This window comes from Stegodyphus dumicola, chromosome 4 (genome assembly GCF_044657685.1).
Source record: "Stegodyphus dumicola isolate Sdum_Otavi_A_Nest chromosome 4, ASM4465768v1".
Lineage (NCBI taxonomy): Eukaryota > Metazoa > Arthropoda > Arachnida > Araneae > Eresidae > Stegodyphus > Stegodyphus dumicola.
The window spans coordinates 213,014,036-213,086,124 of NC_140771.1; the positions used below are offsets into that span (position 1 = coordinate 213,014,036).

Sequence of the window (72,089 nt, forward strand, 5' to 3'; positions counted from 1 at the left end):
AAAGCATCGATGAGCTATATAATGATACACGGATAATAAATTTAGCATTTCTTGTTGATTTAACAGGCCAGTTAAGTATTTCCAGCAAAGAGTTGCAATTTCAGTAAATTTATTACTGACACGTATGGTTCTATTAAAGCTTCTGTGGTGATGGCGATAAGGAGCGCGCCTTGCGCCCTCCGATAAGTGTGGCAACCCTAGAGGAGAAACTTCTTACGAGTAGCGAGCAGAGCGAAACAGGCAGGCTGTCGGGGAGTATGCGCGATGTTCCTAAATAAAGCTTAATTTTTATTGTGCACTATGTCTTGTTAATATTTATATTAATGCAGTAAGAACATAATCTGTGATATGGAATTTGAGGATTGGTGGTAAAAACATAACAGGAAATCACCATAATGGTAACCTGGACTGTGTTAAATCGTATGAACAGTTCTCAAGCACTTTCGGTTTTGACTACAAGCCATCACTCAAGATCTCCAAACCAGAAGTAATGGATTACATCGGTTTTCATCCTCCGAATCACAGATGAGTAGTAATTATAGATCATTTTATAATTCTGTTTTCTACTTATCATTTAATTTAATTTTCTTTAGTTAAATTTTTGCTTTTATTTTGGCTTAAAAACCTTGCACAATGTCTGATGTTCATGCCGTCCAAATTCCGGTTTATAACCGATCAGACCCATCTTTATGGTTTATTATGTGTGAAAGTACTTTTGCTCTTGCCACCCCCAAACCTATCACAGAATCCATTACTAAATATAATTATGTAGTTTCTCATCTTCCTCCAGATATCGCATCACTAGTACGGGATTTACTTATGAAACCAGACCCTATTGATCCATATGCAAAGCTTAAACCTGAGTTAATAAATCGTTCAGGAGAATCTTCTCAGCAAGAAATTCGCCAATTATTATCTGGAGAAGAATTAGTTTCTCGAAAACCTTCCGATTTGCTTAGAAATATGAAACGTCGAGCAGAATCTTTAAATGTTCCTGATAACTTAATGTTAGAATTATTCCTTCAACGTTTGCCTTCGACTGTTCAGTCTATTTTGGCAGCGGTTTCCAATTTAACTGTAGATAAAGCTGCAGAAATTGCCGACAGAATTTTAGAAGTAAATCCAACCCCAGGGACTTGTGCCGTTTCTCGCACAGTCGATCAGTCTCTTGAGGATAAATTATTTAAACAAATAGAAAAATTAAACAAACGTATTGATCGCATTTCTCTTTCTCGTGGTCGCTCGCCAAATCGCGGAGATCGCAATAAGGAAAGAAGCAATTCCAAAAGGAGAGATTATTCTGTTTGCTGGTATCATAGACGTTTTGGGAAAAAGTGTAGAGATGACAAATGTACAAAACCTTGTTCATGGCAGGGAAACGAAACCAGCAAAGAATAGAGGCGACTTATTCTTTGCCTCAAGTTTCATGTCGCCTGTTCGTTCGTGACCGTAGAACAAACCTTTCATTCTTGGTCGATACCGGCTCTGACGTGTCCTTACTTCCAGCAAATAATTCTCAAAAACGGAATTCGTCCCAACAAACACTTTTCGCTGCTAATTCTTCTACTATTCATGTTTATGGTCAAAAAACACTTTCTTTGGATTTCAAATTAAGACGACAGTTTACATGGACTTTTCTTATAGCAAATGTTAGTACACCCATTCTTGGAGCAGATTTTCTCCATTTCTTTGAATTGGTGCCTGATCTCAGAAACAAATGTCTCAAAGATTTAAAAACGCATTTTAAAACCGTCGGTTGCGTGAAAAATGCAAGCATTTATTCAGTAAAAACTGTATTTAGTGATACACCATATCACAAAATTTTAAAAGAATTTCCTTCAGTTATTAGATTACCAGATCCTAACCAACCTGTTAAACATAACATCGTTCATTATATCATAACTAAAGGTCCACCTGTGGTTGCAAAACCTCGTCGGTTAGCTCCAGATCGCTTAAAAATAGCAAAACAAGAATTTCAAACTATGATGCAATTGGGGCATTTGAGACCTTCGAGCAGCAATTATGCATCCCCACTTCACATGGTTCCAAAAAAGGGAAGTCTGGAATGGAGACCTGTAGGAGATTATCGAGCATTGAACGCTCAAACGATAAAAGACAAATACCCTATTCCATGCTTAGCCGATTTTACTGCTGCATTGCACGGTACTAAAATTTTTAGTCATGTCGACCTGATTAAGGCATACCATCAAATACCAATTAACCCAGCCGACATCCACAAAACCGCCATATGCACACCATTCGGTTTATTCGAAAGTATCCGTATGCAATTCGGCTTATGCAATGCATCTGCGACTTTTCAACGTTTTATAGATGAAGTCACGCGGGATTTAGAAGGCGTTTACGCTTTTGTCGATGACTTGCTCATAGCCTCTAAAGATTCTGAGGAACATTGCAGGCATTTGAAAGCTTTATTTTCCAAACTTCAGGAATATGGACTTTGCATAAATGTTTCAAAATGCACCTTTGGTCAAACATCTATTGATTTCTTAAATTTTCACCTTAGTGAAAACGGAATTGAACCTCTTCCTGACAAAGTCAAATGTATTTTAGATTTTCCTCAACCTACCACTCTCACTCAGCTTCGCCGATTTTTAGGCATGTTTAACTTTTATAGATGTTTCATACCTAAAGCAGCACATATTCTTTCTCCTTTAATAAAATTGTTAGAAGGCTATATTAATAAAAAGAAATCTCGTTCTCGTGTTCAGGATTCATCCCCACAATTAAATTGGAACGAGAATGCTGAACAAGCCTTTATTGCTGCCAAAAATGCCATTGCTCAGGCTACCCTTTTGAGACACCCTATTCCCGGAGCCCAGCTAAGCATCTGGGTAGATGCCTCAGACGTCGCAATCGGCGGCACACTTATGCAGTTGTCTCAACAAACATGGGAACCTATAGCATTTTTCTCTATGAAACTCAGTAAAAGTCAACAGAAATGGTCCGCGTACGATAGGGAATTATTTTCTATTTATTCTGCAATTAAGAAATTCCGACACATGTTAGAGGGCAGAAATTTTATAATTTATACGGATCAAAAACCGTTAATATACGCTTTTAAACAGAACCCTCATAAATGTTCACCTCGACAATTGCGCCATTTAGATTTTATTTCTCAGTACTCTACTGATATTAGGCATGTGCAAGGTTCAAAAAACGTCGTTGCTGACGCTCTTTCAAGAATCGAAATTGATTCCATAACAAAATCTCCATTTTTGGATTTTAAAAAATTTTCGGAAGCTCAACGGCATGATCCGGAGGTACAAGACCTTCTCAAAAACAACACATCATCTTTGAAACTGGAATTTAAACCGTGCCAATATTCTGATGGTAATATTCTTTGTGACATATCAACAGACATTCCTCGTCCATTTGTTCCGAATTCCTTTCGCAGACTCATCTTTAATCATCTGCATAATCTGTCACATCCAGGAATTGCAGCTACTACGAAGCTTATTTGTTCTCGTTATGTATGGCCCGATATGAAACGTCATATCAAAAATTGGGTGAAATCCTGTGAATCTTGCCAAAAATCGAAAATTACTAGGCATACTAAAGCACCACTGGGCACATTCTCTCTTCCTGATGCACGTTTTTCAGAAATCCATATGGATATCGTCGGACCGTTACCTCCATCAGAAGGCAACGTGTACCTTTTGACTCTAATAGATAGATTCTCCAGATGGCCTGAAGCCATTCCCATCCCGGATATGAAAACGGAAACCATTTGCAGAGCCATCTTCAACTGTTGGATATCTCGTTTTGGCTGCCCATCGATCATAACAACAGACCAAGGTTCTCAAATGAGATCCGCACTTTTTGCAGAATTCACGCGCATTTTGGGTTCGAACAGAATCACAACAACAGCCTATCATCCAATGTCAAACGGCATTGTTGAACGATTTCATCGACATTTAAAATCTTCTCTCAAGGCTCACGAGACCAATAACTGGACTGAAACACTACCAGTTGTTATGCTTGGTATTCGGACAGCCGTAAAGGAAGATCTACAGTCATCTTGTGCTGAACTGGTGTACGGCACAACTCTCAAGTTGCCTAGTGATATGATAACGTCATCTAAGATATCTCCGTATGACACACAATTTATCACGAATCTTAGGCATAGAATGCAACAATTGAATCCAATAGCAACATCTGCACATTGCCAAGAAAAATGTTACGTAAGTGCTACCTTAAAGTCGTGTACGCATGTATACTTACGTGTCGATCGAGTAAAGCCACCTCTGTGCCAACCATATACAGGTCCGCATAAAGTCCTTTCTAGAACGGACAAAACTTTCACAATTGATATTAACGGTCTGAAATCTACTGTGTCTATAGACCGTGTGAAACCAGCCTATTTGCTTTCGGACTCTAATTTGCCTGAACTGAAAACAAATAAAGACTTAAAGACAGTTCAGCAGAATAAATCTGCAAACGAACTCTCTAAGACACAAACTGTCACCAGATCGGGAAGACATGTTCACTTCCCTAAGAAACTTGCTTCTTACATAACAATTTAAAACATTTTTTTTTAAATTCATATCTTAACATATTTCTTGTTATTCCATGTTTATTATATGTGTCAATACCTTGTTATATATTGAATTTCATTTTGATCTTTTCTAATTTTATATTCTAATTTTGTAATCATGTAAAAATACCCGACAGTTCGGATACTCTGAGATAATTTCATAACCTATGTCGTTCCTTTGAATAGCCATTAAAGGAACTGGGGGGAAACTCTGTGGTGATGGCGATAAGGAGCGCGCCTTGCGCCCTCCGATAAGTGTGGCAGCCCTAGAGGAGAAACGTCTTACGAGTAGCGAGCAGAGCGAAACAGGCAGGCTGTCGGGGAGTATGCGCGATGTTCCTAAATAAAGCTTAATTTTTATTGTGCACTATGTCTTGTTAATATTTATATTAATGCAGTAAGAACATAATCTGTGATATGGAATTTGAGGATTGGTGGTAAAAACATAACAGGAAATTTCCATACTTCTAAAGTTTGATTCCGCTTTTAAATTATTTTCATATCACTAAAAGCGAACATGAATATCATATCAGATATCTTGTTCAATATAAATCTTGATCAGCGTTTCGGAGACAAGCATTCGTTGCGTGAAAAACATTCACCGGTTTTCTTAAAAAATAATAAAAATAAATATTTAAGTTTGTAGTAATAAATGCTTGTGTGTATTATAAAATAAATATTGCTAGTTACTGCTATTTTTTAACGAAGAATTAATGATAAAATAATTAATAATTTATTATATCGTTAATTATTCGATTATTGATGTAAGAATCTATACTGTTTATTCAACTCTGTTTTTAAAATAGATTGAAAATAGCATGAAGATTTACCTCTCATAAGTTCTCTGTTCCTAGCATTCAACAGAAATTTCCTAGGTGAAAGATAAATCAGATTCGACCAATTTGAAATTTTTTTCTTTCCATCAAGTTTGAATAAATGCAATCGGGTTTTAGATGAAAGTTTTTCATAAACTTGTGCTGCCATCTGTTGAGCTTCATCTGAGCAATTGTTTTTTCACTGTAATTTCAAGAAATGTTTTTTCCTCTCTAAAGGAAAAAACAAACAAAAGTGTTCTTGTGCATATAAATACATCTAGCAAATATCCGTTCATTGGAGAAAACATATGACTTTAGCATAATGTCAGAGGAACTATATTTTACGTGTGTAACACCTTTAATAATAGAATAATATCTCTAATAATAAATAAGTTAAGTTCAAGATATGTGAAGATTATGCTTAACAATCTAACTTCTTTGTGAAACAATAAGTTCTAAAAAAGAAATTAAGAATTGTAAAAATATATAAGTTTTCGTAATCCTGTCAAAAATATAAACATTTCTTCCCAACAGATGCATAGAAAACGAAATTAGTCATTCATTTTCTCTAGCAAAATGATACACAGCTTGGTATGAGAAAGAGAAGGAAAACTGATAAGGTTAACACTACACGGCAAGGCTGATATTAAGTTTGTAGTGTGTACGACGAAACAGTTGAACAACAGATGGAAAATAACCTGCCTCGAGTGTGTGTGTGTGTGATTATGGCAAGGCCTGGAGGGTTATCTGCCTAAAGGGAGGAATGCCTTCGTGAAGGACTTTCTAAGGGGAACTATCTCGTATACACGTTACACATGTGGAAAACCACGAAAACGCCCGTACAGCCAGCCCGTTCGCGGGATTCAAACCTCGGACCGAACTACCAAAAGCTGCCTCGAATTCCACGTGAATGTGCGATGCAGATGACTGCACTAAACACAAGGATTTAATTGCACCTTTTATGTCACACGAAGGGAAGGAATAACTTTTCAGAAGAGTAAAATTCCACCACACCAGCTGCTTATAGTTTAAAACACAAATTGATCTTCCTAAAAAATATTAGAAAGAAAAAAATGAAAGTATTCTTCAAATTTGTTTTGCGTTTGGATATAACAAGGCTGTTTATTACAGATTAAACGTAAAAATACATAGATATTGGTATGTGACACCGAGATGGTGGGCAAATGTAACTGAATTGTCATGGTTTATTTGCTAAGCACTTTGTCCAGTATCTGCAAAAGTTTTTGACATAACCATGCCTAAACGTGTTTCATGTGCTATGTTGCCTGTTCGCATAAATTTGATAACATACGTAGCTTACACATAGGTAAATGCAAATAAGCAGCTGCAGCAAGTTTACCAAATATAGGATCCAGTTCGGCTGAAATGGCTTCGTATAGTAATCATGATAAACGTACTGCAACAATAGTTTTCTTTTCTCATATTACCATTCTACAACCATTTCTTAATACTGGGAAGAAAAGTGAGAAATAATTACTTTCTTCAAACTGAGAAGAAAAGTGGATCGAATATTTTTAAAAAATTAATCTAAAAGCTATTTCTAATAGGATGAAAGGTGTGAAATAAAATAATTATCACTTCTTAAAAATTGCAGTCGCTTTTAAAATCTTTATGTTTGCAATACTCAAAAATTGCATACATAAAGATTATGTCATAATTATTTTATTTCATACTTTTTAGTGCGATTAGAAATAGCTTTTATTAAATTTAGGATTCGAGCCTAGGTCGAACTACTATTGTTACTGTGGTCAGGTGGTGATCATTCAACATAAAAAGAAAGAAGATGATCAATAGTTCCAGTTTACGGAATTGCAGCTAACTCATTACCAATGAATAGCTTTTTTCTTTTTACCAATGGCGGGTATTTGAAAATAGGGTATTTTAATTTTTTTAATAGCTTAAGAGTCTTTCTTGTTAATCTAGTTTAATCATAGAATATAACTGTAGAAAAAAAATGAATTGTCACCAGGGCTCCTACGCCTGGGATGTTCTGTCCACGTCTGAATTTTTAATCATCATCTGGGTTGATGAATTTTTTTCACAGAAATATCTCGCTATCTATTTTTTTGGTTAATTTTTAATTTAAATTTAAACTTATTTCTTATAACTATAATGAATTTAATACACTTAATAACGTTTACAATTTTCTTAAATATTTATTCTAGCAGCACTGATCAGTTCAAGTGCTTGTAAAGGGTGTCCCAAAATTAACGCAAGATTTGAATTCAATATAAAAGAGAATTTTTAGTCTGTAGATAATTATTTTTAAGTGAATCATAAAGTACATAATATAGAGTTATTTATGGAATAACACATCGGCCAAATGGCCTCCACGGTTTTGCTGGCACATACGCACCCTTTCGTCGAAATTTTTCATGACCTTTCTGCATAATTTGTGGCTGAATTTCGTTTGCAGCGTTTAATTTCCTCTTGTAATGCACGTGTGGTTGTGGGATTGTTGACATAGACCTTTGACTTTAAATAACCCCATAAGAAGAAATCTAATGGTGTTAAATCACGTCATCTAGGAACCAATTCTGATCACCGAAACGAGAGATTACACGATCAGGAAATGTCTCATGCAGTAATTGAATTGTTTCATTGGCTGTATGGCATGTGGCACCGTCTCGTTGAAACCACATCAATATCATCCAATTTCGGTAGAAAGAACTGTGTTATCATGTCGCGATATGGAGCACCATTAACAGTTGCTGCGTGAACAGCCTCATTCTCAAAAAAGTATGGTCCGATGATGCCCTGCTGCCCAAAATCCGCACCAAACAGTGGCACGTTGTGGATGCATTTGCTTTTTACTAATCACACGTGGGCTCTCCGAACCCCAAACACGGCAATTTTGACGATTAACAAAGCCATCGAGATGAAAATGTGCTTCATCGCTTAGGATTATTTTGCTCGAAAAACCAGCATCCTATTTTTGATGATAAATAATCCATTCCACGAACTCTCTTCGTTGTTCATGTTCATTAGGCTTCAGTTGTTGTGTTAATTGAATTTTGTAAGCATGAAGACACAGATCTTTTGTGAGTATACGCTGTAGAGAGCTTCTTGAAATTTGCAATTCTTGTCCACGACGTCGAATTGATGTTCCTGGGTTTTCACCAACACTCTCACGCACTGCTTCAACATTGACACTTGAACGGCTTGTTTTTGGACGACCGTTGTGTTTAGCGTCTCCAACTGATGCAGTCTCCACGAATTTTTCAATTAATCTTTTCACATTTGATGAGGTTAAAACTTTATTTTTACCATATTTTGTATAAAATTTTCGAACTGCGGCCGTGGAACTTTCATTATTTTTAAAATATTGTTCAATAATGAAGACACGTTGTTGTAGCGTATAACGCTCCATTTTCACTAACCCTAAACTCTCGGCTTTCAAACTGTTCAAGGTTGCCAACAACTTAATGCAAAAATGGCGCCAAATTCAAATCTTGCGTTAATTTTGGGACACCCTTTACAAAATGCTATTCTTAATAAAAGGATTTTAAAGTATACTCAGGATTCTGCTGTACCAGATTCGTTCGTATTACTAACATGCTATGTGCACAGCAAGAGGAAGGTGGGTTTTACTGCAGAGTCATTCGAGATCGTTTTGGGAAATAATCGTATTATTTGGTGGGATTTTTATATTTATGTATGCCCTACGTACATTGATATAATAATTTGAAGTGGTAGTGACTGCTATGTTTTAGGTTAATGACTTAGTTTTTTATTTCATAAAACAGTTTTAAATAAGATAACTGCTTGCTTACCCATAACACCAGGAACTTGCTCCCCACAGAGAGAGATGAGTAAACGGTAGTATACTGAAAATTCTATACATGAATAGTTAGAAGATCCAAATTAAAAAATTAGTTGAAAGAAAACAGTAATGAGAAAGGTGCCTCCTATTGTTTTTGCTGTAAAATGAAGTCAAAGAATGCCAATAAATCGTTGCTAAAGTACTAAAAAGTTAAACATAAATAAGTTCAAATATTACTAACACAAATTCGAAGTTCGACACGAAAAGTGAACAAACATATGGAGGAAAAACAATAGTAAAAGCAAAGTTAACAATTGCCACACCCATTTCTGAGCATAATATTCTATTTGTGCTACGTAATCATTTTATAGAAGCACATAAAAAGCATTTCATTTCGGCAATACTTTCAAAACAGTTTCAAATGAAGATGACTAAAGTGTCTTGCTTAGCCTATCATGAAAAAATAGTGTTTCGAATTTTTTAATATATGTGAATAATTTAAATAAAATTATATGCGAAATTGTAGTATCTTTTGTATAATGTAACATGAAACGCCTAGAGGGGCGACTCTGCCGGAAAAATAAGATTACAGGGACAAATCTATTTAACATTGAGGTAAATAGCTATCTAGCAAAATTGGTATATCACCAAGCTAGAGATTGTTTTTTCGCCAAATTTGGTCAGAAATCTCCAAAAGTCGTCAAACTTCGCTGCCATTTGGCGTCATTTTGGTCCATTCCCTGCGTAACTATAATTGTTACTGTAAATGAATAATTGTAATTGATTCCTATATGTAACTGTATATGTAACTGTTGCATCCGACGCTTATAAGTAACTTTGACAGCATATGCTTTCCAATGATTTCGAAAAATGGAAGGACCTAGAGATTTCTCGGAGGCCAGACCTCTTTTTCAGTTGAGAGTCGATTTCGGAGTACTGAGGTTATCTCCGTGTGAGCTTCGCTGTTAAAATGCGCTTTGCGTTGTGTTTAACGTTCTTAGTAGTTTGAAATGTAACTACTGATTGTGTTCTGTGATACTGAGAAGAGCTGTATGAGTATTTCTGTGGAAATTTCCAGTACTTTTAAGTGTTTCTTTAGGTGAAATAAATTTTATTGATGGATATATGTATGGATAAATTTTATGCAGGAATATGCTTCCTCGAAGACAGAGCAAAAGCAATAGCAATTATTTGTTTATGTTTATAAATAAGCATACTTGTTGAAATACAAAATCCTTGTTACTTTCTGTGTTTCTTAAATATTTCTGAATTCTACCATGCAGTTCTTATTGACATGATGTCTGACGGCTTTGATACAGACAGCAGCTCTACGGTACCATTTGCACGGACTAATACAAGAATCTAATTGCCTGAGCAAATATTCTTAAATCTTTGTGAAACTTGGCCAGTCTTTATGAACCAGCATCTGTAAAAAACCATTCAATACTAACAAATGGTTTCTAGACTTGGTTGCATCCTGCACGTTTACTATTTTTCAACTTTTCTTAATTTTTAGTCTCTACTCAACATTTTGTGAACTTAAGATTATAAATTCCTAGCAATAAAACATTTGTGAATTTATTTTTCTTGTTGGTCAAACTAAAGCTGTAATCTGGAATGGTTTTGAGACAAAATGGTACAGGTTTCGAGAGCATAAATGTTGCATTAGCATAACTAATCTGAGAATACAAAAAAAAGTGTAGTACTTTTATGGACTTTATCCCCCCCCCTCTTCAGATTCATCTCCCCGAACGCGACGGGGCGCCCCTAAAAGTTATATCGGATAATGGTCCTCAATTTGTAAGTAATGTATTTGAAGACATGTGCCAAAAACTGGGCATACGTCATTTAAAAATGGTCCCGTATCGGCCGCAATCAAATATAGCGGAACGGGTCAATAGAAATATAGTGAAAATTATCCGTAGTTATGTTAAAAATTTTCATAAAAGCTGGGATAACTATGTCAATGAATTTGCTTTCGCCCTTAGGACCGCAAAACATGATACGACGGGCAAAACTCCTGCTGAGTTATTTTTAGGCAGAAAGATTATAGAGCCGTTAGATAAATTATTTTATGTTCAACAAAGAGCCCTAGAATTTAAAAAGGGTGATATAGAAAAATTAATTAAAGAAGCAAAAAAGAACACTGAAGTAGCACAGAGGAAACAGAAGCTCTATTACGATATGAAACGACGGGGAGTAACTTATAAAGTAGGGGATGAAGTGTTAAAAATTAAGCATTCACTTTCTTCAGCACCAGAAGATAAAACTGCCAAATTTTATCCACGATTTGAAGGACCATATGTCATAGAAAAAATAACTCAGGCTGAAGTGGTGTTAAAAGCCAGGAATGGTGAAACCTGCACCGCAAACATTGACCAGATAAAACCATTTTATAATCGTAATAAAATGCCAATATTTCAAGATCTTTTGCAGGATCCGGCACGGGAGGCACAAGCTCCAGAGGTGGAACAACGACAATCACAAGGGCAAGCCATGAGTAGACAGGAGCAATTGAAAAGATAGTTGCCCCGTTGGAAAACTGAAGGTAACAAGAAAAAGAAGCCATTCCACCGACCAGAAAAGAGAGGGCACGACCACGCCCAGAATGAAGAAGGGAGAAGTACAACTAATGCAAAGAGAGCCAGGAGAAATGACAGCAACTATAACCCGGCTCCAAAACGGAAGATCTACCCATTGGATAGGAGTCTACGCAGCAAATGTCGACGAACTGATGAAGGAAGACCAGCTGCAGATGCAAAGAAGCAAGAAAAATTTGAACAGCCAGCAACGAGATCCAGGCAAGAACGAGAGACAGTTGTCCCGGTTCCGCCAAGACCAGCTGCCATCAAACGGCCGAGACCACAGGCAGAGGCTAAAAAGAAGGTCTTCAAGGGTGACCGAACTGGAAGGAAAAGAAAGCTCATGGAGGAAGGAACCGAAGGGCGAACCCGCACAAGACGGAAGATCAACCAGACTGTAGTCTTCGCCACTTTCTAGGACTGGGCAGAAAAAAGGATGTCTGAATATCACAAAGATAAGTAAAACTTTATGTTACTTTGAAACCTTAAGTTAATTTTTCATTCTTTCTGCAAGTGGCAGAATTCAAGAAGTTTTACCTCATGTGAGGCCTACCTTTATCGCCAAAAAGGCGAGAAATGAGTAGTTACCTATTTTGGTATTATGTTTTTTCAATTACTCGCGAGTAAAACTAAAATTAATGTATAATAGTAATGTGTAAATACTTGAATGTTGTAAAAGCATTGATAATCTTTGAGAAAGGTACCTTAAGAAAATTGTAAAAATTATTGTATAAAATTTTATTTAAAAGATTCTGGCAAGAAAGAAGTTTTAGTCTAAAAGACTTTTGAAATGTAGTATTTCAATGTAGAAGAATTGGCACTTGCTTGGAAAAGAATAGAAGTTAACAACGTACTACTAATGTATGTTTTAAAATGCGTAAAATTAACGGAATTTTAACATGTCCTTATATACAATGTGAACCGTTATCTTAAAAGTTAAAAAATACTGTGATATGTTCAAAGTGAAAATATTAGAGTAATGGCAAAAAATTTTTTTAACTTGTGTCTGGTGTGACTGTAAAAAGAGCAAATTAAATATGTGTTAAAGGTTGAATGAATGTAATATATGTGTTAAAGGTTGAATGAATGTAGTTAGGCTCTCTGACGCTACACTTCAGAGTTAGCCACTTTTCAGAATAGTACCTCAGTGTTTAGAGATGAATATAAGGTGTGTTCTGAGGTCTTGTTATGTTGAATTTTAACACGTTAGTGTTTTGATTGTAGGAGGAAGTGTTGAACACTAATACATAAACACATTCGTGTTCGGTGTTTTCTTTTGCAACACATGTCAGAGAGCACGGGGAGAGATAATTAAAATAAAGTCATGAATGAAATAAGAATGTTAGGAGAAATATAAATATTCATGTGACTTGCCATTTAATTGTGTAACATTTCATTAAACTAGTTTTCCTTCCAGATCTCTGGAAGGAACCAGATTTCAACTAAAAGCTCCTGTTTAGATGCATAGATGCAGTACAGATGAAAAGTAATTGTCCATGGAGCTGATAATGTAAAAACATTTTTTTTTCTTCTTCTAGTTTCTAGTGAGAAATGTTTGTAAAAGATTGGCCTCGCGTTAGATTCTAGAGCTAAAAGTTTTCAACAAGGTCGTTTTAGACCGCAGTTTCAAACTAATTAACTCTGGCGGGAAGTATGTAAGGATCCTAAGTTTTACTAACGTTTATTTTATTTTAAATTTTTACTATCACTTCTTATTTTCTACTTCCGGCCAGAATTAAAAGCTTTAACTTATTTATGCAAATTTGTCTTGCTAACGCCAAGTAGTTAAGTTGTGGCTTTTTGCCAAGCAAGAGAGAGGAAGGAGTCATTAGAAGCAGGCCGCTGGCCATAGTAGTTTTACTCGTTTGCTGGTTGCCTTCAAGGCCAGAAGTTTAATCCTCTTGATAATTTTAAACGTATCGTAGTTTTAGCAGCTCTCTGTACTACATACGGCTTTTTGTTAATTAACGGCCAATCTTAAAGTAGGCACTTGTATATTAATCCAAAATTAGTTTAGTTAGAGTTTTAGTTAATATTTTTATATTCTTACGTTCAGACCACAAGTGGTTGATCTCTGTATTCCGAAGTCCGGAAATCTCTGTAAAGATAGAAAAATAAAGGGTTTCGTATACCCTTCCTGTGTGTATTTTCTACTTCACAATTTATTGAACATAGCTTGAGTAAGCTCCCTGTTCCGAGTCAGGACAGTTCATGTTTCCAAAGCAAGTAAAAAGGAATACCAGTCCTGATAATCAAAACATTCTTTAATCAAAAGAATTCTTTTCTGTAATTTCAGAAGTTACGGTTATAATTTTTAATTCATGCGTTCAATATTTTCAGTCGTTTGCTAATGATCGTTTTCAATCGTTTGGTATATTAATAATACATTTGTGAGAGATAATTCGTTGCGTTAAATGCTAACACTACCACACAACACGCAAAAGTAGATTTATAATTAAAAAAATCTCGCGCAGAACATTATAAACCTACCATTTCAACTCAGTTAAAATATAATTTAAGTTTTCTTTAAATACGAAGCTATAGCATACTTGTTTTTAAGAAGAGGCGTAACCAATATTACGTCATAAAAAGGCGTGTCCAAGCATAAGAGAAGTAAACACAGCATCGACTGATGCAGCCTATTCTGCGATTTCGCCTTTAAGCATATTTGTTGTTATAATAATAAATTTTTGTTCATTTTTCATCGGACTTGTGCATTCATTTCGTTACGAACCCGTACGCACGCAAAAATTTTTGGTGTCAGAAGTAGGATTTGAATGCCAATAACAAGAGCGATGGAAGAGCAGTTAAGGCAGTTGATATCAGCGTTTGCCTCGTTTAAAGAAGAAATAAAAGAAGATATGAAAACTAGCGAAGAAAGGATGGAAGGGGCCGTTAATTCCGTTAAGGAAGAAATTAAATTGGGACAGGAAACCGTTAAAAAAAGGTGGATGTTGTTCAGGAATCTTTTAAGGCAGAGATGGAAGCTGTTAAAGAGGAAGTGAATATAGGGCAAGAGGAAATGAAAAAAAGAGATTACTTGCATAATAGAAAACAAATTTTACTGCTGAAACTAAAGTTGGACAAATAGAAGAAAGTTTCTTCGGTAAAGGAACAAGTAGAAGAAAGAATTTCTTCTGTAAAAGAACATATAGAAGAGAGAGTTTCAGCAGTCGAACAACAAATTGATGATAGGGTTTCAGCAGTTGTGACAGAAGATGATACTTTAAAGAAGATCGTAGCAACGGCAGGGAGCAATTCGGATAGTTTTAAATTTTTATCGATGCCTGATCGTCCCTCTCTGAAACTATCTACATATGATGGGAAGACATCCTGGCAAATGTATAGGACACAATTTTCTATCGTTGCGGATGCGAATGGATGGGATTCCCAAACTAAGGCCTGTCATCTCGCCGCTTCTCTGAGAGCAGACGCAGCGGATATCCTGCAGACGCTTCCAGAAAACCAAAGACTTGACTTCGAAGCTCTATCCGGCGCATTGGAGCTGCGCTTTGGCAAGAAATGTTTAAAAGACTACAGCAGGCTTCAATTAAAATCCCGTCAACAGAAGCACACCGAATCACTCCAGGAACTCGCCACGGATGTTGAAAGGCTGTCCCACCTCGCCTTTACGGAGTGCCCGAGAGAAACGAGAGAAATCCTGTCCCTGCAGTACTTTATCGATGGCATTATGGATCCCGAAATACAGAAGGCTCTACGAATGGCGGATGTTAAAGATTTAAGAAGCGCTCTAGTGTACGCCATGAAATTCGAAGCAGCCCAGCAACCAACTCTTAGAGACCGTCACCCAATCAGAGCTGCTCAAGTTCAAGAGCCAAGGGATCAAGTCACTGTTCGTCTAGACGATATAACCAGACAACTGAATGCCTTGAGACGAAATATCAGTGACAAGAAATCGACCTTAAAATGTTACAACTGTGGATCTGATGGACACATACGAAGGAACTGCAGAACGCCCCAGGGCACGGATGTTAAGACCGCTCCTAGCCAGCAGCAGGGAAACTAATTTGTGGCCATCTCGCGGGGCGGAGGTCTCCAGATAATGAAAAGCCCCAGTTTAAAGCGCTTCAGATTTCTGCAGTGAGAGGTGGCAGTAATGGACTTTTTATAATAGGGTCATATCGATGGAGTTCCTTGCAATATGATCATTGACACAGGAGCTAATGTTACCATCATTAGGAAAGATTTAGCTGAACAGTTTAAAGATAAACTTATTTAGACGCCATCCTGTGTTACCCTTCAGACTGCGTCTGGTGACAACATCGAGATAGCTGGGAAGTTAAACCTGAACATCACGTTTGTAAGTGCCGCCTACCATCACACGGCATATGTGGCTGATATTACAGATCCATGCATACTCGGACTGGACTTTTTAAGGAAATACAATTTTTCCTTAGACTTCAAAAAAAATAAACAGCTTTCAGGATCTGAACACATGACTATCCATCCTCAGAAGGGATCCTCACCTGGAAATGCCGACGCTTTGTCCGAAAGAACCAGCTCGAGAAGCTGCCGAAATCATGCTAAGGTCGAAAAGAAACGCAAGACTACCAGCTATTCTCCATCTCAGATTCTCTTCGGTCGAGACCTTCGTCTGCCTTGTGACCGCCTGTTTGGTCACCCTACGGATGCGCCTTCATCGTCTGAGAAACACATCGAAGATGTCCAGACCCGGTTTGAAGTGATGCACCGTTCTGCACGAAAGCGAATCAACTTGGCGAGAAAGTGAAGACGAGATACGACACGAGAGCTACTGGACACAGATTCAACGAAGAAGACAAGGTGTGGTTGTGGAACCTGATTCGACGAAAAGGTGTCAGGCCTAAATTACAGTCATCTTGGGATGGTCACCACACAGTCCTAAACAGGCTGAATGATGTCGTGGTTCAGATCCGTCGGAACTCTAAACCTAAAGTCGTTCATTACGACAGGTTAGCTCATTACTATGACCATAGTACGTAGTGTAAATAATTGTAAATAGTGTAAGACCATGGTCCTTTTTGTTTCCAAATGTGTATTTGATTTGATTTGTTTATAGTTATTACATTTTTTTTTGGTTATTGTAATGCAGTCCTTGGGAAGGGGGCAGTGTCACGGATTTGGTATTTAAATAGCTAATGTTAGTTGAATTGTAAATTAAATGGTTTTATTTCCCGTCAAATGCTGCACGTGACAAATATTAAAAGAAGAAAGCTAAGCCGGAAAAATTGAAAATACTAGAGCGCGTGCATGTAACATTTAATAAATATCTCTTTTTTGATTTCGAGAAAGTACTAGAAAATTCTCGCGCGCGATTTTAGAATCTTATAAAAGGAGGAAAACCTCTCAGTTCGTGGTAGTTACTTAGTTTGTTTTTGTTTAGAAAACTGCTCTTGTTGACTGTAGCGAATTCGCAGATTAGCTTTCTTTAGCTGTTTTGAATTAAGTTCCCTTGAACGTTTGAGTAGTTAAAAGATAACTACTGTGAGATATTGTAATACTGCACGAATATTTTAGGAAATTTAAGCATATTTGTTGTGATAATAATAATTTTTTGTTCATTTTCCATCGGACTTTTGCATTCATTTCGTAACGAACCCGTACGCACGCAACAATATTATCTATGTTGCTACAATTCTGTTTCAATACAAGACCATCATGTCAGTGTAAGATTTCCTATGTGGAAACTTGGTTTCTAATCTTTGTGTGATATAATTCGGAGAAGCTCGTACTGTGAATTTTGATTAGTATAATTTATTCTTCTATTAGATTGGAATGGACTCAGTGTTTTCATATAGGATGTTTCATATTCAAAGGGTTAGTTCAGTGTTTCATATTCAAAGATGTTGAAGTTCATACAATGTAATTAATTAATAGACTTATCGCACAGACCTTTCTAATAGACTTATTCTTGAATTTTTGGCTCAGATATAAAGCTAATAGTTAAAAACAGCATTAGAAAAGAAAAACTGATTAAAAAAAAACTTCAGTTACTTTTAAAATTGATACATTTAAATGCTTTTGTTCATATGAAAACAACAATAAACATATTTCTAAATAATAAGATTATTAAGAATCCTTAAAAAATTTGAAACATTTATAAAGGTTTGCAAGGGCAACGTGATTGATTTTTTTATAAATCATGTGGTTTTGACATGTTTTGAGTATGCTCCTGCCAGATTGGAAAAAGCATGGGGATCCTCTTATAAACAAGTCTTTACAGATAAAGATATAACATGTGAATACAGAATCTAAAGGAAAGGTAAGTTTAGATTAGGGTATTTGAATATGGCCTAGGTTACAGCCTGGGATACACATTGGTTATCAGCCTGAAGGAGAATGCTTTTATGGAAAACTTTATAAGGGAAACTCGTTCGTATTCGCAAAACGCAAGCAAAAAAAAAAAAAAAAAAAGAACTGCACAGCCAGCTTGTTCACCAGGATTTGAGCTGAGATTGAACTACCAGTATTGAAGCGTTTAAACCACTCGTAGGACAAATCTAAAGAAAATGCTCTTAATATCATGTAATGAAAAGTTAACTACATGTTATATGCCAGGATTGCTTTCTCAAGTACTGAGGTAGGTAACTCTTAATCTGTTCTTTTTTTTTTTTTTTTGAAATGTTTGGTCATGATATTATTCATTGTATGTATTTTCTATAATACATGTAGAATACTAATAGTTCTATAACAAGTGTCTTTTTTTCATTTTTAAGTGCTTTGCTTGTTGATATTTTCAAAATTGCATCTGGTAATTAGTGCTATTATGTATATAATAAGTACAATAGATGCATATGATAGATCAATATATTTTTAGTGTATAATGATTCAGTATCATTTTTATGGGAAAGAAAAAAAAGACACTTTTGACTGCACAGATTTTCTGGAAATCCCAAGTTAAACACATATGAAATCATTTGTTTACAATCAGTGAACGTTAAAATCCGCTACCTGTCGCAATACAATAAAACAGCAACACAATTTCCTACAACAGCCAGCAGTTCCTCCTTTACATGAACAAGAATTTTTTTTTTAATTTTTATTTCTCCTTTTTCAACAATGAAATGTCCCTTGATTTCATGCGATCAAGTCGCTATAGAACTTATCCTTAAATAGAAAGCCAAAATTTGTACATTGGATTTCAAGTAAAATTCCGTGCATTACCAAATGATCAGCTTTTTAAAATTCTCTCTGCTTCAGTAATACAGCGAGAATTTACGCCTCCTTGAACAAAATCAAACATTTCGGAAAAGCTAAGCAACTCCATTTTTGAATGTAAGAAGTCAGATCACAAATCAAAATACCGGTTTTTATCCGCCACACTAATGTGTGAAAGTGTCACCTATAGGTGAATTGTCATTCGCACCTAAACTTGATTTTTTCGCATCGGAGCAGAAAGAATTAGCGGGTGCAAAACAAGACATCTGTCTATTTTGTCTGTCTGCAGGGGGGTCCAAGAGCGATGCGCAGTGCAGGGAGAAAGTTATGCCACATACGCATGACGTCATGTTGGTGACAGCGTTAGTTCTTGACGTTTGTTTACTTTCGTTGCATCAACAGTTTGATTTGATTTGTGTTGTTAATTTGCTATTATACCTAAGCGGAAGTGGCAAATTGTGCTATAGCGTTGTGTCAGAATTATACACGTTAATACGTTTTTTGGCGGAAAACACTCTTTACAACCAGATAAAATAACTATTTTTTTAATGAATTTATGTAGTTTTCATACATAACTGTGATGTAATTTTACATTTATTTTTCATTTTACTGCTATTTTACATTTAAATTGAAAAATTTCTCATTTTAAATCATTTTTTATCATAATCTTCATTTTGTGTATGAGACTTACATCGTAGTGAGATATTTAAACTCAGTGTCATGTTTACCAATACTGAGTACCTGAATGATTAGTTAATGAATTCGCGTATCCAACTTCATTCACATGTTTTGGTTACTTTCTTTACATCCCAAACGTAATTCTATGTATTGAAGCAGCGTCTGGGTTAAGCTTTGCGAACTAAGTAAACTGATACATGCCTCACCGTGAGGAAAGAACAATTTCTCGACCACACTATGACGCAAACATCGAATGAGTGAGTGACATATTTCCTTCAGTGTTATTTAACTGATGCATACAGGTATGTGTGATGTAATTTAATTGATATAACTTACACATGCTTGAACCTGAAGGAAAACAAATCTGTGTATAATGCTAGAATACAAATAGCGAAAGAGTAAGTAAGATATTCTGTTCAGTGTTATTTACCTGCTGCATATGTTTTAATTTTGATTCCATATAACTTGGTTTTAATTATAAGAGAAAGAAAAATAATTCAATATTGAACACATATTTCGAGTATAATAAAAGTATTTTAAGAAACAAGCTAATAAAAATACATTAGTGATTAAAAATATTTAATTTGTGTACAGACTGAATTGAAATTAAGATGTGGTGGTGTATTTAATTATGGCAAAGCACACTAGGGCTATCTGCGTAATAGGTGTGATGCGTTCGTGGAGGACTTTCTCAGGGAAACTGGCTCGTATACACGTTACGCATGAGGAAAACCACGAAAACACCCATGCAGCCAGCCCGTTCGCGGGATTCGAACCGAACTACCCAGTGTTCAGCGACTTTACCGCTCGGCAGCTGGTGGGCCGAAACTAAGATGTAAGGCAAGTTTATTATTATTATTATTGTGCGTATATGTGTAAGAAAATGTATTTTAATTGTTCCATTTTTAATGTATGGAAGGAAGAATAGGATGCCAATATCGAAGATTATTTACTATAGCAAATAATCACGTCAGGATAAATGTTATATAGAAATCTTGGGAGTGTAAGGGATTATAAGAGTACTTTTAGATTATACTGAAAATATACGCACTTCTGCTAAAATCTGAAATGAATCAGTATGAAGTGACTTTTCACTTTAAAAAGAATGTGATACGTATACTATTTAAAAGTATAATGACGGATATTAAGAAATTTGTAGAATTTTATGGTATTTAAATATGAATTTGTTAAGTCAAATCTTTTTATATATATTTTTGCTTGAAATATGTAATTTAAACTGAAAATCACGATCATATATTTCTCATGGAATGTCAAAGTTCATTTGTATTAAAAAAAAGTGCATGAGCAATGAAAATAAATAGAATAATACTTTTTGATTATGTTTTTACCATGGTCTTAGCAGTTATGCCATGATGTATTCTGTTCAACAAGATTTATTTAGTGCAAACAATACTACGAAAAAATATTGAAAAATACCTTGTTTTACAATATTTATTTCCGTTAATTAACTTAAATATCGTTTTTCATTTTCTAATGCTTTGCTTTACGAAAAGAATTTAATGTTTACAATTATTTTCAGCATTCGTACGAATTCTGTGCATAAAATAAACATTTTCTTTAACTAAATACTTAATCGGAAAGTATATATCCGGTATTTCCGGTGTATCTACCACATGTAAAATGATCATTTTGCTTTAGGGGCGAATTCAACTGCAACGCTCTGATAAATTGCAAATGTTAGCTCGCAAGAGGCGTTCCTGCTATCGTCTGCTAAAGTCGAATTCAAGTGCAACGCTTTACCGCTCTGGTAACTGATGACGTCAAAATTGCAATGGGGAGCTGGTTTGCTCTCGTGCCAGGAGAGCTTGTCCGATAAACTACATCAATATCCAATGAGACTGCGTGTCGATGTAAACAAAAAACATCAGTTCCCATAATTTCTCTGAGCTTATGGTCAAGTGTTTACTGCGTTGTAGTGTGGTGTAACGAATTGTTCCAGTCCTGAAAACGAAAGAAATATACAGACATGTATATTTCTTTTAATGTGTACAACATGTATTTAATGTGTACAACTTTATCCTATAGAAAATTCCCTCCAAAGTAATCTAGAGCAACAGGTGCGTGTAAAATATATTTTACTTTCAGACAAAAATCCTTGCTTTTTCAAATATAAACCACATTTTTTTCCCATTTTCAAATTACAGCATTTGGTTTTAATTCTTCTAATAGTAAGTTTAATTTAAAATTCAAATTTGTGTTATATTTTTATTGTTTAATACAGATGCATGATTCTTCAGTGACAGTAGGCATGTTTACCATATGAAAATTAACTAGTTCTTGAATTATATAGTAATTAATAAGCCCATCTATCTACAAGCAGATAAGCCTGCTAAACACCGCTATCCCAGTCTCTTTTTAAATCCAGGTGAAAAAGCTGGCTGCATGTGTGTTTTCTTCATTTTTTCAACGTATAACATGAATACTAAGTTTTCCTTAGTCTTCCACGCAGGCATTCCTTCCCTTAGACATTCATTATGTGATGAAACAGTTAAGAGACATTTTTAGATTTATATTGTACATCGTTGGGAAAATATAAAAATGAAATTAAAGGTATTTCAATGTAATACAATAAATAAAAAATTATATGAAACCCTGATAATTCTAATGTGATATTAATGTAATATATACATGCAGAGTAAAGGTTAATTTATAAATTATGCTTTGTGTTCTGCTCATTATATTGTGCATTTACAGTACACTTTCTGCTTCTTAAGTGAAAGTTTGGACCCATTCTCATTTGATATCAGTTATGTTCAGATTTATTTATTTCATAAAATTTCAAAAAAAAATTTTTGGCTATTAAAAGCTACAAGTGCAGAAACAAACGCTTAATTTCTTTACTGTAACAGTGTCATGCTTCTCTGCTGATAAGGAAAGTCGTCTTTTAATAAGATTTCTTTCATTCCATATATTAATTATATCTTTTACCATACTGGTTGCCATCTTTCATTGTGCATTCTTCAATATTTTTTGGTACTTATGTATTAACACAAACACCTGGATCAGTTTGGTAGTCTGTATAAATGAAAAGAGAAAAATACTTATCAGGAGAAGTACGTTGTTTTTGCAGCTTGCTTTTAGCATAACCAAACTATCAATATTTATCTAAATTGGCAAAATGTTATCAACATATCAAAGGAAAAAACATTTAACAAATTTTAAAATACTAATTTGAATTATTAAATAAAAATTATATGATAGTTTAAAAAAAAATACATTTTCCACAAATTTTTTGTCTAATTTTTTAGCACTTGTGCCAAGTGATCTGTTTTCACTTAAAAAAAAAATCAGAGAATTACATAAACTTGATACTGCCTGCCTTGTCTATGTACCAAATTCATCTCATAGTTGTTTCCATTAGAAATTTTTGTACTAAAATGTTCTATTCCTGCAGAACTTTTAACACAGCTTTGTCTTTTGATGGTAAGCTCCACAAGCAGTATTTTAAATCTGAAATTAATCTAAAACAACTATTCGTATCTAAAATCCATTGGAACTTGAAATACAACATAAGAAACACATATGAAAATGGTGACATTGTTTGAATGGAAAATTGTTATGAGCATGTTACATGAAAAATTTTGATACATAATCATTGCCAGAGTTTGGCACATTTTTGAAAATTTGGTAACTTTTATTAAGGTGGTTTCAATAATATGCAAATATCTTTTATTCTTATGATTGCTTCATTGTATACTTTTTTCCTTTCCCTAGAGTGCAACACAATGCCACAAGTTTTCCAGCCAAATGCGGTATGCATTTCAAGTTTCTATACATTTATATAAATTTTAAGAGAGTAAAATATTGACAAAACTGCATTAAGTTTTCAACTCTTGTTTTGTTTTTCATTAAAAATTTGCTACCATTATGTATAATTCATTTTTTTTAACGTAAATGTTTTTAAGTATTTGTAGGATAAAGGCAAATTACACTTATTCATTCTTTCTTTGATATAATACATGTAGCTCTTTACCTGAAATCAATGTTTGTCAAATTATTATGCATAAATTAGAAGTATGCATGTTTCTCTTAGGTCTGTTATGTTTCAGGAACTATCTTCAATGAATTGTATAGAAAATTGTGGACGAGGTGTTTGGTGTACAGGAACATGGTATATTATAAACATGTATAGTATCTCATAGTATATAAACTCATAACTTTGATTATGCAGTATGCTTTGTATATTATTTCTGAAAGCATGTATATTTCAATCAAGATTGTTGAGTAAACTTTTCTTGCTTTATGCTATCTCTGAAAGCATGTATATTTCAGTCAAGATTGTTGAGTAAATTGTGCTTATTTTATGCTTTTTTACATTAGAAAATTCCACACCTTTATCACGAGGAAATCTGCAATGGCATTTAGGAATGACAAGTTTGTATCTATTACATAAAATCTAATGTTTTCTGGATTCTTCTTTTCCTTTTCCTCCCAACAGAAAAACTTTAATGGTATAAATCAGCGGTTTTCAACCTTTTGACTGTAGTGTACCATCTAAGCAAAAACTGAAAAACATTAATACTACCACTAATTTTACAATGATTATTTTTCAATTCCTCAATAGAAATATTAAAAACATATATATATATATATATATATATATTGCCATTTGCACACTCTTTGTATTAAATATGTACACATAAAAAACTATTAGATTAAAAACTGATGATTACTTATCAAAATTAAATTTAATTAAATTAATTATTCACTTGATTATCAAAATTTCAGTTATAATACTTTAATATTTAATGTCTTTATGTCTGCTCTTATTTCATTTAATGGTAAATTAGGATCCACTTTTTATTTTGATGAGTATTTATATTTCAAATTTAACATGGAAAAAATCATTTTTCACACAAACAGGTTGTGCGAAAAGACAATACAAATTTGATAGCTTTATTTGAAATGCCTTTAAATTCTTTTTTTTCGGTTCAGCCAAAAGTTAACAAGTGTGTCATTTTCCAAATCTTCAAGTCAATTTCGATCAAAGGAAATTTCTATTAACTATTCTTTTCTTTATGAGATTTTTGAATTTTGTAGTTAAAAATATTTTGTTTCTTTGCATACCACCGGCTGAGAACCGCTGGTATAAATTAATTATAATAGATGTAAATTAATATTTCTCATACAAAAGAGTTATTTCAATTCTTTATTGCGAACATTATATACAGAGTATGTCTTTTATTAACAACAAAATTTTAAGAATTTAAAATAATAATCATTAAATCCTCTTGATCTATAAACAGTCTTAAAAATTATAAAGGGAAAAAAATTGAAAGTTAAAGAAATCAATATTATGAATTGTTCCTTTTAGAGAAGTTTCATTGTTTAATTAATTATAAAAAGTGTTTTACATTATGAAATATAAAAATTAAGAACATTTGAATTTGAATGAATATTTTAAAATTTTCCTTCAGATAGAAGCTCAACTATTCGAAGCAGGAGACCGAAGAGAAAAAAGGAAGAGAGATGATATTACAGCTGCAGAAAAGGGAATAATTGAAACGCAGAAGAATATATTAATGTACTGTGTGAAATATGTGACTCATATAAGCAATCAGTTGCAAATCAGTCTGCTGTCATAGAAAATCAAAATCTAATTATTAATTTATTAAAAAAATAAATCATGCATTTAAAATATTACCGTGTTTTCATTCTTGTATGTATTTCTGAAGTGTGGGATTCATATTTTAATTGTAAAATTTACTACTTTCTTAATTTTATAAAATTTTGTGATTATAAAAATTATTTAAAAGAAATTCACAGATCCATTATATGACATAAACATTATAATAATTCTAATACCACTATTATAAGTCTCGTGAAAATATTTATGCATTTTACACAGCAATTATCTTTTTCCTGGAGGAAAATGGGAATAAGACCTGTAAGAATCTTTAGTCAATGTATTACAAATTTTAATTTTCAGATATAACACGAAATGAATTAAATTGTTTTTCAATTATGTTAATAAGTTATATGAATGGGATGTGGTATTAAAAATTTCATTTCTTTTTATCATTGAAGAAATAACATTCGATATCCTACAGCTCCATAACAATGGCAGATAAAATTGACATTCTAATTTCGAAGTTCTAAAAATACAGAGATGACAACTGTTAAAGTATGGCTAATGTCTAGTTTACAATAACAATGTTGAGTCGCCTACTAAAAATTAAGTGAATCAAACTGTATTTATTTTCCCCCTTCTCTTTTTTTGGCTGAAAAACAATTTATTATACACTGATGATTTTACTTAAATGTATTTCTTTTAATGGCAAATCCACTGAGGTAAGTATGCAGTAAGTTATTATAGTGAATGCATAATGATGATATAAATCTAAATTCAGTAAATAATCTTTCCCTTACTTTAATGTTTTAAAATCTAGAATTAAAAGAAAAATGTATGTTCTTTAAATAATACAAGAGTATATGGAGGCATAAATCATAGGCTGTTTATTCTTTACATATTATGCTAATCAGGAATTGGAGCAAAACCCTGCTTAATCGAAGAATACGCTCACAGGAATGGTGGAGGAAAATTGAACTGTCCAATATTTGTTTTGCCCACCCCCAAGAAGACATAAACAGTATAGAGTAAACATAATACATAAACAGTATAGAGTGAAATAATTGTTTTTAGGAAATACATTTAAATATCTTTGACAGAATATGTCAGTTTTAATTTATACTATAATAAATAAGCATGAAGTTCTTATGCTATTAAATGTGTATTGTCACATGGAAATTTTCTGTCTTGTCCCACGGAAGGGGACGAAAGGGAAACATTTGACTTTTTGGAAGAAACTGAATTTCGGTGCAGTAAATCTTATTGCTAAGTTTAAGATAAATTAAGTGCAATGCTAATTTATAGTGACTTACTATTGTAAATCATGACTGGCATACCAACACTAAAATATATATATATCGAGCCTATTAAGTTATTTCTGGTAGTCAAGAGTTTTTAAACATAAATGATGGAAACAAGAAATTCAGAGGGAAGAACAATAATGATAAAGGTTGTCAGTATGCATTTGAAACCAGGACTAATAAAATTATTTAGGATTATTATTATCAATTAAAATCATTTAGGGTTGTGCATTTAGTTACAGGTTTAAATATAAACCATGGCTTGTGGGTCCCCAAGAATATATTATGAAAATAATTTTTTTCATAATATATTCTTTATTATCCATGAAGGGGGTTTCACCTTTGCCAGAGGTTCATTGTTGCCCACTTTGGGTTTTTATTATCGAGTTTCAAAATTTAAAGATAATTCATTGTGCAATGCAATTTCAACATGCACTGACTGAAAACTTTCTGAAGGTACCAACTCATCATCTTCAAACACATCAATCTCAGGATTTTCAACACAATACCTTAAGCATATATTATGTAAAATGGCCACCAGATATGACCATTTTACATATTTTGCTTTGTGAATACAATAGTGTTCCACCAGTATCGTGCAGTACCCTAAATCTTGATTTGATCTCTATAGCTGCACGAACTTTTCTGTGCTTCTCATTATAGAGATATTCCTGTGATAAAATGGGAATATAATCCACTATCTCCCAAAGATATGCACGATGCGACAAAATACTATCTAGATTTTGTTTCAGTCCACTCCATATAAATGCATCATGAGTATTGCCTGGCCATTGTCCTATAGCATAGAGAACCCTCAGACCAGCAATCCATACCTAGAAAAACATAAATCCTAAGTCAAAAGAAAGTTTCATCTGAAATTTTAATACACAGATTTTTAACATTAAATATAGTTGATATATTAATAAATCAGTCTTTTTAAGGAGTTTACTTTCCATTTTTAACAAAAATATGTCACTGTTTTTTCATTATTAAAAAATATGCAATAAAACGTTAAAACAAACACACACACAAAAAAAAAAAAAAAATTACAGCTACCCTTTTTTCATTAAATTGTAGTAATTATAGTAAATAGGCGATTCTAAAATTTATTTAATATTTTGTATTATTTAATATCTATACTTCACTATAATTATACATAGCTTTTTGTTATTATTATTCGAATAATAATGAAACATTCTTGCAGTAATTTGAAATGACTATAATATTACACTTATTATCATACGGTCAAAAGTCGTTAATTCGGACACCCGTAATCCAGAATGATCTATAATTCGGACCTCAACGCAAAAAACTTTCTGCGCATGCGCCGCATTGACACGCGTGCACGTAAGGCCTTTTACCACTGTGCATATGCGTGTGCGCACGTGCAGAATATGTTTTTGCGTGCACGTTTTATGTATAACCGAGGGTATAAGCTAAAATTATCTAATTATCTATTTCAGTTAATGTTGATGAATGCGTTGTTCCTTAATCTTCAAATTGGATCCGAATTATTATTTTTTGCAGACTGTAAGAGCAATTTTATAAAAGTAAACTTGAACTTTCGATTATGTCAAATAGAATTTCCGATTCTGGAGCTCCCAAAGGATCATACAAAACGAAAGTGTTTCGATGTCCATCAAACAAAAAGTGAAATTGCTGCAAAAAATGGATAAAGACATGAAGAATGTGACAGAGAGGTTAGTGAAAACGAAAAAATTTCGATTGACAAGTTAGTCGGTATTCTCGACACAACAATTAACGGGACTTGAACAGCGGAACTTTGTAACTGAACAAGAAATTGTGTCTGTTTATAGAATTAAAGAGAAAGTATTATCATATAAAACGAAGCAACTTAAAACAACTTACATTGAAAGAAATGTTTAATAAAGTAAACAAATAAATATTAAGCTTTTTTTTTTTTTTTTTTTGTAAATTTTGATACCCTTTAGATTATAATTGTTCTTTATTTCATAAATTAAGGTTTCATATTTTTAATTTTAGAATTCCTGCATGCCATCTTTTGAGATTTAAACTGATGATCTATAATCCGGAATCGCCGAAGTCCCGACGAGTCCGGATTAACGACTTTTGACTGTATATTTCTTACCTTTTCACCATTAATGGAAAATTTATTTTTTCCGGTTAATGAAGACAAAACAAAAATTAATATCACCACACTCGCAACATCTGCGGTTTCATTTGTATGTAACCCAAAATAATTCTTGGTAAGCTAGGTAGAATCACACTTGTGATTGCACTCCAGTTCTTTTACAGCTGGTCGAAAGAATTAACATCTACTGTATGTGGAAATAGCGAACAAAACAGTAAGAAATTGGAACAATTACCCGTGGACAACTTGTATTCATAGCATTCTAAAATGAGCTTTTGGTAAAATTTGACCGCAAATAAAACAGTAGTAATGAACGAATGTTTTTTCACAAAGTGGGTCCAATACTTTCACAGCAGGGTTATTTCATGTATTCTGCAGAGAGACTGATGTATGGTTTGTTGTAACTGCTGTATACAAATGTCTGGCTCAGAATTCCACAACAGTAATTAGCACAACTTTCATGGTTGATGGTATAATATGGAGGTACCAAAAATTAGTATTATCACAGTAACTGCAAGATGGCTTATATTTCTAAAACTCAGTTAACACATCTCATGCAGAAAGAAAATATTATCCAGTTTCATACTTAAATCAAGGTCACTGAAATGTGGTAAAAGCAATCTGCTTAAGAAAACAGATGCCTCTGTAGAGGACTTTCTATGGAAAACTGGCTTTCATTCCCATTATACATGGGCAAAACCAATGTCATGTAATATAATAATCTATTAGTAGAGTAAATACATTTAATTTCTTTTTATTTATTTATGTCATGCTACTTTTCGTGTAATTTAGTATGATAACCTTATAAGTTTATTTAATTCTGATCATGGTCTACGGAAGTAAGGTAAGTCACCTGTTATCGAGAATATCAAGTTATTAATAGTTATGTGAAAGTCTGCAATAACTTTTCATATCATAAGAGATTTACGAATGTGTATATAACTTACATGTGTAGTTATTATGCAAGATCTATAGAAAGTATCCAAAATTACCATGACATTAATCACACTTTATGAACAGGCAAGACATTATACATTAGGAGAAAATTAACTAATATTTTTGGGGATGAAATACTATTTTATACATGGGAACTGTTTAAACAGCTGAGAAAAATTCATGCTTTTCCCCCCTACAGTTACAGAATATATATATATATTGTTTCATAAGAATAAAAAGTAAAGTTAAATTTAAATAATTCTCATGCGCCATTGCTGCAAAGAATGAAATTTGAATTTAACAAATATTCTCTATTCATATAAAGTTAATTTAAATTATGAAATTTTAATTGCATACATATCAAAGATTAATTATTGCTGCAAACTAATTTACTATATCACTGAAATTCTAGCATATGTAAATTAAATGCACGTATCTAAAACCATGAAAAAATATATAATATTCCAAAAAACTAATCCCAAATATATACATATATATATATATCTCAAAGACAGGTATATGCATAATTTCTGTTAGAAAAACAATTTCTCCGAGATTACGTTTTAGAGTAATTAAAACAATAAATTAATGGTGATATTATTACTGCATTCCAAAATTCGAAGTAATTAACGATTTCGATCATTACTACGAAAAAAAAGGGATGAAAAAGAAAGAATCCTGATACAATAACATTAAAAATTTGTGTGTTTACGTATAAAAATATATAATATTCTCAAATAGGTCATTTAAGCATAGTCTTTGATTCGGAAACATTTCCAGAAGTATTTCAGTTTTCATAATCTGAAGTAAAAACAAACCTGCTTTTGCACAGAATATCCATTGGCAGTTGCCTTCAGAAAAGGTTTCAATTCATTGAAGCAAACCGATTTAATCTGAATCAACTGATGAACTCACGCTCCGACATTTCAAAAGCATTACGACTGTCTCTTAAATGCCAAGGAATTCGATCAGCATTTCTCCGATTTCTTAAACGTCTGAGCAAAATCACTTCAGCCATCTTGTTTACAGTCGCTGTTAAGAGTTTGCGGCAGGTCAGGAGTAGCCGCAAAATTCCTCTATGGTAATGACGTATTTTCAGTAGGCGTGTCCGAAAAGCGTTGCACTTGAATTCGGTTTTGCAATGCAAGTGCGATTACCATGACAAGCGTTGCACTTGAATTCGCCCCTTAGTTTACATTTTTTCCATTACCAAAATCATGTAGCAGACGCGTCGGCCGATGCGTCTTGTCTCCCGGGTGACGTCACTGCCAGCAACCAATGGCACGCTTTTTCCGTTCCTGGCCTAACCTTAGTATATTAAAGAACCTTGGTCTGTCTGTCTGTCAGAAAGTCATAGTAGAGCGCGGAGAATGAAAGAATGGTTATAGTAATAATAGCTTCTTTTAAATTCAAAATTTAATGATAATTTTTTTCTTGTATTTGTTTTTAAAAGAAATGAATTTTGTTTGTTCTAGCATCTATTGACTGATTTGCTAATGTATTTTAAAGTTGTGTGATGAATTTTAATTCAGAGTTGTGTACTTCTTCAGATATGCTTTATGATACTACTCCAAAGCAAGCTGTAAAGCTTCCAGGAATTGATTCTAAAATAACATTTGAAGAAATTTTGGAGAGTATTTCGAAATATGTCTCTCCATCAACTATAAAATGTGTTCTGAAGGATCCATTTACGCGCTTGTTTGTAGTTTTCCTAAGTGACCTTCAGTCGTTTTGTATATTGATTAGCAATAAATTTTATATTGGTGATTCACTTATCAGACCTTTGCCTTTTTACGATTGCTGTATTATTGAAGGTGTTTTTCCACAAATCACAGATGATGAAATTAGAAAAATATTTAAGGTGTTTGGGCATGTTTATTCAATTCTTCAACTTCCTGCACTTCCGAACTCGCCGAAATTTTCTCACGTGCTTAGCGGTAGGAGAGAAATTTCGTTTTTGTTGCCTGCAGAGCAGACAGAAATTGCTATCCCAAGCAGTCTGTATATTCCACCTTATAAATTTAAAATTGTAAAATATTGTTTTGCTTGTTCATCAGAAGGACATTCAGTTATGCATTGCCCAGATATTGATGATGATTACACCGTCGTGAAACCAGATCTAAATATTGAAATCAAATCTGTGAAAAGTATTAAAGATGATGCATCTAGCATAGAGGAAAAGGAAGAACATTTGAATTGCAAGTGATTCTTTATGTAATTACTGTATTTTATAGTCTGCATTTTACATTTGCATGTTGATCAGAAGGACATTCTGTTACGCATTGTCCGGATATTGATGATGATTACACCTTCATGAAGCCAGATCTAAACTCTTGAAATCAAATCTGTGACAAGTATTGAAGATGCATATAGCATTGAGGAAAAGGAAGAACATTTGAATTATAAGTGATTTTTTTATGTGATTACTGTATTTTATAGTTTGCATTTTACATTTGCTTGTTCATCAAAAGGACATTCAGTTACGCATTGTCCAGATATTGATGATGATTACACCATCCTTTTCATGAAAGATTTTATACATATTGTAAAAGAGGTGCTGCTTTTAAATTTTATATTACTTTACATTTTATTACATGTTGTAATTTTTAACATAGAGTGTATCCTCTCTTTTTTTCCTATTTCCTATTTTGCTTGTGAAACTTAACCAGAATAAAATATTTTATCTCAAAGTATGATGAGAGGTTTTTTTTTTTTTTTTTTTTTTTTAACAATGTAATTAATGTACAGGTGTAATAGGTTGCTTTCAAGGAATTTTATCATATTTCTTAAACTTCTGGAGGTTTATTTAAGGTGCATAAAATGAGTATTTAACAAAGTCTGAGTACTTCCATTATCGAGACCGGCTTCAAAAATGTATGTCTGTATATGCACGTAATTACATTATATACATGCACTCATATATAGATACATATATACACTTCTGAATCCAGTCCTGATAGCAGAAAAGTACTAATGGGTTTAATCCTAGTATCCGATGCACAAGGGATTTGGCGACTTTATGATGAGCAGTAAACGGGACATTTTGGTGTTGGCGATAATTTTCCAAATCGCGCCAAGGCCACACCATATACTAGTATTTTACCATACTAACGTTTGTACTGTGTAATTTTTGTCAAAAATACATAAATTTTGTTTTGATTTTAAAATACTAAGTACCAAAATTTGTATTCAAATATTTGTGTTTCACAATATCTAAATAAAAAACATTAATTATATTTTGATTGTATTCAGTGATCAGTTTTCATATTTCTAGGTCACAAATTTAATGTTGCTTTGTTTTAATTTCATGTGTTGTAATAATTATTCAATTGTATTTCTTTTCGCCATGCTCTTTGAAAATTCACTTTCTTTGTTGTATATTAAAAGTTTTATTACTTTTTAATTTTAATCATAGTTTTGTCTGTAATACTTATATTGATATAAAGTATCCAGAGTTGTAGCTAGGGTTTTCAGCGCCCAGGGACAACTGAAGATTTCGTGCCTCCTACTGCTTGCCAAGGATGGAAAACATTTAATTCTAAAGTTTCGTAACATCAGTTTGGCACCCCTTGGATTCTGTGCCCGGGGACAGATGCCCCCTCTTGCCCCCCTCTAGCTACACCCCTGAAAGTATCTCTTTTAGATAAAAAAAAAAAAAAAAAAAAAATCCCTCTATCCTATCAACAAAGCTATCTTAAAAATACTGTAAGAAAGAGGTATCTTCTCAGTTATAATTTTAAAATACCCTTGCCACGTGGACTCTTCAGACATACCATCTTAATTATTTGGAAATATTTTGAGATGCATGTATTTATTATCAGTGACTATTATTAAAAATATGATTATACTGGCTGGAGAGATGATAACAGTTTTCTAATGCCATCATTAAAAAATATTTGAGTAATTTGGTGGAGAAATTGATTTAAAGTTATTTACACTTCTTTATACTTTCTAAGTGAACTTTTAAATATTATTTATGTTGCTGTTTTTTTTTATAAATTTGTTTCACCTTTATAATTTTAAAAACTAGTATTGTATTGGAGTTGTAAAATAATCATTTGTGATCCATGCTATTCAGATAAAGAGATGTGGAATATTGAATAATCCAATTTCTTTTTAAGTAGCAGTACATCCAATTTCTTTTTAACACTACATTCAATTTTCTTTTTAGCACTACATCCAATTTCTTTTTAAGTAGCAGTCTGATAAAATAATTAATTGATTATGAATTTTTAAATTGTGTATTAAAACATAGGGGCTGATCTTTGGAATATGGTAACAGGTAGTTTAGCGACATTTTGGAGGCGATAAAGGTTACTACCTAGGACTTTGGGAATAATGTGAGAAATACTCAGTTCTGATTACGCATTATTTTGTGTGAGGGAAATGAGAGATCATGAGATCTGTCATGTGACATTAATGGACGAATCACTGTTCTTTAATCGGAAAAGTGGGTATATTTGTAAAAATATCTGCTGTACTTTATAGCAGTAGTTTCATTCTATGTTCTGTGAAACAGTGTTGTTTAATATTTGGATCCCATGGCCGTATATAAAGTAAATCCAAAATTTTTATTGCCTTTATGTGTAATTGAAAAGAATTGTTTAATTGCGGATAAGTATGAATGTCCAATATGTGGGAATGAAATGAGATTATGTGAAAGGAAGGATATTACAGATAGTTTGAATGGCGGTGCAAGAAACCTGGTGAAAATGGACATTTTGTGATCCGCTATGCACTCAAGATTCTGTAGAAGATTAGGTAAGTTAGTATTTTTAATTATTTGAGGATATTATTTTTGGTACAACTCTAATATACGCCCTAATTTCACCAAATGTGGCGATATGTGTTCTGCGCTGGTTTTTGGCGCGATTGCGTGTTCTATGGCAACCCTGTTGACGTTGAAAAATCTTTCGCTGGAGCTCGTTGGTTCGCCTCTGTGTCTGAGAAGATGGGAGGGAAAGATAAAATGGTAGTTGTTGAATTGAAGTTCGGCAAAAGGAAATATGATTGTGGCTATCCTGTTGAGGGGTAGTGGGTATTTGGAACTGTGGAAAGAGGGTCTGGGAGATTATTTTTAATGGCAGTGCATGATAGAAGTAGGGATTTGTAATTTTATTTATTTGTGAACCATAGTATAAATTTTCTGGATAGTGTGTCTGGCTGTCATGTAAATACGATAGTGATTATGTGGCGGCATGTTAAAGGCGGTATGAAATTTATATTTCTGCTATTCGAAAACGCATTAATTCATGGTAAGTGCATTTTATTTTATCCTTGTTCTTATTTTGTAGAATGTTATGTTCAGTGGTTCTTTAGTATGAATTTCTGTCGTTATTGTTGTTTTTTTAAATTGTTTGAAATTTATTTTAGTTTATTTTGTTGTTTATTGTCTAGACTGTACAATTCGTAGATGTTTTTTAAAGTTGAAACAGAACGCTGTGTACATGGTATTATTTGAAATTTATTGTTCTTATGTTATTTTATTAAAGCGAGGAGTGCGTAGATCGTAGATTCCTTCCTTGCCTAAATTGTGCTATTCGTAGAATTTTTTTTTAAGTTTAAACAGGATGCTGTGTACATGGTATTCTTTTAAATTTATTGTTGTTATGTTAATTTATTAAAGCGAGGTTTGTAGATTTCGTTCGTTGCCTACATTGTTCAATTCGTAGATTTTTTTTAAGTTAAAACATGTCGCTGTGTACATGGATTCTTGTCAAATATTTTTGGTTAGAAACTTTACGTTTTTGCTATCTAAATTTTTTGTTTTTCTTTCGGATTTTTAGCTAAATTGTGTGTTCAAAATGTAGTTTTTGCATGTGCAAAAACCGCATTTTTGGAGACATTTTAGGCTAAAAGTTCAAAATGTAGACAAAAAATTTAGATAGTAATATGGCAGCATGAAGTTTCTCGCCAAAAATATTTCGTGAGAAATTTGGCGACTTGAGGGCGCATATCAGAGTAGTTCCTTATTTTTATGCATTGTTCTAAATGTAAGGAGTAAATAAATTAATATGATATTATTGGAAAATTGTTATTAGCAATGATTTAGTTTAAAGTAATTAGGATTGTAAGCTAATTTTTATTAATTTAATATATGTGCTTATTTATATTTTAAGTAGTGTTTCTTAATTTAATTATATTTTAATTTAATGATCGTGATTTTGAGAGTTATATATATGTTTGTAGTATTTTGGAATACCTTTGAGTAGAAGTAAATGTGCATGGAAAAAATTTAAGTATTTGACACTAAGTATTTGTAATCATTTTTAATGTTTTGTTATAAATTCGTTGGTGACGTTTATAATAGATAATTTAGAGGTAAAAGTTTTTGGATATTTTATTTATTTTATACGTGCAAATGTCCATCCTTGGAAAGGGTATATACTTTTTCGCAATCAGGTAATTTCATATATGTCCTTTTTACCGAATTTAAAGATTCACAAAATTTTCATGCATTTTTGTGAAATTTTTCTAATTTATGAGAAAAAAGCAGTTTACATGGATATAGTGAAGAGTGTGCGCAATGCCATTTTTGTGCAATTCTGGGATGTTTTTTTAAGTAAAAATAAGTCGACGTGTACATGGTTTAATTATATTTTAATTAAATGATAGTTATTTTGTGAATTATATGTTTGTAGCAATTTGGTATACGTTTCAGAAGAAGTAAACATGCATGGAAATAATTTAAATATTTGACACTAAGTATTTGTAACCATTTTTAATGTTTTGTTATGAATTCGTTGGTGACGTTTATAATAGATAATTTAGAGGTAAAAGTTTTTAAATATTTTATTTATATTATACGTGGAAATGTTCATCCTTGGATAGGGTATATACTTTTTCGTGATCAGGTAATTTCATATATGTGCTTTTTACAGAGTTTAAAGATTCACAAAATTTTCCTGCATTTTCGTGCAAATTTTTATAATTTATGAGAAAATTGCAGTGTAGATGGATAAAGTCAAGAATGTGCGCAATGCCATTTTTGTGCAATTCTGGGATGTTTTTTTAAGTAAAAATAAGTCGACGTGTACATGGTTACTGTGTATGTGCGATTTTGAAAAACGCGGCAAGGAGTTTGCGATTCTGCACTTTTTCCCAATTTTGCAGTTAATATTTGTTATGATTAAGCAGTTTTGTTCCATAAAATTTCTAACATAAGTGTAATTCGGCTAGCAGATTGTTGGGAAAAGTGTTGAGTAAATAAAAAGAAAAGAAACATGTCTTTACTTCGTGAAGACAAAATGGTGGTGAAAAAAATAGGGGGTTGCTGTAGCAGAGTTGGTCGCCAAAAAATCGCCAAGTTACCATAATCCAAAGATCAACCATCTACATAAATGAAAAACTTTATTTATGTGGCTTAAATTTTATATAATATAAAATTGTAAATATATCTATATATATACAGGATAGAGTATATATATGTAGGTACTCTTTTGTTATCGGGACCAGATTCAGACATGTATGTATGTATATATGCATGTGTGTGCTTATGTGTGTACATATATGTATGTATGCATAAATACACATGTATACGTACATGTGTAAATGAACACAAAGATACATTAATGAATTCAGCCCTGTTAATAGAAGTGTACCTATACCTATATATATATATATATAAAATGAATGAGTTTGTACGAGTCATAATTTCTAAAGGTAAAAACAGTATGCATATTTGTACAGACTAGCATAAATGATTCATTCATTTTAAAAAGGCAGTAGTCATGAAAGATGTATGGAAAGAACCACAAATTCACAAAGTTTGTATTGTGTACTCCATGTGGCAGCACGAGTCCATTATCTTTTCGATCAGGTGTAGCAGTATGTGGTTAGTAACTGTGGAAAATGGAGGGCAAGCAAGGAAAAAGTTTGTGTGCTTGAATATGCCAGATGTTCATCTGTTACAGTTGTGCAGCACACTTTCAGAAGAAAGTATGGAAAAGAATTGCGAGGTAAATAAAGCATTTTGAGGTGGTATCGACAGTTCAAGAACACTGGTTGCTTGTGTAAAGAGAAAGTGCCAGAAGAAACAATGGAGAGAGTGATAGATAGTGTCCTGTGTAGTCCAAAAAAATCAGCATCCCGAGGAAGCCGTGAACTTGGAATACCACAAAAAACTATGTGGGAGATTTTGCATTTCAAACTCTATCACGTGCAGCAATTAAAGCCGGAGGATAATGCTCGTTAACTAGATTTTACATTAACATCCAGGAAGTATTGTAGGATGAAGATTTTGGCACCAAGTTTGATATGAAGCAATGTTCCACTCATCTGGGAACGTTATAATGTGCAGTTCTGAGGCACAGAACCAGAAACTCACCAAGTTTGTATTGTGGCAACATGAGTCCATTATCTTTCTGATCAGGTGTAGCAGTACGTGGTTAGTACCTGTCGAAAATGGAAGGCAAGCAAGAAAAATGTTGATATTCAGCAATGAAGCAGCATTCCACTTATCTGGGAATGTGAATTGTCATAATGTGCCAATTGTGGGGCACAGAAAATCCATGTGCAGTTGTGGCTGTTGAAACAGATTCGCCAGAGTTGAATGCTTTATGTGCAGTATCTCAAACAAAGATGTATGTTGCAGCATAGCAAGGAGGGGATATCCATCCCCTGGCACAGTATTCAGGGGCATCAAATTGATGTTAATTTGAAGTTAAAAATGAAATTTTTAGCATTTTCAAATTTTTTTGTAAATTTCAGAATGAAATTTTAATTGATTTAATTCATGAAATCAAATCAAAATTCGAATTTTCATAAAAAATTTCAGAATGAAATTATGAAAATTGAAATGAAATTTTTTCATTCTTAGCACATAGAAAGGGGTGTAAGATCTTCAGTTGTCCCTCGGCGCTAAATACCCTAGCTATGCTTCTGGATGTATGGGCCATTTTTCTTCACTGAGCAAATTGTGACCCAGTACATGTTACCTGGATATGGTGCAGTTGTATTTGTTCCCACAACTCAGTGCTGACTTTAGGTATTATGACTTCCAACAAGACAAGGCACCCTCTTCCTTGGCACATCCCAATTCATGACAACCTAAACAATGAACTTCCGCATCACTGTATTGGGCGTACTGGTGAGAATGACCTAGCTTTGTTCCCCTGGCCTCTTAGATCCTCTGATTTAATGCCCTGCGACTTCTTCCTGTGGAAGCATGTTAAGGACTTTATTTATATACACCCACTACCACAATTCTTAATTTAGATCAAAGAACGCATCAGCAGATATTTGACAGGACTGTTCTACAAAATGTATGGAATGAGCTCAATTATCGTGTGCTGTGTCACCAAAGGGGCACTTATTGAACATTTGTAGAGGATGCATAAACTTGGTTCTGTGTTTCTTTTCATATATTTTTCATGTGTGTATGGTAATACTTTTGAAAATATAGCATTTTAAAAATGAATGAATAATTTATGCTGGCCCTGTATATTGTGACATTAAGATTTTGTTATATCTAAATTTTGCACCTAATTTCTCTGACAGCAAATACAATAACAGAAATTTTATTAATTATTTTAATCAGCCAATTAATGATTCAATGAGCAAAGAACAATTTAACAAAAATTATACTTAGGTGTTGTATGTAGTACCATTATGTTATAAAAAAAAGTTCAATGCTGTTAAAAAAATAGTAAACTTTGGCAATAGCAGCCATCAAGGAATGCATTTCCTTGTTGTTCCCTTTAAAAAATTGTCAACAAACTAATGTTCCTGCAGAAAGTTTATTGCAGTTTCTTCCATTGCTTGTTATATTTTAAAACTAAGTTTAAGACAAAAAATCATGATTTTTTTTTTGTATCAAAATATTATACACAAAAAGAATGCATATGAAAATAGCAGCATGGCTTGGCTGAAAGATCGTTATGAGCATGCATTAATATATAAGTACCAGGTTCTGTTATAAATTGTAAATTCTGGCGACAATATTTCAGAATGAATATCTACTGAATTATCACATTTTTGTATTAACTCAATTTTCTTAGTAGATTATATAATTAGGTTCCAAAAGAACCAATTCCATCTTTCATGCCAATAAATTAATAATTTATTTGTAGTAAAGTGTTTAAAATGTAGTAAAATACATTCACTTAAAAATATTCTACATGGGATTGAAATTTATGGTGCTTTGAAAACTCATCAAAATGACATTTTAATTTCTTTCGTCTCTTGGTTAGAAATTCTGAAATAATATTTCATTATTCAGCCATTCATTTCAATTCTTCTAAAATAAGCTCAGATTCATTGTGTATTTTCTTTATATGTATGCAGGCATTATTTAAACATTCTCTAGCATCATCTAAACTTATATTAGTTTTCTGTAATATTTTGTACATATAATTTATTTCGTTTAATACTTTATGCATACATAACAATAAATTCAAAATTTGCTATTTCCTTTTTTTTTATCTTCAGCACTTCTTTCCATTCCTCTTTTATTTTTTATTAGAGTTCAGTAAAAACTTTTAGAATGTTATTGTAATGTAAATTTATTGTATTTATCGAGGTAATGGTATCTTACTAACGAGTCGAGTTGGCTTGGTTTTTTTAAAGATATTTTTGATTTGGCTATAAAATTTATGATACATTTTGGTTAACAGGATCAGATTCAGAAAGATGTATATGTGTGTATGTGTACATGCACCTAACACATACATGCATACATACATACATTTCCGAATCCAGTCCCCCATTACCAAAGTACCAGATTTATTAACAAATCCCTCTAGTTTATACTTTTTCCATAGAATAAATATGTATCTTGTAACATATAAGAAAAGATGTAATTTCTTTACAACTATTAACAGGATCATTAAGACAAGGTTTTAGTTGTAAGACGAGCAGTGTACTTATTCTACATGTGACTGAAAACATTTTATCTTTTGTTAGAGGCTATTATTATAAGACACTGCTCATAACACAAGCACCATCCTACTCTTGTCGATAGCACTTTTTAATTGAAATTTCTTTTTCATCCTAGAAACTGAGAATGATTTCTTTCAATCCTTTGGAAGAATGATCTTTTACAGCGAAATGTTTCTTTACGTATAAAATTTATGGACTCTAAATTATGATATTTTGCAGTATGTCTTAAAACAACACTCATTTGAACCATCTTCAATATAACTTGAGTACTGTTTAATAATAAAGAATAAAAAGGAGGCATTAACCAGATTCACCAAAATTTGTTGTAAATTATAACCAGCATATGGATTAGTTCACTTTGTAAAGTAAGGCTCAATTATCATGCATATCCTACTGGTATTTCAGAAACTTGTTTCATAATATTCTCATGGCATTATAACTAGTATTTATATCAATACATGATGTTGAAAAGTCTGGATGTAGTGAATTTAGTCAGGAAAAATCTTGAGGTGATTGGGAGAGCTGCACATGACAGGCCATGAGAGAGTCATACTTGAAATTCTGATAGTAGAGAAACAGGGCCATAAGGTGCCGCCATCTGGAAGGAACTAAAAAGAGAAAAAGCAATTTTCAGAAGTCATAATTCAGAGTCTATACTGGAATTACAGTTCCATTTTGATCATTTCTTCCACCATTCCTAACACAAGCAGGACTTTTTCCTGCGGAGATTTCAGCTTTTTGCATTTATCAGCGAATTCAATAAATTTGCCAATTAGTATCTTCATGTTTTCATTAACCTTAAAATCCTTTCCAATTCAGTATTTTGTTTTAGTTTATGAATATCAAACAAACTATTTTTATTCAGTTATTGGTGTTTATCAAATTTTTTTATATTTTTCTGCTGTTTAATTAATAAAACATGTTAAAAAGTAATCTAAATAAATGTATATATATTTTTCAAGCTTTGGAAAGGAGGGGGAAATGAACTTCTTACAGTAGTGAAAGGGGTGCATAGAGCAAAAACGTTTGAGATCCTCTGATTTGTATCTTCACTTTGAAAGAACTTTTCAATGCAACTACTTATCAATTAGCAAACCTTACAGAAACGTCTATAATAAACAGAATTAAAACTTTTCATAAAAAACTAAATATTACTTACTTTAAATCCAAACTACAACAGATTTACTAACCTCTATGCACTTCCCAAATTCCATAAAACACCATTAAAATTCAGATTTATAGCAAATGGAACTAATAATTGCAAGAAAAATGTAGATTATTATTTTTCAATTAAACTTAAAAAAAATCTGTAAATTTATTTTCAACGATTGTAACACTAATCATAACTATTGCTGGATCATCCATAATAATCCTGTCATTAATGCCATTCAAACAATTAACATACAGAACATTAACTGCTATGACTTAACTTCTGTACTTCACTTCCTCTAGAACAAATTTATACTAGTTCACTAGATCTGCCTGAACTCTTCCCTGATATGCTCATGATTATGAATCTTAACAAATGGAAAACCTACCTAAAATGCACACTTTTTCATAACTACATCAAATTTCAAAATCAACTTTTTAAACAAGTCAGAGGTCTTCCAATGGGCTCCCATTCCAGTACCTTGCTCTGTAATATCTTTTTATCAAAGAATTTAACTTCCAAAAAAATCTACAACCACAAGAATTAAATTACTACAAGCACACTTACAGATATATTGATGATTTTATTACAATTAATAATTTTAATGAAATTGAATACTCCAAGATTTATACAAATTGCCTTACACTTAATAAAACTAATAATTCACAAAATAGCATAGACTATCTAGATCTTCAAATCATTAACTACAAAAAAGTTTTACTTTTTGACAAAACAAGAAACTTCAATTTCAATACTAACAAATCAATAAATTGGAATTCCAACATATCCAAAAAAGTAATTAACAATACAATAATAAATAAAATACAACGAATTAAAAATATCTGCACAGATACGATAGATCTACAACGCAAAATTTTGCTCCTTATTAAAATCCTCAAAAATAATCTAATACCTAATCAATTTATTAACCATTGCCTTAAAAGATCAGGCGTTAAATACTCACTCTAAATCATTTAACTGATAGGAATATTATAATTTGTTTCTAAACCTAAGAAGGTGGTATAAGTTGGATGACTATCAGTTGAAGGATTTGTACATAGTGTAATTACAAAGCTGATATAATGTAAAAAGCTAATTGTCTTCAGACTTATGCTGTTACTAAAAAAATGGGCCTATTTCATAATCTGTAGCCTGTCAAATAGCTCTTTGACGATGAAAATTCCTTTTTTTCCTTTTCTTAATTTCTTCCTCGTTACGACCGACAATTAGCCAGAAATTAATTAATTTCCATTCAGTAGTATTTTCAAAAATTTTAACAGACGGTTTCACTCAAATAAGAACTCCAACATACGTCCCTCAAGCATTCCTAGTCACTTCCTCTCCCATAAATTACTTCACACAAGTCTCGCCGACTGATATAATTCAAAGCCTCCGCTGCCGATGAAGAATTTCGGAAACACAGCTCTTCTGAGTAAGACACGAAGAAAACACTTTGCTCACTTCCCACTAGTAAGAATGTAAGTTAATTAATGCTTTTTCTGGCCTTTTATATCTTCATGTACATTCCCTTTTCTTATTATATATATTTTTAATTTAAATTTTTATGTTTTGATTTGGTTTTGCAAAGATTGCATTATATTTCGTAATTTTCTAATGTTTATTTCAATTACTTTGAGTTCTATTTCATAATGCCAATTTCCAATGTTTAATTTTTACAAATAGTTTTGAATTAAAATGCATAAACACGAGCGTGTCAGGGGACGATTACTCAAGTAATTTATCAATTTTACTGCAGAAATTGCTTTTCACTCAAAATTGAATTAGCGAAAATGCTCAATCGGAATGAGTTCTTTGGTGCTCTGCATTGGTTCTTGATCCCTTCAATTCACGGAAATATTTGGCCTAGCTTGAATTGTTGGTTTGGCATCGCCTTATTACTTGAGTAAAGGACGAAACACCTTCGTATTTATTTCCTAATTATTGTTTGTTAACGGGAGTTGGTTTGTTCCTCTTGAAAAGTCAACTAATTTCCGATCAATGGCAATGATTACTTGCTTTTAATTTAATTTCTTTTTACAATTGAAATTTTGTTATTCATGATTTAATTCAAGTCCCCGTTAAAAATTTTTAACTATTTACATTTGCTCAGTTTCGCCCTAAATTTTGAAGGAGAGCATCCTGAAGGGGGACAGGGCCGAGGGTCTCTCACCGCTTCCCCTCTACAACCAACTCAAGAGGCCTTTCGGCTCGCAGCAAATTTTGAGTGCTCCCATGCCGCACAGATACTATACATTTACAAACACCCATGCCTTCCCCGGGATTCGAACACAGGCTCTTCGATACGACAGTCAGCTTCACTGACCACTATACCGGTTGGGTGACTTATTAATCTATTATACACTTTAATCGACTTAACTAGTTAATTCATGAAATACCTAGTTATTCTATGGAATAATTGCATTATATGGTTTAATGATAACGCATATTGCATCACTAATAACTTTAATTGGTAAGTCAGGAATCATGATGCGAAATTTAGCTGAAAATATCCTAGTCATAGTTCATGCTTTAAAATCTTACCCATTTACGGTGGAATATTTTCAGTTATAAAGCATTATTTGTGTGAATTCTTAATGATCGATGAAACAAATCCCAACAAGTAGATTCCTGACCTCATTTTTATACAAAGCGAATCAAATACGAATGTGTCGCTTCGTAGAATCGTTAGGTTTTCATGAAGCAAGAGACATGAAAAATGAGCAATACTCTCGCCGGGACTCGAACCTGGACCTCTTGAATACCCGCCGAGTGTGCTCCCACGTTACAACATGAAGGCGGCGTGCGGAAAGGAGGGAGAAAATACCTTACAGCATTACGTAAATATTTGACTAAAGATACAGTTTACAGCTAAGTGCATGTGAGCTCATTCTGATGAATCAAAAGTATTAAATAATACATGTTGATTCTTAGAAATTATAAGTACAAGAGGATATCCAAAAAATGAATTAAATTTCGAGTTATTCTGAAAATGTTTTCTACAACGATATACTGGGTGGTTCAAAACTATATGTCAAAAATGTAAAGGCAGGTAGAGGGGACCTAAATAAGCAGATTTTTCAAAAGAATGTGTGCGCGGTAATGCAGCGTTGAGCCAGCAGAGAGCCTTGATGAGCGCGGCGTATAAAAGCTAGTGCGGCTAGCTGGATTCTTCATTTCCCGCACAGATATTGAGCATCGTGCATCATTACTCCAATGCAGAGCTTACCGACATGCATTTCATGAATGGGGTTGCACAAAGAAATGAATTAGCTACTCAAAGGATGTACAGGGAGCGATTCCCGGAGAGAAATCAGCCGGATAGTAGAACATTCGAGTGTCTTCATCGAGAGTTAAGCACGGGTGGATCGTCTTATGCGTCCAGGCGTTATACTTATGCGGTTATATATATTTATGCAGTCGGGTACGTTTAACATTCTTATTCTCACTTGCGCCCTAATGATAACCCACATGGCACAATACACACGCCTACCAAGAGAGGTTTTCCATTAACGTTTGGGCGGGCACTGCGCACGATAACTTAATACGACCGTACATTCTACCCAGTCTTTTAACCGGCCACAGCACAGCATCTTCCTACAGGAAGTCTTACCTGAACTTTTAGTCGATGTTCCTCCAGCTGTTCGCGGACGAATGTGGTTACAGAACAATGGAGCCCCAACTCACTTCAACCGGAAGCATATTTCACAAGTGCACATCTGTGTAGCCACCAAGGGAGTGGCTACTAGGTTGGACCAATGGGCATCCAGTAATATTTCTGGACCTTTCGCGTGCTTAAAAATTTAAGCAAGATGGTTGAAAATATTTTACCACGCAATTTTCTGTACAAAATAATTAAGCATTGCCGATATCTTATGAAAATTTTCGTATTGCGAAGTTAGATCAAATATAAGCAATTGTGAGGATTTCACTACCTGGTTGAAAGAATTTGAAATCAATACAAACACATGTTGGTTACTCCTCAAAAATATCCATGTGAAATATTACTTAATAAGTGGTAAATATGATGAAATATTTGAAGAAAGAAATGTGTGATAAACATCTGAGCCCAAATGCTATCTTTAGATAAAACTATGCATAGAAGAAAAATATTTACACCAATTATATACGTAAATAGAAATCAGCACATTTTATTGCAGTCTGTATGAAAAAGGTGTTCTATAATAATAGCCAATGCATAATTTTATTCAAAGTGACCATTACAGTCAAAAGTCGTTAATCCGGACTCGTCGGGACTTCGGCGATTCCGGATTATCGATTTTTCCGGATTATAGATCATCAGTTTAAATCTGGTAGGATGGCATGCAGAAATTACAAAATTAAAAATATGAAACCGTAATTTATGAAATAAAGAACAATTATGAAAAACTGGACTAAAGGGTATCAAAATTTACAAAAAGAAAAAGCTTAATATTTATTTGTTTACTTTATTAAACATTTCCTTCAATGTAAGTTGCTTCGTTTCATGTGATAATACTTTCTCTTTAATTCTATTAAACAGACATAATTTCTTGTTTAGTTACAAAGTTCCGCTGTTCAAGTTCTATAATTGCTGTGTCGATAATACGGACTAATTTGTCAATCGAAATGTTTTCATTTTCAATAACCTCTGGGTCACTTTCTTCACTATCGGAAGCGAATTATAATGACGAGGAACTTGATTTAAATCATATCAAAGACGGAGTACATCGAGATTAAATACTACACTTAGTACGGAATTATAAACCAAATAAAATAAAAACATATGCCCTGAAGATAAGGATAGTGCTGACAGATCAACTTCCAATCCGCGGCGTGAAATTGATAAACAGATTTCGGATTTCAAAACATACTTTCGCTTTGTAGATACAAATTACGTATTAGTAAATATATATCGGAAATTCTATTTGACATAATCTTTCTAATCTATCATAATCTAATAATGACGTTTCTGCCCCCCCCCCCTCTGCCGCAGAGCAGGGTGAAATTGATAAACAGATTTCGGATTTCAAAACATACTTTCGCTTTGTAGTAAATATATATCGGAAATTCTATTTGACATAATCGAAAGTTCAAGCTTACTTTTATAAAATTGCTCTAACAGTCTGCAAAAAATAATAAGCCGGATCCAATTCGAAGATTCAAGAACAACGCAATCTGCAACATTAACTGAATTAGATAACTTTAGCTTAGCGTATAACTCCGTTACACATTAAACGCGCATGCGCACAAACATATTCGCAGCCGTAAGGGTCTTACGCGCTCTCGTAAACGCCTGTGCGCATGCGTGAACGCGACGCATGCGCAGAAAGTTTGTAGTTTTGAGGTCCGGATTATAGATTATTCCGGATTATGGGTGTCCGAATTAACGACTTTTGACTGTACTAATTTTCATTCGTATACATTTATTGTATTAAATTTAACATTTAATAATTTTACTCTTAAATGCACTATTTAAAGAAATACTCATCAAACTGAATGAATTTATCTTATCCACAACGAATATATTCAATTTATTCACATATAACTTTTAGTGTTAATAATGCCTATAATCATATCATACACAATATGTATTCTGCATCTTACACTTTAAAATTCAAAAGAATGCAATCGCTGAAATAAGAAACCACTATATTCATTGTAACACTTCTAGTCCTTCTCAGCTCAATAATAAATATATACATTTGAATTCTCTTAATCCACAGGTGTTAGTAAATGTGTAATACTCGAGACTAATTGTAGCTTGTCATTTTCTCGATGTAAAGAGCGATAATATGCTGTGAAATTCAATCCAAATATTAATGCGTGATAAAAATCACGAAAGTGTAATTTCAGCGATTCATTAAACTCAGAAAATGAAAGCACTACGAAATTTTCTACTATCACGCAATATATTTATAACTGCGAAACAAATACAAATTAAAACATAAGCAACATATATGCTCACATGCACAGAGATTGTGTCAATAGAATCTCATTGGTCAATAGAATCTCATTGGTCTATTTTTCGAAACCCCTCCCTCAGTGGCTAGGCTGATGTGCACTTGTGAAATATGCGACCCGAGAATGAGAAAGTGAACAGTAAGGATCTAACATCTTCGAAAGATACTTTGAAAGTTTTCATAAAAATTTAGTTGTGTGTTACAAAAATAATGTTTTAATTTGTAATGAGTTACTATAAAAAATTTAATATGGGACGTCCTGAATAAAAGTAATTAGGGAAAAAAAAAAAAAAAAAAAAAAACACCTTTTTATGAGTGTCCTCTAAGAAATTCTACATTTTCTAAATGAATTCTACTCAGTGCACTTCTGTTTTGGAATATGTAAGCAATTCCCCCTTTTTTGAAAGTTATGGATATTATATAATTTATAATGAGAAAACTTTTTATGTCATTAAAAATTCATTTCAGTTGTGTATTTAAATGTATTTACCTAAGCTGAAAATTTCTATTAATGTTAATTTGTTCAATTATTAATTATCTGATTAAGAATTACTTGAAACTTTTTTTTTCCTTTGCAATAATCTCAATTTTATTAAATATGCTATTCAGTGATGCTATTACACAGATAGTTATTGATTCCTCGTTGTGCAGTTAGACAAAATCATTGTCTTAACAAAATTATTCCTTTAATGTATGATATTAATGAGAGGATAGTTATTTTAATTCTTATGTAAAAATCTTTCTTCGAAGAGTAGCTGATCACAAATGATTGATTGAATTAAGATTTGCTAATAATGCCTGAACTTTATTGATTTTAGAGAGCTGTAGAGGGATAATATCTTATACTTATCTATATGCCGAAACATTTTCATTGTTCCCATATACAGGAATTGAAGTGCTTAAAACTCTTATGCTGTATTAAAAATTCTAAGAAATGTGAGAACCACTGAGTTAGTGATGTGGGAAAAAGAATAAAGCCCCCTTTCTACTTCTTTAACAGTGAAGAATTAACTGTAAACAAGTTATAATCTTTGCTGCTTCTATCAATTAAAAAGAATTAATGTAATTTGACTTTTCACTTAAGAAATAGTTAAAGTGTAATTGAGCATATTTAAAGTATTATAGAATCTATCGCAAAATTCTAATTCATAAATTAGTAAACTCAGAATTAAAATAAAAGTTTAGAAATAATTTTAACTTAAATTATAATCTCAGTGATTTAAAAGTAAGTTAATAAAAACTATATTATTTTTGAATTTTTTTCATGCTTAATAAAAACAATAAAATGCAAACATTTTTACTTCTTTAAACGAAAAAAAAAAAAAAAAAAAAAGGATATATTGTAATTACGAAGAATTTCGGGTATCGTATTTCAATACAAATATTCATTTTGACCTTTCGCGAATCAATTTGGACAATTTTTTTTTTGTATGACATCTGTACGTACGGACAAAATAAAGAATTATTTTTTTTTTTTTCCAAAACGGATTGTAAAATGGATTTAAAATATACTCAAAAGGGATTTTTTTTTCGTGACGTCTGTACGCCGTACATTGTGCACTCACCCCTTTACCCAGCCTTTATTTTCGCAATTGTTGCTCTTTTCATATATTTTCTAATTATAGTTGTGTTTTAAATGAAGAAAATATTCACCTCTTGTCCAAAAAAGTATTAAATAAATAAAATGAAATAAAAAATAATTTTCGCCGAGTATCGAAATCAAACTTTTATTGCGATCTCCCGGTTTCTATACTCGTATTTGATAAAGTTTTATATTTGTTAATATATATATATATATATAAGAAGTTTGGCTTCCGTACGATAAAAATTGAAAAAATATTTTATTTCAAAACTTGAAATTTTTGATATCATTTTCAACTTGATTAAGGTTAATGAAGTTAAAATTGATTGGTTAATTAAGTTAGAATAATTCGAGGAAATAAGTTTAAATAAACTATAGCAAAGAATCTGTACAATTTAATAGGTCGTATAATGTTTGCCGCTATATATCCACGTAATTAAAAACTATTTATCAAGACAAAATGTACGTTTTTAAATAATATAAATAAAACACTTAAATTGTACATTCAAATTAATAAATTCTTATAAATCGTTTAAATGAAAATTGCTAAGTGAGAAATTATAAATCCTTCAGGGTATTACCTGATAAATGGCCGCCATTACTTCCTATGAAGGAACGGACATATACACCAATGCCTTCTCCGATATTCGAACCTGGGCCCTTCGGTCTGCTCTCTTAATCATTATACCGTCTGGGGAACGTAAAAAAACGCAAAATCGCGTTTGATAGCTTAACATTTATTCGGTTTGCAGATAAAGTCTTTCCTAAAATCCAGTTTTATTAGATATGCAGATATTAACTTTGAGGAGAAAACTGTCGTTATAAAAGAGTGTTTCCTAGGATTCATTCAAACTCATAAAAAAGATTCAGCAAGTATAGCAGGTATAATATTACAACAACTAGAAAAAGACAAATTAGCTTTCAAAGACTGTCGATCACAGTGTTATGACAATGCGCCTGTAATGTCCGGCTACAAACCAGGAATGCAAAAAAGACTCTTAGCACTTAACCCAAAAGCTATATTTGTTAACTGTGATAATCATACACTTAATTTGGTTGGGGTTCATGCTGCTAATCATGAGGTAGCTTCTTTGACTTTTTTAGTACCATGCAAGCTATCTATGTTTATTTTTCAAGATCAACTCTCCGATGGAAAAGACTGAAAACTGCTCTAGGTGTATCGTTGAAGTCGAAGTCAGAAACTCGTTGGAGTGCCAGAGTAGACGCTGTTAAACTGGTACATGATCAACTCCAAACCTTAATAGAGTTATTTGAAAATATTGCAGAGGATCATGATGAAAATGCAGATACAAGAAGTGATGCAATTCAATTGTTGCATCGGATCTTAACTTTTGAGTTTTATGTTCTTCTTCGCTTCTGGAATACAGTACTTGCCAAGATTGACAGGGTTAAGAAAAGGCTTCAAGACCCCATTATGAATTTCCACAATGCTGCTCGAGATATTCAGGCTTTACAGGACTATCTTCTACAAAACCGAGATGAAATATGCATGAAATCTCTTGGAGACGCCAAGGAACTGTGTAATGCTTGTGATGTCCAAGCTGAAAGACGACAGAGAAAGAAGAAGAAAATGCCTGTAGAAATTGCAGAAGATGTAGGACTCACAGCAGAAAATGAAATGCCGCGTTTGATGAAAAGTATGCTGGACAAAATACACATAGAAATGGCAGACAGATTCATCAGCTTAAAGAAAGTAGACTATAATTTTGGCTTTCTTTTAGATATAAACGGACTAATGGCTACAGGCAACGAAAGTAGCTTGAAACCTTGAAACAGTGCTGCATTTCCATGGAAAACGTTTAGGATACAGACTTGGAGATGTATACTGAAATAATGGACTGCCGAATGCTACTCAAGACAAGAGCTGATGTTAAGCTTTCGATGCCAGAGGACCTGCTTCGCTTTATTGTACAGTACGGAGAAGATGTATTTCCCAATATGAGAGTTGGTCTTTAGATTTTACTGACTATTGGAACCTCCATCGCCAGCTGTGAAAGATCTTTCAGGAAAATTTCACTTTGAAATTAGTGATTACGTTTGAAGCATTATACATGAAACTGTCATTATACATTTTCAAGTTATTATATTATTATATCCAATATGATGTTTTAAGTTTTCGGAATTTATATTTGAATAATATTTTAGAATAATCTTATTTTCGAACTATCATTAGTATCTTAATTATTTTACTACGTTCTAAGTTAGTGACTTTAGAGAAACTTTTAAAATATACTCTTAAAAGTGCTTTAAAAATTAAAATATTTAATAATTTAAACTAATTAAAATTAAAAATATTTCATATTTTAGCAATTATTATTATTTTAAACAATTAAAATGTTATTATTTTTAAAGTTTTCTTTTCGTTCCCCACTGCATTCTGGAAGATGGGGGGGGCGCGAAATCTTCACTTGTCTCCGGGCGCTGATAACCCTAGCTACGCCTCTGAGGGTTAATACCCCATTTTTTTTTTTTTTTTTCAACTTTTTGTGTTCTTAGCTGAATTATGCATGTGCTGGTTTTTTTTTTTTGGAACTAAAATGCTATATCTTTGAAAATGACATGCAAAATTGTTTTGAAATGTTTATTAGCTGAATCTGTAATTGAAATTTTTTAGAAAGTACTGGAACCAAAATGTACAGAAATCAGGGTTTTGTAGGATGAATTTATATAATCTCTGGCATAAACTAGATGAGTTTTCCATGAAAATTCGGTGAATCTTTGAAATCGGTAAAAAGAACATATATAAAAATGCCTTATCTTTAAATATATGTATTCTGTGCATGTTTTTGTGTATTCATCTTGCATATATCCCTTTCCGAGAATGAAATACATATGTATATATTTTGAAAAATATATGTATATACAAGATATATTAAAGGGGAAAATATTCAAAATTATCAATTTCAAAAATCAGTTATGAAATTGTAAGGCAAATATTAAAAATGGTTGGAAATAACTAATTTAAATTATTTGAAATATTGAACTTATTTGCACTTCCATGGATTGTAAAATGCTGTAAAAGCACAATGCACGAAAAACACATACATTAAATTAATAAAAATATAGTTGAATATATCTTAATTACTTCAAACTAAATTTACTGCTAATAAAAAATTTTCATACACAGGATAAGATTTACTAATAGTAGTACATTCATTTCTTTATTGCTTACATTTGGAATAGTGCGTACACTAATTTGGCATAGCTTCTATTCATGGCATAATGCACTGTAACATGCATGCTGCATAATGTTTAAAAATAATCTCTTCAAATGATAAAAAATACTAACTTAACTAATCTTCAGAATCTTAATTGTATGGTGTATGTACTTTTTAAATAGATTCAACAAAATCATTGATTGTATGGTGTATGTACTTTTTAAATAGATTCAACAAAATCATTGATTGTTTTTTATGAGAATTTTTTCGCCATACATGCTCTGCAGTATAAAATGCGAAATTCTGTTTATCGTGGAGCCTTGGTGTAGCACTTTGATGGCACCTCATGTGCTTTCAATCATATTTGTATATGCGTCTGTTCTCAGGATCTTTGAAGTGATATTGATGGTTAACAGTCAGATGCTGAAAACCTTTATCCTCCAAACAGGTATATAATTTCTAGCGATTGGATATTATTGTAGTGCCCTGTAGATTGTACAGCTTATTGAAAATTAATATGCAGTCTATCTTCTATATAGCACAAAAATGGGGGAAAAAAACCCACTTATTACATCCTCCTTCAACCCTACCAAACACTCATTTTTCGTCGACTTTCCTGCCTGTCTGATACATGCACTTACCAAACTTACTTTCATCAATTTCAACAACTACATCCATACCACCAAGCTTACGCATATCAGTCTCATAAAATTTCACACACATTTCTCTACAAAAATAGTTCCAGTTGGCTGCAGAACTACTGCTAATCCTAAATTGAAAATCCAGTAGTCAGTTGACGCAGTAATAAGAAATTAATAAAATTTCACCTATACTCGAATGACTTTCTGCAAACCAAATACCCTTCCTTATACTCGATTTCACAAAATGTCCATTTTCATCATATTTCTTGCATCGCCATTCAAACTTGTCTGTTATATCCTTCCTTTCATACTATCTCATTTTATTCTCACATGCTGGACATTCGTACTTATTTGCTATCAAACATATACTTATGCATTGTTCCGGCAGCTCTTTTGGATCATCACATGTCGGAAAAATTTTGAATTCAGTTTTGAGAGGGCCGTGGGTTCCAAATATTTAGCAGTGCTTTAGTAATAATCAGTACAGCTCTGCTTCACACAAGATATAAAATGGTGAGTACTGCAGATATTGTTGCAAATTTCTCTTCTTTTGGATTCAGAATTATCATTCTTTGGGATAATTTGTCTGTAAGTGTCTCGTGAGCATATTTCACAAGTGCACATCAGAGTAGCCACTGAGGGAGGAGTTTCGAAAATGGACCAATGAGCTGCTATTGCTCTTGTGACGCTAAATCTTCGTGCATGTGAGTGTATGTTGTTTACGTTTTAATTTGCTTTTGTTTAGCAGTTATAAATATATAAATATATAGTAGAAATAGTAGAATAATAGAAATAAGACGTAATAGTAAGAAATAACGTAATAGTAGAAAATCTCGTAGCGCTTTCGTTTTCTGAGTTTGATTAATCGCTGACATTTCACTTTCGCGATTTTTATCACGCATTAATATTAATTAGGATTGATGTTCACGACATATTATGTGGATTAAGAGAATTCAAGTGTATGTTTTTTTTAATTGAGCTGAGAATGACAAAGTGTTACAATGAATCTAGTGTTTTCTTACTTCAGTGCGTGCATTTTTTTTTTTTTTTTTTAAATGTAAGATTCAGAATACATATGATCTGATTATATCTGTTGTTAACATTAAAAATTATATGTGAATAAATTGAAAATACTCATTGTGAATACGATAAATTCACTCTGTTTGATGAGTATATCTTGTGTAGACAGTACATTTAAGAGTGAGCATTTATTAAATGCGAAATTTAACGCACTAAATGTATACGAATGCAAATTAGTAAAGTTCGTTTTGAATAAAATTCTGCATTGGTTATTATTATAGAACTTCTTTTTCATACAGACTGCAATAAAAAGTGCTGACTTCTATTTACATAATTGGTGTAAATATTTTTTCTCATACACATAGTTTTATGTAAAGATTGCATTTGGGCTCAAATGTTTATCACATATTTCTTCCTTCATCTTATTTACCACTTATTAAGTAATATTTCACATCGATATTTTTGCGAAGTGTATATAACATGTGTTTGTATATATTTCAACCAGGTAGTGAAATCTTCATAATTTCCTATATTTGATCTAACTTCGCAATGGAAAGTTTCAGAAGTAATCGACGATACTTTAATTATTTTGTACAGAAAATTGCTTGGCAGAATATTTTCAACCATCCTGCTTAAATCTTAAAGCACGAAAGGTCATGTGACATGACAGAAATATTACTGGATGCTCATTGGTCCATCCTAGAAGCCACTCCCTCGGTGGCTGCACAGATGTGCACTTGTGAAATATGCTCTCGGGTCAAGTTGGCTGCACCCCTCCTGCTCCCTTTATCCCTACGGCTGATTGCGCCTCCTATGGTCATTCTCGCAATTGCGTTCCTTCTATTCGTTCACACGCCTTTGTTCTTAAATAGAAAAAGAGTTTCTTGCTACATTTAAATGTTTACTTTCTATGAAAAAAGAAAAAAAGCTTTATAACTGGGGAAAAAATTTTTAATAATAAATACGTCTAGAATCGAAAAATGAATAACTTTCATATTAAAATTTCAGAACTTAAATCTAAAGTATTATATGATGAATCCAGAAAAAACAAAGAAAATATTCGCATTCCCGTCCGAGGACATCAGTGATACCCTTTAATATTAATATTACACTTTTTTGTTTTTCATTATGATTAAAAGTATAATGCATTTGTTTTTGATAAACGTATTAGAATAGTGTAGAAGAAAGGTTTTCGGCGGGATCGGTATTGACCCCCTGGTTGTCGATAAAATTTTAAAGGAGGTAAATAATGATCAAGGAATACAATGAGAGTCGATAGCCGAATTTGCATGGGCAGTTAATCGGCACAATAAAGATCCCATTAATTACGAAACTTTATTTGATAAAAGTGATATTTAATTAGCTATTCATATAATGCTATATCACAGGAAGACAAAACTTATTCAAAATACATGCGTACAAGTTGAATTTTGGAGTATAATTATAACTTTAAGTCTTGGAATAAAAGTCATTCGAAAGAAGTATCACAAAATAAAAGCTTTTATCTAGCCCAGCACCATTGATTTTTCCATCTTCTTACTTAACTGAAGAAAGCTTTAGTCAACTTATTACGGGAAACAAGGAATAATACGGCATAAGCAATTTTATGCTACATATTTAAAAATGTGCATGTGCATCAATATATGAAGCGCAGTGATTAAAATCGAACTTTTAGGAAATTAAATTCTGTAACTTTTTTCCTGAAAACTTTTTATATTTGTAAACTTAATAATTATACAAAACATAATAAAACATAAATCTAAATTTTTGTTTATGTTCTTAGTTCTAAATATTATCTTTAAGTCCCATATATGCAATTATTATTATTGTTATGTTGCAGACTGTATATTATAAAGAAAAATGTAAGTGGGTAGATGAAGAAACCTTTAACAGGGATCGATCTAAGAACAGATTTGGGAATGCCTGGTGTAGAACATCGATTTTTGCAAAATCAAGCCCATACCAAAAATTTATGAGGGGAAGTTATTATTCTCTCCTGCATTTACGAGAGAAATTCTTATTTTCTGCATAAAACTGATTTCGTTAATATGTAGTTTTGGCTTGCTGTTGATGATGTATGTAATCTTACAAATACAAACTTTATGTCGCTATAATTAGCATTTTATATATGCTTGCTATTATTGAACTGAGTACGGCACAGCAAGTGGAGGTTATCCATCTATGGAAGGGATGGCTTTATGGAAGACTTTCTAAGGGAAACTGGCTTGTATTTGAATTTCATATAAGGGAAAATTATAAAAGTATTTATGCAGTCAGCCCGTTCGCTGATATTATAAACAATATCGAACTAGCACCGTTGACCAGACTTATACATTCTACCCACTAATGAACTATATAAACCATCTGCATATTTAACACCTGCTCCCTTAAATAATTTTAAACAGAGGATTTAAATTACTAGATGACTAATAGCGTAAAATTCATTGTACTTAACGCAGCGAAGTTGGCTTTCTCTCTATATTATAAAAAATAATAATAATAAAATAAAATAAAATAAATTAATATTTTTGATAAGTTTAACTGAGCTTCTTCCCCTCTCTTGTGAAATATTTGTGTAATAATTAATAAATGTAAAATTAAATACCCTAACTTACTTTTTTTTTTTCTTTTTTGGAATACTTAATTCTTTTAATCATTGTGATTTTAAATATTTAGTGTCTCCACTTTCAAAGAATCGCGACGCTAAACTTGATTCCTACAAGGAAAATGGGACCGGACACGGAGGGTTATTCATTCAAAGCTGTAAAAGGACAAAAGCTTTACAACTTAAAAGTATCACATAACCTTCGAAGTATTTTCTCGACGTTTACTTAGGGATGAATGGGAAAAGGACTTGTGGGGGTTTATTTTTATTGCATTTAAAAATGAAAATAATTTATTCTAAAATTTCATAACATCCATTTGGCGCCCCCTAAATGCTGCGCCCGGGGACAGATGTCCCCCCTTGCCCCCCCCTAGCTACGCCACTGTTAACCCTTAAGTACAGATGTTCATTTTCTGTTACGTAAGCATAGAGGAGGAGTCTCTAAGACCTCATTTTATTTTATGCATTTAAAAAATGTATAATTTTAAAATAATGTACTATTGTTATTATATAAGCATTAATACACTTTGCGGTAAATCTTTGGATTATGGTAACTTGGCGATTTTTTGGCGAAAATTTGGCAACCAATCCTGCTAGTTTTTGTTTGGACGCCATTTTGTTTTCACGAAGTAAAGGCATAATTTTTTTTTTTTTTAACTCAACATTTTTTTTCCAACAATCTGCTAGCAGAATTACGCTTATGCTAGAACTTTTATGGAACAAAAGTGCTTAATCATGACGAAGATTAGGTGCGAAATTGGGAGAAAGTGCAGAATCGCAAACTGCTTGCCGCGTTTTTAAGAACTGCACATACACGGTAACCATGTACACGTCGACCTATTTTTCACTTGAAAAAACATCCCAGAATTGTACAAAAATGGCATTGAGCACACTCTTGACTTTATCCATGTACACTGCTAATACCTTATTTATTAAGTATTATTATACCTTATCATTATTATACCTTATTAAGTCCTAGCTAGTAACCTTTATCGCCTTACCAAAATGTCGCCAAACTACCTGTTACAATATTCCAAAGATTAGCCCACTTTGCTTGTTATATTGAAGTAATTAATTATTTTTAAAACTCTAAAATTAATGCATTAAAAATGAATTTTAAAATCACATACGAAAAAGTATGGAACACTTAATCAAATAAATAAAATAAACACTACTTACTTGCAAATGCATATAAACTAAACTATTTAATAAATTTTCCATCTATAAAATCTGGATTATATAAAATAATGCAAAAAAAGTATAATACATAAAGAATATTAAAAACTGCAGCACATTATTTTAAGCATTTTCAACACAATTTTTGCAAATTCTCTTAGCACATTCATTACATATTGGATTCTTGCAGCTGAAACATAGATAGGCAGTTTTTCTTCTTAGTCTAGGGGTAAAAAAAAAAAGCATATTTTATGCCTTTTAAGAATATCAGCTGGAATCAAGTAATCTAAAGAATATGGTCATTAGCCAGCGCCTTGTTCTTTGACTTGTAGAATTTTTAGAACATTTTTCATCCATCGCATCTACACCTCCTTTAGTCAAATTGTGAAATGTTATTATTTCTGGTTTCCAGTTTCAAGATCTGATTTCGAATGATGTATTGAAGAAATGAGAATAACACTTTTTAATATCTGAGGCACATATAAAACTAGAGTCATTCTATCTGTAAATGCATAAATGGAACATCCTTCACTTTTCGTTTTATTTGGAAAAAAATCACCTGGTATTTCTCTCTTATTATTATTATTATTAGTCCAAAGGGATTTCAGTCCCGAAGGACTATTGCTTTCGTTTTGGCATTTTGCGTCGGACTCATAAACGCGGTTCACTTTTCAAACTGTTGCCACAAAATGTTAGAGTACTGCATTATACTTGAAGAAATTAAATAATGAAAAACCTGCATAAATGATTGTCTATTTCTCGCATTGTGATAAAACAATGGTACATAGAGCCATCGAATTTTAAATGACGAAATCCTACTGCGAATATGGGCATCTGAAATCCCAAATTTGGAATTTGTTTTATTATAGATTTTATATTTTGTAAAACTTTAACGAATTTTTGATTTACAAACTCAATGTGTTACGAAGAACACAGAAAATATATAAATCAAATATATTTAAAACAGTTCGTTCAGTTGCGGGCCTGCCTCTACCCGAGGCTGGGTGCATTATGAATAAAGACAAAAAAATTCTTAATAAATCATTCTTTATTTCCATCAAAACAGTATCACTCTTCCGAGCTCAGCTTTCGTTCGTCTACAAGCAAAACATTCGAAAACAAACTCAGCACGCAGGCTGACGTCACAAGCAGCAGCGCCTCGCGCCGGTTATTACTTCAGTTCATTTCACAACATCCTCCCCCCCCTTGAGACTCAGGTTGAGTCTCAAACTCATAACAAACATTATTTAAAAGATCAAGTCTTTTTGGAACTTTTACAAGTCGTCCAGAGGAGGAATATTGTTGCATCACCATTTTATCAGGTGCAATACTCTTTTTTAACGTACACCCAGCACTAGAATTAGATTCCTCTGCACCCAGTTTCTTATCAGGAATTATGTTTCTATCATTGGACTGTATCTCCAGAGGAAAGATGCGTTGTATTGGTCGTATAACTATTCCATGCCGGGTCTTAAGTTTAACCGTACGAATCTTTCCATCACGTCCAGGGATCAATTCTGTAATTCGGGCTAAAGGCCAAAATAAACGTTTTCTGTTATCATCCCCCATCAGTACTATTTCTCCTACAACAGGTTCCCGAGATCGCTTTTCATTATGCTTTTGAACCAGTTGACTAAGGTATTCTTTTCTAAATCGTTGTCTCAGATCATTTAACAATTTAGTTCTATACTTTAATCTCTTATTAAGACTTGACGAATTTAATTCATCAAGATCTTCAACATTGGAATTTCTGTTCTCGATAAGAAACATGGCGGGTGTCAGAGGTACTAATTCTTGCGGATCTTCAGAAACATAAGTTAAGGGTCTAGAATTAATTATAGTTTCACAATCACAAATAATAGTACAAAGTTCTTCAGATGATAACACTGTTTTACCTAAAGTACGTTTTAACAATTCTTTTACTGTACGAACCAACCTCTCCCACCAGCCACCCCACCAAGCTGCAGTAGGTGGAATAAATTTCCAGATTATACTTTCAGTTCCCGTTTCCTTTACTACTTTAGTCCAATTTAGTTTTGATAAATCATTAGACGCACCCCGAAAATTTGTCCCGTTATCACTATAGATTATTCTAGGGCGTCCGCGCCTAGCAACAAATCGTCGAAGCGCCAGGAGAAACGCATCAGTAGAAAGAGAATTTACGAGTTCAAGGTGAATGGCACGGTACACAGCGCAGGTGAACAGCGCGATCCACACCTTTCCTCCATTTTTTAAAAACAGCGGTCCGGCCAAATCAATCCCTATGATTTCAAATGGCGCACAATCCGTAACTCGGTCTGGCGGCAGAGGTGTCGGTTCGCTTGACATGGCCTTAGTTTTAAATCTTTTACAAACGATACAGTTAAAGAGGACATTTTTAATGGCCTTTCTAGCTCTGACTATCCAAAATCTTTCTCGTAATATGCATTGCATCATCTGAAGACCAGCATGACAGTTCTTATTATGCACATTTCTGATTAATAACTTAGTAAAATCACATTTTTCTGGTAACAGTATTGGATACAGAAAAGATTCATAGTCATCTCTATTTAGTATTCTCGTTTTAACTCTTAGAATACCATCATCATCAATGAGCGTTTCAATAAAATTATAAGATTTCTTATCAGTCAGATAATAATTTTGAACCAAACGAATTAAATTTTTCTCAGAATTTTCAATTTCATACTGTGAAAGTTCAATCTTTCCATTCTTTTCAGAACCACCTTTACAATTATTTACAAATCTAAATATCCATGCAAATACTCTAATCATTTTATCATAATTGGATACACTGATTCGATGCCAAGGGGGTGCGTCTTTTGATAGATCAATATTCACTCTTTTTATCTTTTTCCTCTCCAATTCTACTTCTTCATGCAAATAAATAATCTCACCAGTGGGCCAGTTTTCAGGGCTTTCTCGTAACCACAAGGGGCCTTCCCACCATCTAGACCGAAGCATTTGCTTCGCAAAACATCCGCGCGACAACAAGTCGGCAATATTTAGTTTCCCTGGGATATGTCTCCATGAATGACCTCGCGTCAACTCTCGAATCTCTTTAACCCTATTTTCGACGAAAACGGACCAATTTCCTTGCTCTGTTATCCAGCAAAGGGCAGTGGTTGAATCAGACCAGAAGGTAACTTTTAAATCGGGCAAACTGAGAGCTTTGATAATAGAATTTGCAAGTCTAGAACCTATACAACAGGCCATTAATTCTAAGCGAGGAATGCTTAAAGATTTCAAAGGCGATACTCTAGACTTCGCCCGTACGAGATTTATTTTTACTTCAGAATTAAATATTGATCGAACAAAGACGCACGCTGCATACGCCCCCTTGCAAGCATCCACAAATACATGTAGTTCAGACGTGTCATTGATAAACAAGTATCGAGGCAAAGTAACATCTTTCAAAACATTAAGTTCTTTAAACCAGTTCAAAAATATATTTACATCATTCGGAGACAATTCATCATCCCATGCAATTTTCACTTTCCACAATTTTTGCAACAACAGTTTTGGAAGCAATGTAGTTGGCGTTATTAAACCAATAGGATCAAAAATTGTCTGCACAATTGCCAAAATTGTCCTCTTTGTGATTTTTGTATCACAGGTCAATGTATCTGTGTCTGTGCAGCACCTCAGCGTATCATTATCCAAATTCCAAATTACCCCCAAAACGGAAGTATCCCCTGAATGTTTGTCAACATTTGTACCAGCCACATTGCTTTCAAAACCGCGCAAGTTAAAACATCCATTTGACATGATTAATTTGGAATGTTCAATAAACATAAACTGTTCATCAATACTAAAAACACTAGATAAACAATTATCCACATAAAATGACGATTTCAATTTTTGAGCAACTTCACTATATTGACGTGGACAGTTTTCTAATAGATGCATTATAGATGCGTTCAACAAGTAGGGGCTCGAAGAAACTCCAAACACAACTCTGCAATGCCTATAAATTAATTTCTCTTCATTGCATGGGAAAAAAAATCTGAGAAAATCTCTATCTTTAGATGCGACGGATAACATTAAAAAAGCCTTTTCAATATCGGCACTAATACCAATCGGATACATTCTAAAACGATCTATAATATCAGGTATTAATTCAATAAGATTTATTCCTTTACACAAACATTCGTTCAAAGAGAGTCTCCCTTTCTCAGATGCAGAAGCGTCAAAAACAGGACGAATTTTCGTGGTTTCACTTCCTAATTTGATTACAGGCCTATGCGGCAAATAATGACATTCATTATTCAATTCGTTTTCTGGTACGCGTTCAATAATATTCAACCTTTCCCATTCCTTGAACACATTTTGATAATCATCGAAAAATTTACTACATCTGAGTTTATAGATCATCTTTTGATACCTTTTCCAGGATAATTCTTTATTATCGGTTAAATGTGTCGTATCACATTTCCACGGAAGTTCTACTTCATATCTTCCATCTGGAAGAATTTTCATTTTGTTCTCAAATTCAGATAAATTAAAACTTTCATTCATTTTAACAGTTTCGTTTGGAGCGCATATTCCTATTTTTTCAAGTTCCCATAACTCATTCAGAGGAATTCTCCTGACATGCATTGAAAATGTTTTCAAAATATTATCCTTTTCACCCGAATTTCGTTTGCCAAATACCGTCCACCCAAGTTTCGTTTCGACAGCCGTTACCCCGGACTGTAATTCAATAGAATTTCCCGTCAATAACTTTCCTATAACATCTGCTCCGATTAAAAGGTTAATTTCAATTTCCTTTCGCAATGGATCCGAAAATTCGATTTCTTTTTCTTTTAATTCATTCAAAATCTCTTTATCCTTAACCTTAGGAATAAAACCGCAAATCTTTTTTTCCGATAATGCCTCAAAACTACATGCGAATGTTCCTTTTAAATTGCTGACCTCGACCGAAAACACTTCATGTTGTTTAGGTTTCGTTTCGTCCCCCCCAAACAGTGCATGTATAACTGTCTCCTCCCGAAGTGGAGATGCTTTAAGCTGACTCATCATATTTTCACTAACGTAGCTACTTTGGCTTCCACTATCAATTATGCAGCGAATAATTTTCTCGCGACCTTGACACCGAATTCGAACGCAAAGCGTTTGCAAAAATACAGTTTCGCTTCTGCTACAGTTAGAAAGAGAACTCTCTTTTGAAACATTTATCTGATCATTATTTTTTAGCTTTTGATTACACATTACATCAAAATGATTACAACTTTTGCAAATAGAACAACTTAACTTACCTTTGAAAGGACAAAATTTACTAATATGACTCGCTCTTTTCAGACAAGAAAAACAAGCACCTTTTTTCAACAACAATTGTTGTTTTTCAGCTAAAGTCATTTTTTTTGCAGAGTAACATTTTTCACTAAAATGTTTCTTTTCACAAAAATTACAGTTCGGAACACTCTTACCTGAATTCTCAAGACTTACTAGAGCTGATGCTGTTACGGGATCATTTTGCTTTACCTGTTCGTGGTTATAATCTTTCTTTCGATGGTTCTGTTGGGAAGCGAAACCAGTTCTTGCGAGGAGAACCATCTCTTCCCCCTTAACTTCCTGTTTTAAGAAATTCATTAAATATTTCAAAGATCGATTCCCTTTAGTTTCAATGGAGTCGTGATTTCTGCTTCTTTCCCATGCCATCAGTACTTCTTCTGGTAAGCAACTTTCCACTAAGGGGGTCAAAAAATCCCCATATTTTTCTTGGGTTCTTCCCAAACTTTCCAACGCTCGCAATTTTCCTTCTAGTTCATCATACAGGGAGGGTAGATCCGTTTTTGCTCTTCCGGTTACAGCGTTCTTCATCACTAGGCTTAACAAGTCTCTCACATAGATTTGCACAAGTAAATCTTCGCGTCCAAAGCGCTCTTTTAGTTGTTCGATGGCTTTAGGATAATTAGCTGCCGTTGCCGGGAAGCTAAGGACTAGGCGTTCTGCTTTCGATTTGGGTTCCATGGCCTGCAATAAATACTGCATTTTATCTTCATCGGCGATACTTTTGTCATCGTGGATTTTCTGGAACTGACTCCAAAAAGTCAGGTAATCTTTAGCTTCACCACTGAATTTTTTAAGCTCAATTTTAGGCAATTTAAATTTCCTAGATTCGGAATTATTTGAAGGAGAAGAGGCTTGTATTTCCGCATCTATTTGAGCACACTGTTCTAGAAACTTATCTCGATAATTCTCCGCTTCTTGAAAATCATCACTAAATAATTTTTCTCCATCTTCAGTCTGCAGAATTTGCTGCGATATAGCACTCTGGCATACGTCAAGTCTCTGGAATTTATCACAAAGTTGACACTTCAAAATCGAAAGTATTTTCAAATCTCTTACTTCTTTAGTTAATTCACTTTCGGTTTTCCTTGAGGTTTGCGAAAACGCAATTCTAAGTCCTTTTCTTTGAGCCTTTAAAGCGATCAAATCCATCTTCAAAGTATATTCAAAATCGAAATTCAATAACAAAAGTTCAATCGGAAAATTCTAATTCAAAGCACCCGGTCCCACCGAGGGTACCACTATGTTACGAAGAACACAGAAAATATATAAATCAAATATATTTAAAACAGTTCGTTCAGTTGCGGGCCTGCCTCTACCCGAGGCTGGGTGCATTATGAATAAAGACAAAAAAATTCTTAATAAATCATTCTTTATTTCCATCAAAACAGTATCACTCTTCCGAGCTCAGCTTTCGTTCGTCTACAAGCAAAACATTCGAAAACAAACTCAGCACGCAGGCTGACGTCACAAGCAGCAGCGCCTCGCGCCGGTTATTACTTCAGTTCATTTCACAACACAATGCTTTAAAAGCGAGAAATGGCAACGTTATATATAAAAAAAAAATATTTTTATCTCCAGCTCGCGAGACTGTGTATATCGGAAATTCTAAAGATATGCTTAATTTAACATTATTTTGCGATATTGCTCTTGAACTGAATTTTATGGTTTAAGTGCAAAGAACATGATATTTAATAAATAAAGGTAACACTCAAAACGTTAAAAAAACGCCCCTTTGGACGTAATTAAAAACCTAAAAATCTTCAGGTTTTTTTTTTAATTATTATTATTATTATTATTATTATTATTATTTTCGTAGTAACGACATATGTCAAACCTCTAGAGTTAAATTCTTGTACAAGTTTGACACTTAAGTTGTGATAAAGCCATCTCCATTTCATGCGAAAGAAAAGCAACGCAAACTCAGAGGTGAGGTCTATATGACCGCGGACCAATTTTTAAAAATTATTTTAAGAAATACTAATGGCTAGAGTTTAATTGAAATTTAGGAATAGTTATACTTTATGTCAACTTAAAAGTACTGAAACGAAAAAGAATAACTATATAACTTATAAGCAGTTTCGCAGTTCTAAAATATTGGCGCGGTTATACAGACCCCACCTCTGTGTTTAAGGGTTAAAAAACATGCTTTTACATCATGAAAACAAAAAATGGTGCCCCCCCCCCAAAAAAAGCCGATTACACCATCGCAGGACTGGCTGCCAAACTTTCACCTAAAAAATCACCAAGTTACTATAAATGGAAGATTCCCCCTTCTGTTTGTTATATCATTTCCATTTACCACCACTTCCCCGTATTTCTTCTCCAATTCCATTAAATGGAAAATTTAACATTTTGTTTGCTACATTAAAAAATCTTCAGATTTTTCACCTATAAAGTTTATCTAGCATCCACTGTACATTATTGTTGATGTATCATGAGATTGGCAACTAGACAAAGACATGTGGCGTTCCGACAGATACTTCAACTTCTATTCATGAGATGGCGCCACGTGTAAAATCCAGTTCTTAATCGGAGCAGCAAAGCGACATCTTTACTCACTCAGACTTCTCGTCGCACAACTGTACGCGAAGGTAGCATGAACTGTGTTCCGAGCTCTGTGTTGATCTCTGCAATGTAATTTAAATTGTAATTTAGTACTTAATATATTCTTTTGTTATAGGAGATTGTCTACTCTTATTTTCTTTAATTATATCATGCATTAAGCACACAGGACCACCAAAAGTGGTGACCTTTTGACTGAGCACGCTACTGAGAATGGATTTTCAACGACCCTAAGCCATGTGCATCCAAGGCATTCTGAAGAACTGACTAAAAATAACAACGAATATGGACATTAAACGTATGCTACAACGTACCCCTTCAATTATTTCTAGAAGTATTGATATATATTGCTTGTGTTTTTTTTTTCAAAGTCGTGCATATCATCGCAAGGAGCTTCAGCAAATCATCAATGTGATCTGTTCCGTTCCGCTGACTTCGCCAGTCGTGCAATAATTCTTGGATCATTCAACTTTTGTGACAAATGTAATACAATAGTGATTTTCGCTAAATGTGCTACATCAGTAATTTTTCTGCAACGGGCTACGGCAAAATTCTTCCCTCAGTGTTCAAAAGTAGTGAATTTTTTTCCCATGTGCTACAGGAGTGATTTCATTTTTCCTTCGAAAGTGCCTTTCATTGTGAAGTGGTGATATTGTGCGTGCGCAATACAAAATGAACGCATCATTTTTTTTTTCTCAAATAAGGGTTTCTTTTCAAATGCATTTCGGTAAAATATTATTTGTGTGTGTAATTGCTGACCCTGTATTATTTGTGTCTGTATTGTTACGTAAATTTTTTTTGCATGGTTAAAATATTTATTGTTATCATGGTAAAATATCAATAGTGTATCCTCATGCTACAATATTTGTGCTGTTAAGTGTTTATTAATTAAAGTGAAAATTATCTATCAGTATGCCCGACGATATTCCACCAGAGCCACAAATCACATGCGTTGCGGTGAAGCCACCGCCTTTCTGGAAAAATAATCCTTCATTGTGGTTCGCTCAGATCGAAGCACAATTTTCTATAGCTCGCATTAGTGAGGCTCCTACAAAATTCAACCATGTAGTTGCAGCAATTGAGTCTGATATTCTGAATTCAGCGCATGACTTAATTCTCAAACCACCTGATTGTGATAAATACTCCAAACTGAAACAGCGGCTCATTGAAATCTATTCAGAAAGTGAATCTTCAAAAATACGTACTTTACTACAAGGACTTGAACTTGGAGATCAGCGACCTTCATACTTGCTGTCACGAATGCGTGATCTGGCAGGAAGCCATTTTAGTGACGACTTGTTGAAGTCACTATGGCTTTCGCGTCTCCCTAATAACATACAAATAATTCTTGCTGCTTCCAATGAAGATCTAACCCGTTTAGCAGCAATGGCTGACAAAATTAATGAACTTGTTACTCCAGCTTATGTCAGTGCTGCTAATGCTGCACCTTCCAGTTCATCCCTCGAATAACAAGTGGCTGAATTGACCAAAAAAGTATCTGAACTCTCTACAAGTCTTCATGCTTCACGGAGATACAATCGATCAAATCAGGGCCCACGTAATAAATTTCGTGCCCGAAGCAGGAGTCAATCTCGAACGCAGTACAAAGAACCCACAAGTTGCATATGTTTTTATCATATGAACTTTGGCTCGCAAGTGTGCCCCTCCATGCACTTTTGAACAAGCGGGAAACTAAATGGGCGGTCTTCTGCTGGCCAACAGAATGTCCGCCACATCGACAGAATAGTACTGGCTGATCGTTCAACTCAGTTATGTTTTCTAGTAGATACTGGAGCTGACATATCAGTGCTCCCGAGAACTAAAACAAATGCTCACCAACTTAATAAACTTGTACTGTATGCAGCCAATGGTACCCAAATTGCAACCTACGGCACCAAACTATTGACACTTGATTTAAACTTGCGCCGGACTTTCAACTGGCCTTTTATTATTGCGGATGTAACTCAAGCAATTATTGGTGTCGACTTCTTGACACATTTCCACCTTCTAGTGGATGTCAAGAATAATTGCTTAATTGATGCTACAACTCAGCTGACATCACAGGGCCAAGCTTCTCACGTATCAAACGTACCTACCAACATAAGTGTTTTATCGGGCAGCACACGGTTTCATCGGTTATTAGCAGAATTCCCTGACATTTTAAACCCATCCAAATCAGGGCAGCATACTCATCAGCCAGAAGTGTATCATCACATTGAAACACATGGCCCACCTGTATTTTCCAAGCCTCGTCGTCTTTCTCAAGAGATGCTAAAAGCTGCTCGCAAAGAATTTGAATTCATGCTAGCACAGGGAACCATTCGCCCATCTAAAAGTCCATGGGCAAGTCCACTTCACATGGTTAAAAAGTCTAATGGTGACTGGCGGCCGTGTGGAGATTATCGTCGACTTAATGCCGTCACAGTCCCTGACAGATATCCAGTCCCACATATCCAAGACTGTACCCATCTTTTTCATGGAACAAACATATTTTCTACCCTCGATCTTGCCAGAGCATATCATCAGATCCCAGTGCATGCTGAAGATGTGCTTAAGACCGCAGTGACTACACCATTTGGTCTCTTTGAGTACTTATATATGCCATTTGGCCTTCGCAATGCTGGCCAAACATTTCAGCGTTTCATACACCAAGTACTGTCTGGCCTCGATTTCTGCATCCCATATTTTGATGATATCCTGGTTGCATCTACAGATGCGGAAGAACATTTTCAACATCTGCGTCAGATTTTCACTCGTCTTAAAGATCATGGATTAAAACTAAATCCATCCAAATGTGTACTTGGTCAACCCTCAGTTTCCTTTCTTGGATGTCTTATCACCCAGAATGGAGTTAAACCTTTACCGGAAAGAGTCAAAGCAATTAACGACCTACCTCAGCCCAAAACCATCTTTGAACTGAAGCGTTTTCTAGCAATGTTAAATTTCTACCGACGCTTTCTGCCAAATGCCGCAAAAACAAGCCTGCCTACACGAGTTTCTGAAGAATAGCAGAAAAAACGATCGAGTTGTCCCTTGGACTGAATCTGCATCTGCAGCATTCGTGCAATGCAAACACGATCTGGCAAATGCAGCCACACTTTCTTATCACTCACCTAGTGATCAGCTCTCTATAATGGTAGATGCATCTGACACGGCCATAGGAGCAGTGCTTCAAGCCCATACCACTAAAGGACTTTCCCCAATGGCATTCTTTTCCAGAAAACTCACTACTGCAGAAAGGAAATACAGCACATATGACAGAGAGCTACTTGCTGTGTACTGTGCTGTTAAATACTTCCGGCACAACTTGGAAGGACACGACTTCATCATTTTCACCGATCATCGACCATTAACCTTCGCTTTTAGAAAAAAACTCTGACTCATGTTCTCCTCGTCAGCTTCGACATCTGGATTTCATCGCCCAGTTTAGTACAGATATCAGATATGTCTCTGGTACTGATAATTGTGTCGCTGATGCCTTGTCTCGGGTAAACAATATCAACCTCACTACCCCAGATTTCTCTGAAATTGCAAAAGCTCAATTGCATGATGAGGAACTCAAGAACCTAATCTCAAATCCACAAACCTCCCTTCAGTTACAACCGCTGCACATTGATCCAACGCTTAAAATTTACTGTGACATAGAGAACAATAGAATATGTCCCTATATTCCTGTCAATTTTAGACGTGAAGTGTTTAATGCCTTGCACAATTTGGCACATCCTGGAATCCGTGCCACCAAAAAGCTGATCGCAGACAGATTTGTCTGGCCAGCGATGAATCAAGACATCACAGAATGGACTCGTTCATGTATTAGATGTCAACGGTGTAAAGTATCCCGTCACACTCACAGTCCCATTCAACAATTTAACCTTCCAGCAAGACGCTTTGATCATGTACACTTAGACTTGGTTGGCCCATTGCCTCCTTCAAATGGTTACACTTACCTCCTCACTTGTATTGATCGGTACACAAGATGGCCTGAAGCCATTCCTATTGAAAATATATCCGCTGAAACTGTAGCTCGAGCATTCATCTCCCAGTGGCTTTCAAGATTTGGCATGCCTACCACCATCACTACTGACCAAGGCCGACAATTTCAATGTCACTTTTTCGCATCCCTCACCTCTCTTCTTGGCATTTGCCATATTCGCACAACACCATACCATCCATCTGGAAATGGGATGGTGGAACGCTTTCACCGATCTCTCAAACAAGGTCTGAAGTGCCACAGTAGCACACACTGGACAGATGCCTTACCCCTAGTCTTGCTTGGTCTTCGCACAGCATTCAAAGAAGACATTGGTAGCACTTGTGCTGAAATGTTATATGGTGCAACCCTCCATCTGCCAGGTGAATTCTTTCACCCAGAATCTACTCCAGTTATCGACCCTCCAACATTCCTTCAACGTTTACGTGAGACCATGAGCAATATCTCGCATAACCAGCCAAGCTATTTTGTACATCTTGCGCTTGAGACATCTTCGCACGTATTCGTGCGCAACGATGCAATTAAGCCAACTTTAACACCTTCATATGATGGTCCATTCAAAGTTGTCAAACGAACACCGAAACATTTCACCATCATCTGCAATGGCAAACAATCAGTGATTCGAATCGATCGTCTCAAACCAGCATTTCTAATGCAAGATCCAACAACTTCCTCATCAATATCACTCCCGGAAGAAAGCTTACATCCCGTAAAAGAGCAACCTAAAACTACCAGATCTGGAAGAAAGGTTAAATTTAACCCAAAGTACTTATAACGTACCGATGGTACTTGGGGGGGGAGTACTGTGGCGTTCCGACAGATACTTCAACTTCTATTCATGAGATGGCGCCACGTGTAAAATCCAGTTCTTAATCGGAGCAGCAAAGCGACATCTTTACTCACTCAGACTTCTCGTCGCACAACTGTACGCGAAGGTAGCATGAACTGTGTTCCGAGCTCTGTGTTGATCTCTGCAATGTAATTTAAATTGTAATTTAGTACTTAATATATTCTTTTGTTATAGGAGATTGTCTACTCTTATTTTCTTTAATTATATCATGCATTAAGCACACACGACCACCAAAGACACATTGTTCCACTAAATTTTGTCTTGTTTCTATTACATAATGAGTTAAGACTGAATTATATTACTTTAGTTATTTATTATAGTCATGCCTATTTCCACACATGGTGAAGGCATACCTGAGTGCCAAATAGATAAATACCCAGCATATACTACGGCTTATCCAGAGTAAGTGCTAGATATATTGCCACCGGCTGCAATCTCTGCGGGTCCTAAATTCTGCTGCCAGGCACCTACCTAAATTCTAAAAAAATTTGGCTACCCCTAAATTTTGCATCCTAAGCCTTACCTAAATTTTACGGCTTCCACCACCTCTTAAATTTGCTGCTCAGTGCTTCTCTAAATTCTAAAATTCTGTCAGCAAGTTCAAACACACTGGCCCTTGGGTTATCTTAATCAATTATCATAAACACTAAATGTAATCTCTTGGCCTAAGAATATCATTTACAAAATATATTTTTTGCATATAAAAAGAAAGTTTTGGTAAATTTCTTCTTGTTAACACACTCATCTTAACCCTCCAATCATCACCAAGTGTAATGTCAATGTAAAAGATCATCATAGTATCCTGGTATTCAATTACTAATATTTTTTCGAAATATATTGTTTAAGACATTGCTGCACAGTCCTTTCTCAAGCTCCCATGTGTTGATAATCATGCTGAGATGAAAGCAAAATAATCATAATAATAAATGATTTGACAGGTTAGCATCAGCAATGCCAACCTGTCAAATCATTTTAACTTACTTCTAAGTTATTTAGCAAGTTAAAATCAGAGATGTTTCGATTTGAGATGTTTGCCAATCAAAAACACCGCTACAGAGTCATATTATTGATTATTCACATTTATACTAATAAATGATATTGTTTCTTCAACACAAAGGTGTTTTATTTAGTGGCAAAATGAAATTAAGAGCCAGGACACTCCATACGTTTTATTGTGGAAAAATATCAAATACACACATCTAAAGCATTAAGCACAACAAAAAAAGTTCTCAAAAAAAAAAAGTTGCTGGTGATCAGCAGATCCGGATTTAGATCATTCCATATACTGGATGTCAAGATTTCAGACTTTGTACTGTATCATCACTGTGCAGTTATTTTTGAATAGGCTTTTTTAACATAGGTTTTACCCCCTCCCAAAAAAAAAATGTTAAAGTATTTTGATGTAACTTTAATATTTAGAATATAAAAAAATTAATAAATTTTATTTTTTTTATATTCTAAAATTAGATTAAAAAAAAATAATTAAATATTTAAATAAAAAAATGTTATTTTTTTAAATATAAAATATCCTATTATAAAAATAGGATTTTTATATTTTTTAAGAAACATGTTATAAATTCTTAAACATTCTGTTTAAATAATGAAAAGAACAATTGTTCATGCTATTTATGAAAATGTATACATTCATCTTGCAAGTGATTATCTAATACCCAATACTTGGAAAATATATCAAAAGTTAATCGTTAGTTTAT

The 72,089-nt window shown here is 33.5% G+C and overlaps 1 protein-coding gene and 1 long non-coding RNA gene across 2 annotated transcripts; both read left to right on the forward strand.

The window, feature by feature from the left end:
* Positions 1-21,417: 21,417 nt before the first annotated feature.
* On the forward strand, positions 21,418-25,236 carry LOC146997813 (uncharacterized). The gene is made up of 4 exons (XR_015040874.1): positions 21,418-21,650; positions 23,308-23,345; positions 23,627-23,704; positions 25,011-25,236. It is a non-coding gene; the product is annotated as an uncharacterized LOC146997813 (long non-coding RNA).
* A 5,605-nt stretch (positions 25,237-30,841) lies between these two features.
* Positions 30,842-32,203, forward strand: LOC146997814 (uncharacterized). Its single transcript, XM_085815957.1, has one exon. It carries the CDS (start codon positions 31,029-31,031, stop codon positions 31,716-31,718), a length of 690 nt encoding a protein of 229 aa, XP_085672083.1. The 5' UTR covers positions 30,842-31,028; the 3' UTR covers positions 31,719-32,203.
* The last annotated feature ends 39,886 nt before the right edge of the window (positions 32,204-72,089 follow it).

Excerpts from the sequence above, each read along its gene's own strand:
- LOC146997814 (XM_085815957.1), top strand. The coding sequence starts at position 31,029 with ATGAATTTTAATTCAGAGTTGTGTACTTCTTCAGATATGCTTTATGAT.